The sequence below is a fragment of the Panthera tigris genome, chromosome E2, assembly GCF_018350195.1.
Source record: "Panthera tigris isolate Pti1 chromosome E2, P.tigris_Pti1_mat1.1, whole genome shotgun sequence".
Classification (NCBI taxonomy): Eukaryota; Metazoa; Chordata; class Mammalia; order Carnivora; family Felidae; genus Panthera; species Panthera tigris.
This window is the reverse complement of record NC_056674.1, coordinates 7461303-7529775: the sequence shown is the minus strand read 5'-3', so window position 1 is coordinate 7529775 and position 68473 is coordinate 7461303. Positions and strand designations below refer to the sequence as shown.

The window sequence follows — 68473 nt, the reverse complement described above, 5'->3', positions numbered from 1 at the left end:
ATACTTTTTACAACCTAGTAACATACACTGTCACTTCTGCCACATTCTGTTCATGAGAAGTGAGTCAGTAAGTTCAACCCACGCTCAGAGAGAAGGAAATTCAACTCCAACTGTTGGAGAGAAGAGTGCAGAAAATTTGTGGCTGTAATTTGAACCTCCACGGGTTCCAAATAAATTGGATTCTGGATTCTAAGGAGACACATACAAAGCACTGTTGGTGGAAATGAGGAGCTGGAGGCAAGCTCTGTGTCCACCTCTGGGGTAGTGGATGGTAGGGTGTGGTGAGTGCCCAGTGGCACGGAGTTGTGTGTTGTTAAAAACAACAGATTAGGTGTATATATATCTGCATGGATGGATCTTAGGAGCATAGTTCTGAGTGACAAAAAAAAAAATAAGGTAAAATTTGGGGCATATAACCAATATTATTTACATGCATTAAAAATATATGCACAGAACCAAAAATCCCTGCATATTTTATAAATGTGTAATCAACAGAATTTGGCTGGTCTCTGTCCCCTGTTCTTGGGAAGTAAGCCCTAAACCTTTGGAGTGATAGAAATACCCTTGTTATATATGGTAGGCCCCTAGGGCCACACTCAAAATACTTGAAACACAAACCATGTGATTCAGAAGGTTGGAGCTTTGGGCCACTTGATATCAGCCTATGGAGGAAAGAAGGCTGGACTGAGTTCAATCATATGGCCAGTGATTTGATCAACCATGTGTCTATAATGGAACCCCAATAAAAAGTCTGGACTCTGGAGCTCTGATGAGCTTCCTGTTTGGCAACATACAGGGTGTGACAGCTCCTGAGGACAGAATGCACAGAATATGTTTGGGACCTTCCTGGACCTCATTCTATTCATTTTTTCATCTGGCCTGATTTATACTCTTTATAATAAAACTGTAATCATAAGTATAGCATGTTCCTGAGTTCTGAGAGTTGGTCTAACAAAATATTGAATCTTAAGGGGTAGTGAGAACCCCCAAATCCATAGCCAGCTGACCCATCAATCACACCTACGTAATGTAGCCCATTAAAAACTCTGTGTGTCATAGTTTGAGTGAGCATCCCTGGTTGGCAATACTCTTTGGGAATTGTCACACTTTGATGTGTGACAAATAACACATCCCTGAGGATGATGAAAGCTTCACGTTTGGAACCACCTCCCACTTCACTCTATGCATATCTTTCAGTTTCTTTTTTCTTTTTTAATGTTTATGTATTTTTGAGGGAGAGAGAGACACAGTGTGAGTGGGGGAGAAGCAGAGAGAGAAGGAGACACAGAATCTGAAGCAGGCTGCAGGCTGAGCTGTCAGCACAGAGCCCAATGCGGAGCTTAGACCCACCAACCATGAGATCATGACCTGAGCCAAAGTCGGATGCTTAACCAGCTGAGCCACCCAGGCGCCCCTATGCTTGTCTTCTAATTTCTGTCCTTTTGTTATAATAAAACTGCAGTTGTAAGTTTGGCATTTTCCTGAATCCCATGGTTGTGATTTATTAGGCCTGAGGGAGTCTATGGGGACTCCAGATTTGTAGCTAGCTGGTCTCAAGCGGGGGGAGGCGACCCCGCGGATCCCCAAAATTGCAGCAGGTGTCTGAAACAAGGGCAATCTTGTGAAGAACCGTGTCCTCAGATTTTGTAGTTTGGCACACTTATGGCAATAAAAACACGCAAAAACACAAAGATGTGAATGAGACATGATAGGATGGTTATCTGAGGGCAAAGCTCAGAAGACCAGGAGGAGGGGGAAGAGGGTCTTGGGCACAAGCATAAGCATGACCAAAAACCTCAGTAATCAAGAATAAACACTTTAATGCGATGTTTTAAAAACTCCAAATTAATGCAACAATCTAGGATGAACAAGATACCAAGATTTAAAATAAAGACAGTATGCAGCAGGACTGGGATTAGGTTGAGGCATATGAATCATGCTGTGCAGAGTCAGATCCCTGTGTGGACTTGTCTGCATTCATTTTGACTTTTTAAAATATTGTTTGTCTTGATTTCTGAGGTTTTGCACTACTCCTTAAATTTTGTTCCTGAGGCAAAATACCTCATTTGTCTCTAGTTTTGGCCCAGAGGAGGAAGGGAATAGGAACAGACAATGGGGGAAAAATTGGTTGAATACAATTATATAAAAAAACAAGACAGAAGCCTTGATAATAATGTGCCAGCAAATATGCCATATGATGAACACAGCCTTTTCCACCCTTGGTCTAATTAAAAGCAAAAAATAAATCACGCTTGATAGAGAATACTGAGTTTGCTCAACAGTCTAAGACAATTTGACCCACAGATTGGTGGACCCACTTGATTTACTCACCAATGTGTGTGGCTAGGAAACGTTATTAGGGTTTTTCATCTTGAGTCCCCTTGAGCATTTTGTTCCTTGTAATTGCTGAGGCACAGCCCATTGTTTGAATACGCCACAGTTCATTTATCCCTTCTTCTGTTGATGGACATCTGGGTTGCTTCCAGTTTGGGGCTATTACAAAGAAAGCTGCTGTGAACATTTGTGTAAAAGTCTTTGTGTGGATGTGTGTTTTCACTTCTCATGGAGAAATACCTACCAGTGGGACTGCTAGGCATAGAGTAGATCATGTTCAGTATTGCAAGAAACTGCCCAAACTTTCTCCAAAGTGGTTATGCCATTGTACATCCCCAGCAACAATGTGTGGGAGTTCTGGTCACTGTACATCTCTGCTACATTTATGAGTTTGGGGGATTTAAAAAATTGTTTTAGCCAACCTGATGGGCATGTAGTAGTGATTGATTGCAGTTTTGTATTTCTCTTGTGACTAAAGATGTTGAGCATCTTCTCATGTGCTTGTTGGCCATTCATACATCTTCTGTTGTAAAGTAGACCTGTGTTTGATTTCTTCCTCTCAAGGGAAGGATTCTGGAGATATTCTAATATCTCTATCTGACCTACAGAGACGATCAACCTTCCTATGTGTAGTGGTTCCCTAGGGCTGCTGTAACAGTGTCCATAGCAGGAGGCCAGAACTCCTGGAGGCCAGAAGTTCAAGATCAAGCTATTGACAAGGCTGTGCTCTCTCTGGGACTCTGGGTAGAATCTTTCCTTGCCTCTTCTAGCTTCTGACAATGGCTGTCAATCCTTGGAGTTCCTTGGCTTATAGCTGCATCACCCCAATCCTGCCTCTGTCTTCACATGACCTTCTCCCCTGTGTGTATGTTTTCACGTTGTCTTCCCTCTTTATATAAAAGCACCAGTCATATGGGATTAAAGGTCCACCCTACTCCAGTATGACCTCATGTTAACTAACCTGCAATGACCCAATATCCAAATAAGATTGCACTCTGAGGTCTCCAGGATTAGGACCTTAAAACATATATTTTTGGAGGACACGGTGTAACACATAATACAGTGGATTGAGTAGTCTGCCCTCTAAGTTATATCCAGTCTCCATCTTCGAAACAGTGGCACATTCTGAAAACGGGATAACATTTTTTCAGCACCAACTCTGCAGCAGACATTGTGCATGAGATGCAGTTGTGAGCTTGGTGTTACAGGTAAGAAGTGTGACCTATCCATGGCTCAGAGAGATCAATTAACTTGCCCAAAATTCCAAAGTTAAGAACCCAGGGGAGCTGGGAAACCAGGACCCAGGGTTGTGGGACTTCACACCCATGGCTTTCCAGGGTCAGGTCTTCCACAGACCTCAAGGTGGCGCCCGGGAGCAAGTTGTGGCTTCTCATACCTCGCGTTTAAAATTCCTTCTTCCTGGGTGCTTAGGGGCGCATCTCAAACCCCAAAGTGCACACAAAGCACCAGCGGATCTCGTTGAGATGCAACTCCTGATTCAGTTGGTCTGAGGAAAGGCCAAGATTTTACACTTTCTAACAAGCTCCCTGGAGATGTTGATACAGCACAATGACTCTCTTGGCACCTGTGCTGGCTGGCCAAGGAACTCCAGGACAAGAGTAATAATGGTCATAATAATCACAGAAGCAACTAGTTTCACATGCCTATTCTGCACCAAGCTCTGTACCCTTGCCTTGACGTGCATTCTCTCCCTTAATGCTCAGAATAGGAAATAGACACAGGTTTGAATCCAGCCTGTCCTTTATTTTTTTAAAAATTATTTTCATGTTTATTTACTTATTTTGAGAGAGACAGAGCACGAGTAAAGGAGAGGCAGAGAGAGGAGGAGAGAGAATCCCAAGCAGGTTCCACACTGTTAGCGCAGAGTCCGATGCAGGGCTGGATCCTATGAACCACGATGTCAGAACCTGAACCAAAATCAAGAGCCAGATGCTTACCGGACTGAGGCACCCAGGCATCCCCAGCCTGCCTGCTCTTTAGCGTAAAAGGGATATTTTCCATGGGCGACCCAGGCCAGGATCTGAGAGAACGGAGCCCTGGGTGCTAGGGGTCGAGCTGCAAAGCCAAGGGGTGGGGCGGGGCACTTAGGCATCTGGAAATTGAAGGAGAGTGAGGTTAAGGGTCAGCAAAGGGAATCTGGGATATCCGACTGCCTCTGTAAAACTCTCAAGGCAGGTATCCTTCCTTCCTTTCTCTCTGTCTGTCCCTATCTTCCTAACTATCTTACTGAGTCCCTCTCTCTATCTCCCTAGGTCCTTCTTCAGAACCTTTTTCTATGGTTCTATTTCACTTTCCCTCTTTCTAAATCTCCCCAAAACTCCCTCTCTTTTTGAATCTCTTTACATCTGAATTTGTCTTTAAATCTTCTTTGCTCTGTTTCTGTAAAGCTCAGTGTCTCCGCTTCCTCGCCCCCCTCACCCTTTTTCTTCCTTCTCTCACCCCCTCCCTCTCTCCCTACTGCCTTAGTCGAGACTCCCCAGCTTCGGCTTTGGCAGGGTGCCCCTGCATTTGCTTCTGTTGGCCGGAGCACGGTGTGGTTTTGGGCAAAGGCTCAGGCCTCCCACTCCCTTGATTCATATCCCGGCTCTGCCACGTACCAGCTGCAGAAACGGAGCCAAATTCTCCCAACCTGACTGCCCCTCACTGACTTTTTGAGGGCCTCCGTCCTGAGGCTGCTGTCATAACTGGGAGAGACGAGGCATGCAATGAATGCAGCGAGGTGTCAGGCACTCGATACATGGTTGCTGTTGTCATCATCATCATTATGATTTACTAATAAAAGGTAACCCACAGCCAGCCTCTCTGTAGCTAACAATTAGATGCTTATCTGGTGTGTGGAATGCATGGGGAAGATCCTCCCACCAACAAAATTGGGGCCACTCCCTGACCTCGGTTTTTAGCCAGGGTCAACCATCCCAAGAGCGAGGGCACCGGGTGGAGGACGCACCAACTTTCCTAGCCACACCCGATGACAGTTTGGGGCCTCAGTCACAGCCTCTCCGAGGAGGTCCTGAGCCAAGTCTGTGCATTTCGGGGGAGTGCAGAATCAAGCAAGAATCAGCCACAGTTGGGTTAGCGTCTGATTTAACAATTCAAGGATACCGAATACTATCAAAAGATGGCCACAGTGAATGGGGACACACAAAATGCACACAACTTTCCCAGCCCCACAGAGGGGCTCAGCCTCAGGACACTATCTATGCAAGGTGTGGCTTGACAATTTAACAAGCTAATTTTTTACTCCCTTTAGACCTTAGGGGCAGAGGTTCAATGTCAAATGCATCATTATCATCACTGGTTTGTACAGAATCCTTCTCTTGCCCCCCCCCCCACCTCCCTCCCTCTCTCCTTCCATCCCTCCCTTCTCTTCTCTCTTCCCACCCTCCCTCGGTCTTACAAAATGTGTAGTGTGGTTCTTATGGGCCTGTAATTTTAACTTATGTTATTGGCATTAGATTATATATCTCATTCTATTCTAATTCACTTTTCAAATAGCATTTTTAAAAAAAATTTTAATGTTTATTTATTTTTGAGACAGAGAGAGACAGAGCATGAACAGGGGAGGGGCAGAGAGAGAGGGAGACACAGAATCGGAAGCAGGCTCCAGGCTCTGAGCTGTCAGCACAGAGCCCAACGCCGGGCTCGAATTCATGGACCATGAGATCATGACCTGAGCTGAAGTTGGACGCTTAACCAACTGAACTACCCAGGTGCCCCTCAAACAGCATTTTGTTTTAAAGACCCAACCATGTTGCCGTGTTCACACATCTGCCCCATTGCATCGAACTCCATGATGGGCATCCACACATTTACTCAACAATCCCCCTAGGGATGGACACGCAGTGGCTGCCAACTCCAAGCCACCACAAAGAACACTGCAAGGCACATCCTTGTACGTGACCCCTTGTGGGTGTGGAAGAATTTCTTTGGGATGTATAGCCAGGAGAGAAATTGCTGAGTCATGGGGTATGTATATACTTAATTAAATGAAATAGTGCCGGATCCTTCTTCAGAGCTGAAGGCCCCACACTTACCCTGGTAGCACTTGAACATCCCAGGATGCCTGTATATCCCTGACAACACTGAACACTGCCCATCCTTCTAATTTTCTCTAGCCTAATTGGTATAAAATTGTAGCTCACTGCTGTTGAAATTTACATTTCTCTGATAATAAATGAGTTTGAACATCTCCTCTTATGCATGTCAGCTTTTAGATTCTGCTTCTGCAAATTGCCTGTTCATAAGTTTTACCCATTTTCCCGTAAGGGTGCCCATCCCTTTTCTTAATTCACAGGTGCTTCTTGCATATTATAGGTGTTAGTCCCTTGTACATTATGAATATTGCAAATGACCTCTCCCATTCTTTTATTTTTTAATTTTTAATTTTTTAAAATATTTATTCACTTTTGAGAGACAGAGAAAGACAGAGTGTGAACAGGGGAGGGGCAGAGAGAGAGGGAGACACAGAATCTGAAGCAGGCTCCAGGCTCTGAGCCATCAGCACAGAGCCTGACATGGGGCTCGAACTCACGAACCACAAGATCATGATCTGAGCCGAAGTTGGATGCTTAACCGACTGAGCCACCCAGGCACCCCAACCTCTCCCATTCTGATAAATGTTTTAATGGCCCATTTTAGTCTACTTTTAATTTTGACATAATGAGACTAATCGATGTTCTGTTCTATGATCTGTACTTTCCAAGTCTTAAGAAGTTGTTCTTTGTCACAAAGATTTGAAGATAATCTCCTTGGTTTTCTTCTGTTTACTTTGTAAGTGTATCTTTCACATATTGGCCTTTAATACATCTTGAGTCTACCTTTGTGTGTGGTGTTAGATAGATATCTAAGTATATTTTTCTCCACACATTGAGCCAGTTTTCCTGACACTATTTACTATGCTTACCATCTTCCTCCCATTAATTTGGATTGCTATTTTACCATATTTTATAACTCCCCATATAGTATATAATATATTGAGTCCTGAACTCTCTCTTCTGTCTCACTGAGCCATTTGTCTACTCCTGCACTCACTAACACTACACTTTTTTAATTTAATTATTTTAAACACTACACTTGAAAAACTACATTATTTTATTTTTGCAGCCTGTCTTAATATCTGGTAAGGCAAGAAGCTTATTTCTTGCACCACCACAGCCCTATTCTCCTTACCACTTACATCACCATGCAGGAAATACACTGGTCCTCTCCACCCTTGACAGGAGCCATTTGCAGACATCTGTTCCCTCCTGATTCTGGAGCCAGGCTTCACACTGAAAAAGGCACATCCTCATTCAGGAAGAGAGAGTTGATCCTGCCCAGGAAAATCTGCACAATGTCTTAAGCTCAGGTTTTGTTCCTAGAAACTTCATTTCTCCCATCAACTCCTCTGTATCAGCATACCTAACACCAACTAGAGTAGCACAGCTGCTGGAGGTTCTGTCCTCTCTTGTTTCAAGTTCGGATGTTGGGAGTGTGTGCCTGGAGCAGGGACTTACGCAAGTCACCAAGAGTGCAGGCTTCTTTTTGCTTCTTGCAGTCGTCTTTATCCCGTGGCTTTTATCCTTGTGGTGCCAAGTGGCTGATCCATCTCTGGGCATCCCCATTCTTGGTGGGAAGGGGATAGGTTCCAAACATAACACCCACCCTTTTATCAGCAAAACAAAAACTTCCCAGGGAAATCCACCCACTGGGTTTCAGCTTACATCTTGTGCTTAAAACTGGATCACCTGGCCACCCACATGCAGGGAGAACATCTTTATCCGGATTACGTGCCACCCTGAGTAATAGTTGGGTTTGTGTGGTAATCCAACAACTACATCTCAATTTTGCCCAGGCTGCCCTGTGCTGAGTCAGACAAGATCACAACACATCAGTCTCTGCCTCCGGGCCCACACACCTCCCTTCTGATCTCCTGCTCAACCTTGAGTCTAAACCTGACCCAGAATGCTTCCAGGCTGTGCCATCAGGAGAAAGAAGCATGGGGACAGGGTAGGGGGCGGGGGAGTCAAGCACAGTGCTTCTCCTAAACTTTTCACCATAGCTTTGGCAGGTGTTAGATCAGCGTATTGCCTTTAAAACTGTTGAAGAGAGGTGCCTGGGTGGCTCAGTCGGTTGAGTGTGCGACTTTGGCTCAGGTCATGATTTCACCATTCATGAGTTCGAGCCCCGCATGGGGCTCTATGCTGACAGCTCGGAGCCTGGAGCCTGAAGCCTGCTTCAGATTCTGTGTCTCCCTCTCTCTCTCTGTCCCTCCCCCACTCACACCCTGTCTCTCTTTCTCTTAAAAAAATAAACATTAAAAATTCTGTTAAACCGTTGAAAAAACTAGAAACTACCCGATGTCCATTTATAGTAAAAAGGGTAAATAAATTGGAGTACATTTACACAAAAGTAAACAGTGCCATAATGAAGTGACATCCACAACTATAGACAAAAATCTGGGTGAACCACACACAAATATAAGACTGAGCAAAACAAGCCAAACACAAGATAATGCACTGTGTGATTTTATTTATATGCATTTATTATATTTCCATAAATCTATAAAAATACATTTATATTTATTCATACAAAGTTTATAAGTGGGCAAAACCAATGGATGGTGATAAAAGTCAGGAGGTCACTGCACTTGGCAAAGGGTGATGACTGCAAGGGGGCCCCTAGATCTTCTGGGGGAGCTTGTCATATCCTGCTTCTCCATCTTGGTGCTGGTTACAAGGATGTCTTCTGTTTTGTGAAAATTCATCGAGTTTATAATACTCATGAAAAGGGCACATTTCTGTTTGTACATTATCCTTCAATGAAAAGTTAATTTTAAAATATTGCTAAAAGGACGCCTATAAGAGACACGCTTGGCTGTTTACCTACCATCCATGTTTCTCTTCTTCTTTGATAGGAGAATCTTCATTTTATTCAGGGAGCAGCTCCTTTCCTCAAGCCTCCACTACTCAGGGGACATTCTGGGCTCAGTCTCGGAAAATGAATCCTGATTGGTGCAAATCAACCATGTTAATCCATTTCCTCTAGCCTGCGATTGGTTTAGGAGAGGGCATGTGACCCAATTTTGACCAATAAGAATGAAGGGAATTCTGCTGGGGCAGTTTCTGAAGAAGTGTCACCCTTCTCTGAAAGATACTCTCTGGGGTCCCGTGGTGGCTCATTTGGTTAAGTGCTTGACTTCAGCTCAGGTCATGATCTCACACTCCGTGAGTTCAAGTCCCGTGTCAGGCTCTGTGTTGACAGCTCAGAGCCTGGAGCTTGCTTCAGATTCTGTGTCTCCCTTTCTCTCTTTGCCCCTCCCCTGCTCATGCTCTGTCTCTCTCTCAAAAATAATCATTAAAAAAAATAAAAGACACTCGCTGCTGTCGTTGATCTTGAGGAACCACACACCAAGGAGAACCAAGAGAAGCAGAGAGAAGTGGAACTGGAGCCCTCACAGCCCTTACTTGGATTTCTTGGTACGCAAGGTTAAAACCTAACTATTCAAGGCACTATGAATTTTTTCCTGTTGCCAAGAGCAGATCGACCAACAACATCATTTTGGAAAATATACTCAAGATTGCCCCTCAGCTAGCATTCTGCTCTGTTCTACGTTTTGCCCCCTAACATCCCAACTTTGAGTTATCTCTGTCATCTGCAATTATGTCAGTATTATTTTTCCGTATTTTGCACCATGGCATCCGTCTTGTGCTTGCTTACAGAGAGCGGTTGGACTGCCACCTACATTCTTAGGCTCCTCTCCCTTTCCCTCATCTTCAGAACCATCTTGTAGCATCTTCTAATCTCTCACTCTGACTGCCCCCCCCCCCGACAACTCCTTCTTATAAGGACCCTCCTAACACTCCTCTTTCCCTGTACTCTGTGCTCATTCTATTCATATCACTTACATGCTTATTATAGTACATAATTTATTTGTCTATCTCTTTACTGTCTGTCTTCCCCTGTGAAAATGGGAGCTCCGTGAGGCAGGAAGTTGCTCTCTGTTTTGCCTGTTGTGGAATCTCAGCATCTGGAAGCTTCCTGGCACAAAATACCCACTCAAACAGCATTTGTGAAGAAAACGCAGAGCAGCTTGAGCAGATCTCTGCTTCTTGCAACTGAAATAACCCAATAGAGCAAACACAGTGGTGTGGACAGAAGTGACTTGTTTCTGGCTGCCCGGTCATTCAGTGAGTGCGGGACACCACACAAGAGTCCACTTCTCCTCAGATGCTTTATTTCTGGGACCAGATTTGGGTCACAGCTGCAGAGCAGGGACGGCCTCTGGGTCTGAGGAAGGAAGCACCGGGGAGACTGAGGTGCAGCCCTCACATTGGTCATTCTGGGAACTGTCTCTAGGACCTGAATGGAGAGACAGCATCAGCCCACTGTTGGGGAAGGGGGACCCTGATTCCAGGAGACTTGGAGGGGCTGGAGAGATTGAGATTGCTAATCCCTGTTAGGGAACAGGGGTCTGGAGGGAGTGTCATGGTCCCTGCAAGAGTGAGGACCGCAGAGGATGGGGCACACCAGAATGCCCAGTCCTGGGATGCCTCATGAGTTGGACTGGATGGTGTCCTGGATCCACTTGGTGAATTGGCAGAGGTTGGTGTAGACGCCGGGTCTGTTGGGCTGGGCACAGGGAAAGTCTCCCCAGGACACGAGGCCCTGTAGGGAGCCATTGCAAACCACAGGCCCCCCAGAATCACCCTGTGGAGGAGAAAGGTGCTCACAGACAGAGATGTGGACAGGTGGAGACAGGGAGACACACAGGTGAAGAAAGGCCAGGGTGGCAAGAGATAGAGACACAGAGGCGGAAAAAGTAGAGAGGTGACGGAGACGTAGGTGAGAGAGAGGGAAGGAGAGAGGGGGAGAGAATGTTAACATATCACTGTAAATCCAAACCTTAGAAGTTCTGTTTGCCCCTCTCTACCCAACCCCCACCTGTGTTGCCCTCACTGGGTCTCCCTGTCCCTATTTCTGTTTCTCTTTTCCAGCTTTCGATTATTGTATTTCTCCTACTGGACATGCCTTCCTTTCCCTTCCTCACTCTTCGCCTGCCCTTGCAGCAATCCACCTTGTTCTTACACACCTCACCTTTGCAGAGAGGCAGTTCTCAGCCCTCGGATGAGGCTTTCTCATCCTGGGCACCACTGACGTCGGGGCCAGATTATTCTTTGCTGTGCTGACCGTCCTGGGCATTGTAAGGTGTTCAGCAGCATCCCTGACCTCTATACACTAGATGCCAGTAACCCCTTTCCTCCCCAGGGGACAGCTGTGACAACCAAAAATATGAACAAGCTCTGCCATGTGTCCCCTGGGGTGGGTCTGGGGGTAGGTTGAGAACCACTTCCGTGGGTTGCCTGTGTTTAACTCCCACAGCTCCAGCAATTCCTCTCCTATAATAATACCACTCTCTACTGTCATTTCTTATGAGTGCTTATGCAAGATACTGGTATCCAGTATAAAGAAATCCAGAGCCTGGCTTCTTTCTTTGTTAGCAGACACTGTTTCAAGGCAAAAGAGCCTGGCTGCCTGTGAACCTCTTTCAACTTTCTTGCAGATTAATTGTTTTCATTATATGTTGCTTAACATCCCTGCAGAGTTTCCTTTGAGAGGCAGTTACTTCACTGCTCTGAGCTTGCTTCCTCCTCTGTAAAACAGAGCTATCAATAATGGCTAAGTGAGTTAATGAGCTCATCGATGTACATAAACGACATAAAGCGGGGTCTGAGATTAGCTGCTATTATTATGATAGTATTAGTGTTGTTACTTTTTGCTCCCAGGGGCCACACCCTGACCACACGCTGGTATGAAAAGCTACTTGAGGTCTGCAGAATGAAAAACAAAGTGCTAAACGGGGCTCCAGAAAAGCTACAGTGATTTTAAATGCTGACCTGTGGATTAGATGTGTTTTCTTCTGATAAAAATCCCTCTCTCTCTCCAGATACGTGTTTCCATGTTATGTGGGGACAGAGATGATATTGGGAAGTTGCTGCAATTGTCAGGTTTGTAAAATTCTTTTTGTGAGGGGGGGGGTGGGGGGCGGGGAGGGGGTTGCCCAGCCATCAGAATAGGACGATGTGCTTACTAATTGCCAGTGTTACTGAAGTGTACATCCTGCTGGCAGGGAACACCTGAATTTATATCCCTCTAGAACCGTTGAGGGCCTGAATACAGGGAAGGCTCCTGATCCCTGCAACAGTATAATTTTAATTTCTGTCATCCTCAAAGGATAGAGCTTCCATGAGGACATAAAGAAGTTCTGTATTGGAGATCAAGGAGTATTTGTTGAATATTTGCCCCCACCCATCTCTCCAGGCTCAACTCCTACTGCACCCTCCCTCAGTGTCCCAAACGTTCTGGCTTTTTCTGTCCTTTGAATCAGCCAGACTCTTCCCTGCTGCAGGACCTTTGCACATGCTTTTCTTACCCTTAGCCTTTGCAAGACCGAGTCCTTCGTGTCATTCAGCCTCTACCCAACTCTTCGAGGAGGCCCTCCTAACCATTCTTTTATAAGTAAATAAATATATATGTATATTGGGGCACCTGGGTGGCTCAGCCGACTAAGTGTCCGACTCTTGATTTCTGTTCAGGTCATCATCTCACAGTGGTTTGTGAGATCGAGCCCCCGCACTGGGCTTGGTGCTGACAGTGCAGAGCCTGTTTGGATTCTCTCTCTGCCTCTCTCTCTCTCTCTCCCTCAAAATAAATAAATAATAAATAAACATTAAAAATTTTTAAAAGTATATTTATTTAAGTAATCTCTACACCCAGTGTGGGGCTTGAACTCACAACCCCCAGATCAAGAGTCGCTCTTCCGACTGAGACAGCCAGATGCTCCCCAAACACCCTTTTGAATATTGTCCCTCATCACTTGCTATCATAAAACCATGTTTTATTTCCTACCCAGTTCTTATAATTCTCTGAAATTACCCTAGTTATGCAGTTTCTTGACCGCTGGGGCTTAAAGATAATTTTATTTTTTTATTTTATTTTAAGCAATTTCTATGCCCAATGTGGGGCTTGAACTCACGACCCTGAGATCAAGAGTCATATGCTGTACCAGCTGAGCCAGCCCGGTGCCCAACCATTGGAGGTTTTTTTTTTTCTTTTTAACCTTTTCTGCCCTCCAACAAACTTCCAACAAGTTTGCAATCAAGCCTCTGTATTAAATATTCTCTTTTTTCAAATACCTAGCGAAAGTTTTTGTTTTCCTTCCTCAAGGCAGTTTACTAGCATTTGTCAGGAAACTTTCATACTACAGATTTTCTGGAGACAAGATATGTAACTGCCATCTGCCTGAAATTTGGCAAAACAAATAGACAAAACTGGTATCTATTACATGAAGGGTGCCCCCTTAGATGTGATATCTGCAGTGCACAACCTGCCTAACCATACAAAGCAGACTTGATCTCTCCCTCTAGGCCAGTGAGTGCTGTCTAATATGGTAGCTCTTTCTGTCCCTCCCATGTGCTCTTTTTCTCTCTCTCTCAAAATAAAAATAAACTTTTTAAAAAAGAATGTAAAAAATCTCATTTATAAATGTTTTATATTTTCTACATTTTTAAATCATGGTGCTTGGGATACATGGGGTTAAACAGAATTTATTATTAAAATAGCTAAGTTTACCTGTTTCTTTTTAAAATGTAGCTACTATAGGGGCACCTGGGTGGCTCAGTGGGTTAAGCATCCGACTTCAGCTCAGGTCATGATCTCACGGTTCGTGGGTTCGAGCCCTGTGTCAGCCTCTGACAGCTCAGAGCCTGGAGCCTGCTCTGGATTCTGTGTCTCCCTTTCTCTCTCTCTGTCTCTCTGCCCCCTCCCCTGCTCATTCTCTGTCTCTGCCTCTCAAAAATAAATGTTAAAAAATAATAAATAAAATGCAGCTACTAGAAAATTTAAAGTTACATGTGTGACTCACATATTTCTACTGGACAGGGCTGGGTTCCCAGCACTTAGCAAGGTTTCAGGTTACAGAGTTGGCACTTGCTGTGTATTTGCTGAGCAAATGCAGAAATCTCAAGCCTTACCTGGCAGGAGTCTCTGCCAGCCTTGTCACCAGCACAGAACATTGTGGAATCTATCTGTCTTGGATAGGCCTCCTTGCACCTGTCGATACTTAGCACGGTGATGTTCAAGCACTGGAGGACCTTGGGGAATTTAACTGTCAGAGACACACAGAGTAGGGCCACAGTGAGCAGTGAGAAAGACGGGGAGGGGCAGTGCTCAGAGAGAGAGGGGGAGAAGGCAGGCAGGGGTGGGGTCGAGAGGGGCCTGGACACTCACTGCTGGGGCTGCTGGTTGTTCCCCAACCAGATACCAAGCATCTGGTTCCAGCAGACGGACACCGGGAGGAGATGTTGATGGGCTTAACATACTGAGTTTCACGGATTCTTCTGTTCAGTTTGATGAGCATGAGGTCATTGGAGTGGCTGGGATGGGAGTAGCCAGGATGGGGGATGGATTTGATCCCCTGGAACATCTGCTGCCCAGATTCATAAATGGGTGACAGGGAATGGTGGCCGAGACGGATTCTGAAAAATCTAAGGAAGATGGTGCAGATTACCAACAACCCCGAACCCTATGCTTTTTTTTTTTTTTCAACGTTTTTTATTTATTTTTGGGACAGAGCGAGACAGAGCATGAACGGGGGAGGGGCAGAGAGAGAGGGAGACACAGAATCAGAAACAGGCTCCAGACTCCGAGCCATCAGCCCAGAGCCTGACGCGGGGCTCGAACTCACGGACCGCGAGATCGTGACCTGGCTGAAGTCGGACGCTTAACCGACTGCGCCACCCAGGCGCCCCAACCGAACCCTATGCTTTTATCCAGTTTCAAGCACATCCCAAATCTAGTCCCATCCCCGACTCCACCCATCCCATCCCCAACCTGAATCCTTTCTGTACACAGAAACCACCACATGTGCATCCCCAACACGATCTAACCACCCCAACCTCAAACCCAACCGCCTCCAAAACTCCCCATAACTCTAATCCCAACCCTACCCTCAGCCCCATCCCAACCCCATGTATCTGCGCCCCACCCCCTCCCAAACTCTAAAGCCACTCTGAATCACATCTCCATTCCAAACCACTCAGCATACGCACCCACCCCAAACCCAACGCGCGCCCAACTCCCACCCCCGCCACGTTCCTTTCTCCAGCCTCAGCCCTCTGCACCCCATCTCCATCCTTAGTCCCATCTCAACTGTACCCCTTCGTCATCCCCGCCGGTCCCTCATCTCCATGCCCCCACCCCTGCCCCCTGCCCTGTCCAGTCCTGCTCTTAGAGCCCCACTCACTGCTTCCGGCAGTGGGCGGCTGTGAGCAGCCACTGCGGATGCACCAGCACGGCCCCACAGTACAGCTGGTTGGGATGCATCAACAGTGCACCCTGCCAAGGCTGGCCGAGCTTCTCGCAGTCGGTCCCGTTCACGATGCGGCTGCTGCTGCCTTCGTCTGCCCTGGTGTCCTCCTGGGCCCCAGCTCCAGGGTCCCGCGTGCTCCCAGAGGGCCGCGTGCCGGCGTCAGAGGGGTTGTCGCAAGAGGTAACATCGTTTGCAAGAACAGGCTCTAGGGGCAGAAAATGGGCGGGGTTTGGGGACGGGGCGGGGCTTGGGCGCAGAGGGTGGGCCTTTGAGCCAAGAGGCGGGGCCAGCCAGAGGTCGTCGGACTTCCGAAGGGCCCTTACACTGAGGGGCAGGCCCGGGGCTTTAGGGGCGAAGGCTGGAGTCTAAGGGTGAAATCTCTGATGAGGGGCAAGGCTTAGAACTCAAGGACGGAGTCCAGGATCAGGTAGTTTACTGGACTCTGACTGCACCTCAAGATTCCTGGGAGTGGCTAGAGCTTTGTGGGCGGGGCCAGGGAGGCGACCCCAGAGGCCGAGCCAAGGCTCAGCGGGTGGAACCTGGAGAATGGACCGGTGACCAGGGCTTTAAGGGTAAGACCTGGGCTCAGGAAGTGGGGTCAGGCCTGGAGGGGGCAGCTGGAGAGGCCAGGGTCTCTTAAAGAGCCCTGACTTGGGCGAGGAGGTAGGGGCTGGGCTCTAAGGGCTGCAGACAGGACCGGAAGTGGAACCTGGCCAAAAGGAGGGAGAGCCATCCAGGTGGGGCCTGGCTTGCGCCGCCCAAGGGGACCCTGACTATGGATAAAGCCTGGACTAGCAGCGCGGTTGAGGAAAGGGGGCAGAGTCAGAGCCCCTGGGCGGAGCGAGAGTTGGGGGAGCAGAACCAGGAAAGTGCTCAGCTAGAGGCGCCGGGTGGTGGCAGAGAGTAGGCCTGATTTTTTGCCTTCACGAGCACGAACGTACCTCCTGAATCCTCCTGCCAATACCGTCCCCCCCCCTACAGACACGGATGCCTCACTCCATCGCCAGTCCCCCATAGTCCGTTTAGTTGTTCACATTCTTGCCAATGACCCAGAGATGCCAGGCACTGGTGCCGCCTTCATTTATGCACACACTCCAAGAAACATGCGCACAACGGCTGTCACCAATAGGCGCGCACACACACACACACACACACACGCGCGCGCGTGGTCTCCCCCGGGATGGCTACAGGCACAGCTCCGTCTCATGGTACACACACTTCCCAGGTACGCGCACTCGGTGAACGCCTCACGAGACCTCATGCACCCACCCAGTGTCTCAGTGATACGAATGCACGTATACATCTATGTAGAGACCACCACATGCACTTCTGCCCACAGGCACGTTGGCCTGGTGACAATATCACACTCAGTAAACCCAGCATGGGACAGTGCAAGTGACCTGGCATCAGCCACCCGCACACAGCCACTGCCTCCTAGTGACAGCCACTTCTATTAAGGCAGGAATGGAAACTCCACCCACACAGCTGTGCCGTCACACAGCCCCCTATAAACACACAGTCACAGACACGCACCCATAGAACCCCAAGCGGTCACACAACCCAAATATAGCCACCCGTATTCTTGCACTCAGCCACAATCACACGATCACAAACGGCTATCTGCAAGTACCTGGCCACACATTTCATGGTAACAAGCACGTTTGTTACCTGCAATCTGGTGACACAGGGACAAGAGCCCCAGATCCCTGCAGTCATACACAGTGACACACATAACGTGCATACAAGCACCCGCACAGACACTGAGCCACACATGATCCTATATGCACACACACCCAGTCACACAGTCACACACACACACAGCCTCCATGGTAATGCACCTGTCACAGGCAGTCACTTGATATGGGAAAAGGTCCCCTCCCCACCCCCCCACCCACCCATACACACGGTGACAGGCACACAGCCACACACAATCACTTGATCACAAATACGGACACCGACTCCTAGTCACCCAGTCCTGGAGCCATACCCACAGAGTTTCCCTGGGACAAACACTCCAATGTCACTCAGAGAGTCACCCACAGCCCCACCCACAGTTTGCCAACAGGCACACACAGGGTTCTGGTTACCTCTCACCCCCAGAATCAGAGCCGTGATCAGGGCACCGACCATCCACGTCCTGGGGGGTCCTGCTGTAGCCATGGCCACTTGGACCTGGTGGGAAGGACAGAGGGCAGGGTGGCCCAGGTGATTCTGGGGGCCCTTACCTCACGTCCCTTTCTTCCCTGTCCCATTTCCCAGGGCGGAGAGGAACCACAAGGACATTGCCTTCCAATCCCCCAAGAGCTACAGACTTCAGAGGAGCAGACATCCAGCCCTCTCCAGTTGGGCAAGGAGGGAGGATAGAGAGAGTGGGGGTGCATCCAAGCCCAGAGCCAGAAGCAGACACCTCTCCCTCCCAGTGGTCTTCCCCAGGCCTCACCTGCCAAGCAAGCGTCCCCCCTAGTAGGGGGTGGGGAACCGGCTCCCAGCTCAGCCACAGACTTCTCAGGCCTGCGCCGTCCTTCCGCGCCTCCTCCTGGGCTCCGGGCACCCGGCCTGGGTTATAACCACCCACTGATCCCCGGGGCGCATTCCCAGGTAGTGAGGCGCCCCGTCAGGCCTCAGCAATCACTCCTCCTGCCTGCCCCCCACCTCCACCTCCAGAGCACCCCCCCCCCCCCACCCAGTCCCAAAGGCCACTCCCTAATTCCCTGGCCCGGGGGATGGGGAGGGGTCTCCGCGGGGCTGGGCCACCTCGACCTGCAGCCCCTGCCCCCCAGCCTTGCATTCGTGCTTCTGACCTGCTCTGGGCGCTCTTCTTGGCGCCAGGATTTTTCTTTATTTTCCATGCCTTATACTCCTTCCGCTTCTCTCTGTCCCCGCCTTATAGCTTTCCCACCCGTGTCTCTGTTTTTTTGTTTTTGTTTTTTTTCCAAACTCTTACAGCCTTCTTTCTCTGTTTTTGCGTCCCTCTAAATCTTTCTGAGAAATCTCTCAATATAAAGCGCCCACCAAGTATCTGTTTTTGGGTGTCTCCCCCCATCACACATCCCGCCCCCCGCGGCCACCTCACATCCTCCCCCACCTTAGGATTCCCGTCTCTCTGTGTGCCTCCGCGTCTGTCTCTCAGTCCCCCCCCCCGCCTTTTTCTGTGTCTCTAACCCTTGCACTTTATCTGCCTCTGAGGTTCTCTCTCTTTTTAATGGTTCTGATATTTATTTATTTTGAGGGGGGGTGGGCGGAGAGAGAGAGAGCAAGAGGGGGAGGGACAGAGAGAGAGAAAATCCCAAACAGGCTCCACACTCAGCTTGGAGCCAGACTCAGGGGTCAGTCTCAGGACTGTGAGATGGTGACCTGAGCCGAAATCAAGAGTCAGATGCTTCACGGACTGAGCCGTCTGGGCGCCCCTAGACTTCTCATCTTATTTTCCTTTACTTCTCTTTTTCTTTTTCTCTTCCTTTTTTTACAGCTTTTAGGTATAATCGGAGTACAATAAACTGCGTATGTTTAATGTGTACGATTAGATGAGTTTTGACATACATACACCCAACCATCACCCCAGACAGTGAGCAAATCCATCACCCCCCCTAAGTTTCCTCCTATCCCTTTACATGCCTGTGATTCTCAGTCTCTGTCTCTCTATACCTCAGGGTCTCTCTTTGCATCCTTCCTTCTCTAATACCTCTCTTTCCTCTGTGATTCTGTCCTTCTTGATCTCCCTGTTTCTGTCTCTGCGTCTACATCATTCTGTCCCTCTGTCTCTGTCTGTCTCTCACTGACTCTGAGTATCTGTATCTCTGTGTCTTTCTGTCCCTCAGCCTCCCTCGCCTTGTATTTTGGAAGCCACTTTGCAAAGGGATCCCTCACCCCTCCTCCTGTCCCTCACCCTGAGGTGGGAGCCACAGGGCAGAAAGGGGCAGGGATCCAGTCCAGTAGGGGGGGAGGGCGCCCCCCCCCGCCCCCCGCCCCTCGCCCCCCGCCCCCCGCAGAGGCTTTGACTGGGCTGGCACAGCCAGGCGTGGGTGAGAGGGTTGGGCAGGGCCACCTGTTGATGGGGAAAGAGGCCAGAATAAGGGGTGGGTGGCTCCTGGCCCTGTAGGAAATGGGGCACTGGGTGGGGAGCCCAAAAAGTGGCTTCTCTATCACCAGTCCTGGGTCATCTGGGCTTGCCTTTCCTGATCTTTTCTCCATTTGGTCTCTTCTTTTTGTCTGGCCCCAGCTCTCTGCATCTGTCTCTAACAGTGTCTCCAAGTCTGAAGCACTGGGATGTAAGAGCCCCTTACTCACTCAACAGCTCCTTACGGGGTACCAGACTGAGGTGAAAAAAACCAGACAAGGACCCCTGGAGATGATTCCTTTGGAACTCAGATTCCTTGAGGGTAAAACCGAACTGCACTGCTCACGTCTGTAAGCCTGCACCTGTTGAACCAGAGGTTTTAGAGACCTTGAGGTTGCTTTCCGTGTGTAGGGGGAAAAGAAACTATTCTGAGGTTTATCTTGATTATAATTTATATTGCATATATTAAAGTGACAATTCCAGCGACCCAGTCACTTCTTTTCTTAATCTTTCAATGCTGGCTTACAGCCCTTTCAATTCTAGATCTGTCCTTTTTTTATTCTAGGTGGTTCTTTACAATAATGTTTGGTCTCATTTACAAACTAAGCCAATCAAGTCTTTTCAAACATTTTATTTATTTTTTTTTTTTTAAACGTTTTTTATTTATTTTTGGGACAGAGAGAGACAGAGCATGAACGGGGGAGGGGCAGAGAGAGAGGGAGACACAGAATCGGAAACAGGCTCCAGGCTCCGAGCCATCAGCCCAGAGCCTGACGCGGGGCTCGAACTCACGGACCGCGAGATCGTGACCTGGCTGAAGTCGGACGCTTAACCGACTGCGCCACCCAGGCGCCCCTCAAACATTTTAAACTACATTTCTAAAACCAACACATTCAATCTCTTCCGGAAGCCCTTCAAATTTTATAAATGCATTTAAGTAAATTTACACACCTGTGTACATCACACTTGTGCATAGGATCAACGTTATAGTCTTTCCAGTCTCCCAACACTGGACGTAAATTTGGTATGACTCCAACTTAGCACACAGGCTTGCTGTGGAGATTAAGTGAGTTAATATATAAAGTCCGTAGACCAGTGCCTGGCATGTGCTAAGTAAGTGTTTATTATTAGTCATATCCATTAAAGAAGATAATTCTTGGGATGCCTGGGTGGCTCAGTCAGTTAAGTGTCCAGCTCTTGATTTCAGCGGATTTCTCACGGTTTGCGAGATCGACCCCGCGTCAGGCTTTGCACTGAGTGTGGAGCCTGCTTGACATTGTCTTCCTCCCTCTCTGCCCCTCCCCTGCTTGCGCTCTCTGTCTCAAAATAAATAAATATCTTTGAAAAAGAAAGACAATTCTCTCTCAATTAACTGAAGTTGATTTGGTTCTTCTGGACATCCACTGACTGGCTCCTCCTGGTGACTCTGGCACATTTCATGGCCCTATTTGTCATTCATAACCTTCAGAAGGGATTGGTCAAGGCGGGCCCAGGCCATTCACATGACAATATTTCCGTGTACACATAAAAATCAGCCACTCCCTGCCATCATGTGGCTTGATCAACTTTCACCTTGCTTAGATTTTTAAGACATGCATGTATGCTTTTTCTCTAAATCTGAAGACCATTGCAACTGAGGGTCTCTGTTCTTTTAAGACTTCCTCTGTCTTTGGACCACATAACTCTCCCATTGTAGAATAACACACGACTGACTTTGAACATTTCCTATGATGCGATTGCTCTGTTTAACAACTTCCAATTTTGTTCTATGCTGTGCTGGGTAAAAATAAAGTTGCAGTAAATATTGAAACAGATGAATTGCTGTCTCTGATTCTCCCTCTGTTCCTAAATATTTCTCTGCTCTTAAATCCAGCCCCATGTAGAGCCCTCTTTTCCCTCTCTCTCTGGAAGCCCCTACCCATCCCACTCACCTCCCTGGAAGGACAACTGGCTTAAAGGCTGTTTTGCCTTCTTCAGAGATGATGCATAGGGGTTGTAAGAAAAGAAGGCTTCTCTGAGGACAGGGACAGGCCTGGGACTTGGGGGTAGAAGTGTTTACATTGGTTAGGGATCACGTATGGTGCATGTTGGTGGGAGAAGCCCAGAAAGCATGAAGAAGCCTGGTGTCTGCTCCCTTCATTTCTTAGGGGGACCTACAGTCTCTCCTCCCCTCTGCCCATTGCTGTCCCTTCAAATGGACCACAGCAAGATCTTTCTGGTGCACAGATCTGACCCTGTCCTTTTCTCAAGGCCCTCGGGATCAAGGCCAAGTGCTTCTTCCTGGCATTCAAGGCCAACACTGCCTTCTACTGACCCACACTTTCAGCCACACCACCCACTCCTCCTTCCTCAAACCCTGGCTCCCTCATCCTGAGTGATTTGCCATCACCTGAGTGTTGTGCCATCTGGGGCACACCTGATGTTCTCACACCCTCAGGACTTTCTACAGGTTCTCTCCTCTATGAGAATGTCATCCACCCAACCCTTTCCATACAGTGACCCCATATTCAGCCTCCTTCCCCAGACGACCCAGGCGCCACTCAGCCCTCCTCTCTCTGCACTGTCATTTCAATCTCCTCCCTGGCCTCCAGTCTCCCCTCTCTGGTCCATCCTGTACAAAGCCACAGTGCTGTTCCTGCTCACAAGCCTCCCATGGCTCCCCACTGCCCTCAGGAGAAAGTCCTATCCTCTCAACCTAGAGTCTGCGGTCTTTTGGGATCTGGCTCCTGCTCTGCTCTCCCATCTACACACAGTGACCTCCCAGCCTTCTCTCCTCCCTGCTTTCACTGCTACAAAAGGAGTGGAGGGGAGAGAGCCACCATGAAGGCTAGAACCAGGTGGAGTACTCACAGATGTCTTCTTAGAGGGGAGGAAAAACCAGACTGGGCTGTAAAAGGTAACTAAGAATATTCGGGTTTCAGAGAGGCAGACATGGAATAAAAGCAAAAAAAAAAAAATCACAATAATAATAAAATCCACTCTTTATTGTTCAAGCAGGTGTGTTAGGGTGTCAGGCCCTCTTGTCTGTGTTCCACACGTTTGGAATCTTGAATCTTCCCAATGACAGCTGCCACCTAATAAGGAATGTCCTGTCATTATCCTTACGTTACAGATGAGAAAATCTACACAGTGAAGGAAGTCATTCCTAAGGGCAGACGACTAGCAAGGAGCAGAAATTTGCCAGACTTGTGACCACCCTTCTGCAGGAAGGAGTAGAGCCCATGAGACAACCAGGAAAGAAGAGATGCTTGGAAGGAGTTTTCCTGTATTCTCTTAGTGGTGGGGGTAAGACCTTAGCTCATATTCCCACTTGCCCCCAGTGATGCGAGGATGGGGCTGGGGTAAAATCAGGGTGAATTTGTGCTGTCACGTCGCTGCTTTTATTAAGCATTAAGGGTTGGATCTAGGCAGGTGGGGGGAAGGTAAAGTCTTGGTCAGAGATATTCTGGAGCCAGCAGGTGGGGGTCACAGGTCAAGAGTTGGATGTCACATGTCAGGGTTAGTTGGCCTGAATGGTTTTTCGGATCCAGTGGCCATATCTGCAGACATCAGTGTAGACTCCTGGCTTCTCCTTGGATCCACAGGGGACATTTCCCCATGACACAAGACCTCGGAGACGGTCTCCACACACCAGCGGGCCCCCAGAATCGCCCTGTGGAAAAGAGGGAGAGAGTCAGATACAGAAACACACACAGAGAAAAGAAAGAGACACTGACTCATGGCTGGTTCAGTCAGGAGAATGCAACTCCTGATCTCAGGGTTGTGAGTTTGAGCCTCATGTTGGGTGTAGAGATTACTTAAAAATAAAATCTCTTGGGGGGGAGGGTGGGGACGCCTAGGTGGCTCAGTTGGATAAGCGTCCGACTTTGGCTCAAGTCATTATCTCATAGTTCGTGAGTTTGAGCCCCGTGTCAGGCTCTGTGGTGATGGCTCAGAGCCTGGAGCCCGCTTCAGATTCTGTGTCTCCTTCTCTCTCTGCTCCTCCCCACTCATGCTCTGTCTCACTGTCTCTCTGTCTCAAAAATAAACAAAACATTAAAAAAAAGAGAAACTATTAGTTGTAATCAGAACCCTCTTTACAAAAGCCAGATCTGAACAAATTCACACTATTTCTAATCTGGGGAGTGGGGATTGGGTTCCCATCTTTTTTGCTTCTCTTTTTATTGAATCCACAGGGGATAATGGGTACTAAGTTAACTGACTGCAACAATCATTCCACAATATATGGAAGCCAAACACTATGCTATACACCTGAAACTTCTACCATGATGTATGCATGCATGTCAGCAAAACTGGAGCGAGAAAAGACAGTTTTGGAAATGAGGTCTGTCTGATTGCCCTTTCTTTGCGTCCAACTTGCTGTGTATCACTTTCTCTGTCTCTGTCTCTTTCTCCCTCTTGACTGGTCTATTCACGTCCCTCAATGCACTGGGGTAAATTTTGCCATAAATAGGAGAGATCTGATGGATGATGGGGAAAACAAAACCCCCAAGTTAAAGGAGGTATTTGGGAGTGGGGATGAGCTCTGTCTCTCTGCAGCTGTGGTCTGCCCACCTCCAGAGCTCGGCCATGTCCAAACAGGACTTTCAGGGGTTCTGTCTGAGGAAGGATGGTCCCCTCACACCATCTGCCTCCTTATTGTGTCTCTCTGGTTCTTGACCTCTCCATCTCCATCCTTGTCTCTACTGGCTGTCTTTATATCTCTGCCTGTTCCTGGCTGTGTCTCTGAGTATCAAATTAAGACTCTCTCCCTGGGATTGTCCCCCAGCATGGAAAGCTCTATTTGGGTCTGTGTATCTCTCTCTTCCTGTCTCTGCTCTTGGCTATGTCACTGGCAGGTCCTGGTGGCCTCACCTGGCAGGAATCCTTCCCGTACTTTTCATCCCCAGCACACACCATGTTCCGGGTGATCTGGCTGGGGTAGGCACGCTCACACTCCTCATGGGACACCAGATGGATGTATGCACACTGGATGGTGTTAGGGAATCCACCTGCAGAGAAAGATGGGCCAGGCTCATCTCACAACCTGTCCTTCTCACGTCCTCACCAGCGATCTTCCAACCCCTACGAGTCACCTCTCCCCTATTGGTCCTTACTTCCCACTGGTTTCCTTCTTCCTATTTGTCTTTCTTTCATAAAAACCCATTGGCTCTGACTCTTGATTGGTCCCTCTTTACATCATTCTTTCCTCTCATTGGCCCTTCTTCCTTATTAATCACCTTTTCTCCGGGAATCCTCATTTCTTATTGGTTTTCCCTTTCTCTAAGGTTCTGCCTCTACTCTTCTCTTTCATTGATCCCACCTTCTTCAGTTGTTCCAGGGGACCTCTAGACTCTATTCTGTTAGTCCCTCCTCTACCCTTTCATCATTCACTGGACCCTTCTTTCCATTGGTTCATCTTGACTGGCCAACACTTGACCATTGGTGCTTTCCTAACTGGTTTCATTCCCTGCCCCTGCTCCCATTGGCTCTCCCTTCCTATTGGCCCTTCATCCAGTGGTCCACCTCCCTCATTGGCTCTTTCTAAACGAACCCACCTCCTTCATTGGCTCTCCCTTCCTATTGGTCCTTCACCCAATGGTCCACCTTCCCTTTTTGGCCCTTCACTTAACGGCCCACCCACCTTCAGTGGTTCCTGCTGACCCATTAGACTTGTTCCTCCCCCAGTCCTCCGTCTAGTGATTCCTCTTGACCATTGACTCTTCCTCATTGGTTCCTCTCTATTATCACTCTCTACCCCATTTGCACTCTCAATTAACATCTTTCAGCTGGCTGCCATGCTTTATTGATACCTCTTCTTCCATTTGTCCATCCTCCATTTATCTCTTCTTGATCATCTGTGCGTCCTGATTGGTTTCTTTTGATCATTGGCCTCCTTCTTGATTAGAATCTTCCCACTGACCCTCCTTTTTCATTGATCCTTCATCTTATGGCCCATCTCTCCATACCATTCACTCATGGGTCTACTTTCTCCACTGACTGTTCACTCATTCGCCCTACGCCCATATTTGCCTCCCCTCCACACTGACCTTTCACACATTGACACACTGCCCCATTGGTCTTCACTATGAGCCCACCTCCTCCATAGCTTGTCACCCATTGGCGCTTCTCCATCACCCTCCTCCTACTGACCATCGGCTGTCTTGCCCCAGCCTAGGATGTGGCAGCTGGTGTGGTTCGCCAAGCAGTCTTGCTCCAGGGGGAGTGGTTGAATGCGTTCAGAGAATTTGGCTGGGTGAGACAGGCGTAACAGCATGATGTCCTGGTCATGAGTGGCAGCATTATAGCCAGGGTGGGCCACAGCCCGGACAACAGAGCTCTGCTCCTGGAAACTCTCCCTTTGCTGAAGGTTGTGTTTCCCCAAGTAGACCTGAAGATTCCTGGGAAAGAGGAGGGCTGGGTCTTACCTGGAGCCCTTGGACTGCAGCTGAGACTTCAGAGAGGGCTGTGATGGCAAGAAAGGGTGGCCTGGTGCACCATGAACCATCTGCCCTGTTCTCCTCCCAGCTCAGAAAATGACAATTTCATCCTTCCAGAATAACCTTGGAGACTATTCTTGACTCTCTTTATTTCATGCCTCACATAAAAGCTGTTCAGAAATCCTTTTGGCTCTCCAAAGTATATCCAGGACGTGATCACATCTCGCCCCCACTGCTGCCATCTTGGTCTGGAGCCATCACCTCTTACTAGAATGTTGGCAGAAGCCACCTCACTGGACTCCTCGTTTCTGCCTTTGCCCTTCCACAGTCTATCTTCCACAAAACAACCGGAGAAATTTTAATGACATAAAATATCCTGCCTACTCCTGTCCCTCCTCTGCTCAGGCCCCTCCCGTGACTCCCATCTCACTCAGAGTAAAGGCTAAAGTTTTCACCCTAACCCACAGGGTTCTGCACATCCTATCTTCATCACCTCTCAGATATCACCTCAACCCACTCTCTCCCTCTCTCCTTCTGCTCTAGCCACACTTGCTTCCCTGACTTTCCTTGAACACAGCAGTCATCCTATCACCCCAGGGTCTTTGCACCGGCTGCTCCTTCTGCCAGCGACTCTTTTCCCCTCATAGCTGCGTGGCTCCCTCCCACACTTCCTTCAAATGCCACCTTCTCAGTGAGGCTTTTGACCCAATTTAAGTGCAAATATCCATCCTAGTATGCAAGTCCTATTTCCCCTTCCTGCTTTCTTTGTCACCAGAGAACCTACCATTACCATCTGATATACTATACCTTTATTGTTAAATATTTCCTTGTTTTATTTTCTTTCTTCCTACCATAGCAGCACTGTTCAATAGAACTTTCTCAGGCATGCAGCTGTTTGATATGGTGGCCACTAGACACAAGTGGCTACTGAGCACTTGACGTGTGGCCCCTGGATTTGTCATCCCATTGCATTTTTCTTAATGTAAATGTAATTGGCCATTTGTGGCTACCACATTAGGTGGCACAGCTCTAGAATATCAAATGGGATTTTTGTTTTGTTCAGAGGTAGTGTCCTCAGTGCCTAGACCTGTGTCTGTCATATTTATGATAGATAACCAATGAACATTTGTGAAATGGATCAAAGAGTCACTCCTTTGCTCAAAGTTTTCTCATGGCTCCCATTGCCCTTGGAATAAAATTCCTTCCACCATCCTCTACCCTGCTGTGAACCGGTAAATTTCTTAGTGCACTCCAGACTGTTTCCACCTCAGGGCCTTTGTCTTTGCACTTCTGCTGCTCTAAATGCTCTTCCTCCCTCTTCATTTGTCTACCCTTGTTCATTTTCCATGCCTCAGCTTGAACTTCATCTCATTAGAAGGTCCTTCCTGACACCCTCCTCTATCTAAAGTGGGTACCTCTGTTTTTTTTTTTTCTCTTAGGGAACATCCCTGTTCTTTTCCTCCACTAGACTTAGGGTAATTTGTAATTCTATGATTTTCCATGGGCTTGTTCGTTAAAAAACATTCTGTGCCTTTCTGCTCCTGTGTTCCCAAGAATAGAGGCTCTGTATTTCTCTCATCCACTGCTAAGTCCCCACTGCTCAGCTCAAATCTGGCTCTTAGCAGATGCTTTGATCAATGTGTACCAAATGGATGAACGAGAATGGTGAGCGCAATGCCTGAGCATGGGGGGGAAACCGTGCAGGGGACCCTTAAGTCCATAACCTTGCATGATTAAACCCCTCCCCCCACAGTGGGGAGTGGCACCTATAGGTTTACAAACACTTGAATTGCCACTTACTACATCTCTGAGTCTCAGTGTCCTCATCTGCAAAATGGGGCCAAGAGTCCCTTACTGTGGAGATTCCAGGAAATATATATATAAACCACTTAACTCAGCACCCGGTCTGTAGTTAGCGTTGAACAAAATGGCAACTGTTAATCTAACTAGTGGTCATTAGTGCCCTGAGGATTAGTCCTGGGCCTTCTTTGCTTTTCTACCTATGTCCACTTTTTGGATGATCTCATCCCACCCTGTGTTTAAATACTACTTATCTGTGGTGACACCTTCATGTTTACTTCCAGCTCTGACCTCTCACCGGAGCACCAGTGGCTTACCTTCATGCTTCTTGGACATCTCCCTGGTATCCCAGAATCACCATGGCTAAAGCAAAATGTCTGACATTCCTCTGCCCATATCCAACCTGGCTCTCTTTCCCTCTCCCCTGACTCAGAGAGACACCACAAAACACCCACTTGTTTGAGTCAAATACCTGGAGGTCAGCCCTGCTTCTTCCATTCTACATCACCAAGTCCTGCTGGCTGAGTCTCAAAATACCTCCCAAACTTTCCACCTATCCTCCATCCCCACTGCCACCACGCTGGTCCAAGCCATCATCCTTAGGTTAATCTACATGCATCCCTTCATTTCTCCTTGCCCAGCCCACTTTCAATATGGTAGCCAGGGTGCTCTAAAGAAATGTGAATCAGGGGCACCTGGATGGCTCAGTCGGTTGAACATCCGACTTCAGCTCAGGTCATGATCTCATGGCTCATGAGTTTGAGCCCCACATCGAGCTCACTGTGGTCAGCCTGTCAGCAGGGAGCCTGCTTTGGATCCTCTGCCCCCCTCTCTGCCCCTCCCTTGCTTGCACTCTCCCAAAAATAAATACATTTTTTTGAAAATGTGAATCAGATCGTGCTGCTTCCCTGAATGAAACTCTCCAGTGGCTTCTCACTGCACTAAGAATGAAATCCAATGAGCCATTGCTGCCTACAGGACCCCACACGATCTGATTCCCCAATTAGAAAGTCTGTTGTTCATAAAGGCAGCAATTTTGCTTGTCTTTTTCACTGCTGTATCCCCAGGGCCCCAGACAGTGCCTGACAGATAGTTATTGCTCAGTTAAATACTGGCCAGATGAACCTGGTTACCTGGTGGTCTTGTGCTGGGGCAGGGGGATGTGTGTATTACTTTGTGCCTGAAATCTGCAAGACCCCTCCCCCCACACACACACCCATCCAGGCCTCACTACAACTACTCCTCACTCCCAGTGGGGAGACTCACGGCTTTTTGCAGTGGGCAGCGGTGAGGACCCACAGCGGGTGAATGAGAACCCCTCCGCAGAGCAAGTGGTCTGATGTGTAGAGGGCAGCTTGGTAGGGGTGAGACGTCTGCTCACACGGTCCGCCATGCAGCACCTTATTCTGCTCCTCTGCCCAGGCTGAGAGAGGAAGGGTCTGAGTCAGGGAGGAGGCCTGGAGACACCGGGTGAATCCCCCAGGGTGAACCCCAGGTCATCTCCTTCCCACCCCCACCCTCAAACTCTTCCCCATCTTTCAGACCACCTCCCACTCCCCTTCCTGTCTGTGCCCCCCCAACCTTAACCTAGCTCCCGACTTCCTCCTCACTCCAAGCCCACCCCACCTCCATATCTGTGCGAAGCCCATCCCCATCCTCAAACTCCTTCCCATCAGCAGCCCCCACTGCACCCCAAACTGCCCCATCCTGTCCCCTTTCTTCCCACCTGCGGCCATCAAGATCAATACCACCAGCGTCTTCATGCCCATTCCTGAGAAAGGAAGCCAAATGCTCCTCAGTCTCTGCCTCAGACCAACCCCCGCCCCAGGCCCTTCCTCCCATCCTCTGCCAGACCCCTCCACTCCAGCCTGCATGTTCTTCTGACCCTTGACATCTGTCCTTCACCTAGCCTCCTGATTTCTTGTCACTCTAACCATGACTTCCATCCTGGGGTCCCACGAGGGCGGGCTGAGCGAGAAGCCGGAACCTTTGGGGCAGTCAGCGGCTCACAGTGTGATTCTCGTTTAGTCTCTTACTCCTCTGGGCTCCAGTGTGGCTGCCTGCCCACAGAAGGGCATGGCCCAGGAGGGGCTCTGAAGTTCTTCCCTCCCCATGGGGTTTTTCTTCTGCACCTTGGCTCTGTGCTTACCCTGTCACTCACCCCACACCTGGAGGTTCTGGGGTGCAGTGTGATCTTACCTGCTGGGGGCCGGCTACCTGGGGGTCCAGAGGACTCCTGGCCGAGGGGTTCTTGGGTTGGGGCAGGGACAGCACGTGCGCAGGCAGATAGACAAAGAGGCAGAGAGAGTCAGAAATGCAGGGTGTTATGGGGAGAGATGGGACACTGAAAGCAGAGAGGGTGCCTAGGAGCCAGAGCCAGTGAGACAGACAGCAGAGGATGCATGGGCTGTGGGGCCCAGGCCAGACAGACACCCGGGCTTCCTGGCCTCCCTGGAAGAGGCTGTTCCTGTCCCCAGACACTCCTGGTGCTTCCTTTTAACCCCTGTCTCCCCAGGTCCCTGAGGCAGGAGGCCGCCCCACCCTTTCCTCCTCACCCAGACCTCCCACACACATTCCTTCCATCCCCACGGCCCCATGGCTCTGCTCCTGATGACCCCTGACTGGGCTTCCTTGGAAGGGAACACCAGCCTCTGAGTGCACTGGTGGCCTGGACTTCTGGGTCTGAGGGAGGAGGGGCTGGGGATCTGGACTCCTGGGTCTGAAGGAGGAGAGGCTGGGGGTCAGACTGTAGGTTCTGAGGGAGGAGGGGAGGGGGGCCCTAGAATTCTAGACCTTCAGGAGAAGGGCCTAGGCATGCACACTCTTGAGCCTAAAGGAGAAAAGATGGAAACTTGTCCTCCTCAGTCCCTAGACTTCTAGGTCCTTAAGCAAGAAGATGTCTGAGGACCCAAATACCAATGCCCAGGGGAGCAAACAGTGCCCCCCAGCCTGCAGGGATCCCACCACCTCTGGGCCTGCTGCCCTCAGGTGCTGAAAACCAGCCGTGTGGGTCAGTGGGGTTGGGGTGATTCACGCACCTGCCTGTAAGTCCCTCTGTGGGTGCTGACGACCTCCGTGTCCCCACCGTAATCAGCAAGCCAGTGAGAAAGCATGTGTCACCAAGCTGGCATCCGCCTCTGCCCTGGGCTGGGGCGCAGGCCCTGGCGCTGTGGGGAAAGGGGCCTCGAACAATCGGGCTTTGTCCGCCCCCAACACCCAGTGCCATGCTCCCAGAAGCTCCGTTTCTCAACCTCTCTTCCGGGCAGGCGGGCGGCTGTGTCAATAGCTTCCCTTTGTCCCTGTCTGACAGTCCTGTTGCTGTCCTTTGATTGTCCACCCACCTCTGCCCGGATATGAGGACCTCTGACCCTCCTGGTCCCCCTGCTTTAAGTCTGCCCACCTCTGAGGTCTCACTGTCCACCTCTGTCCCCTCTGGCCACGGTGAGGGTGTCTCCACATCCGTCTCTCTCTTTCTCTTTCTGTTTCTCTCTTTCTGTTTTCCTGTGTTTCTTCCGCCTCTTTCCCCATCTTTTTCTCTGGATCTCTGTCTGTCTCTCTCCCTGTTCTCTGAGTCTCTGTTGACACTCTCCACATCTCTGTCTGCTTATCCTCCCCTGGCTTCCCCTGCATTTCCATGAGAAGCCTGTGCCCTTGCCCAGATGTGGGTTAGTTTAGGGAGACGGGAGGGTTTATGATGAGATTCAACATGTAGGGAGAGGCTGGGAAATAAGCAGGGATGCAAGAAAATGCGAGAGGGATGTGGGAGTGCAAAATGGGGGCTTTGGGTGTTATGGAGGGATCCAGGGGGATTTGAGGAGGTGCCTTTGAAGCTGGACCTTGAAAGTCGGGCCTGGGGTCAGGAGAAGCAGGGCAAGGAGGCCTGGCTTGTGGAGGATGTGGGCTGATGAGCAGGAGTGTGGCTTCGGGGAGGGAAATAAAAATGGATGTGATGAGCACAGAGCATGAGAAGGAAAATAGGGACTTGTGGGCCGATCACTGGACATGAGGACAACTGGTATCAGTAATGTCCACCTCGGCACCAGCTTGGGCCTGGCACTGGGGGATGAAAGTCAACATTTGGCATTCAAAGTGCTCTCAGACTGCTCCCATGCTCCCAACCTCCTCCAGGCCCCTCACACCCACGTTCCCACTGAACTCAGCATCTTCTCAGAACCCGCCATCTTCCCTGACAGCTGGCTGGATCTCTCACAGCCCGGCCCAGCACCTTCTCTCTCTGTTGGCCCCCTCCTCTCTATCCCCATGTCCCTGATCCCAGCTCAGACCTACTTCTCGCCCACCTTGAGCACCACCCTGGGCTCTTCCCCCTTCTCTGTATCCTTCCCTTGACCCCAGAGGGGTCTTCCTGCGCCCAGAGCTGACCCTGCCCCTCTCCTGCTCATAGCCCTACTCTGGCTACCCCATCATCCCTGGGACAAAGTCCCAGCCCCTCAGCCAGGTGTTGGGAGACCCTTCAGCATCCAGGGCAGCACTGGTCAATAGAAATATAATGCCAAGTATACGTGCACTTTTAAATTTTCTAATAACACACTTCTTTTTTTTAAAATAGTAAAAAGAGGGACATCTAGGTGTGGCTCAGCCGGTTGAGCATCCAACTCTTGATTTTGGCTCAGGTCATGATCCCAGAGTCGTGGGATCGAGCCCTGCATTGGGTTCCGTGATGAACATAGAGTCTGCCTAAGGTTCTCTCTCTCTCTCTTTCCCTCTTCTTCTGTCCCTCTCTCCTGCTTGCTTTCTCTCTCTAAAATAAAAAAAAATTAATTACGGGCACCTGGGTGGCTCAATGAAGCGTCCGGCTTCGGCTCAGGTCATGATCATGTGATTCGTAATTTCAAGCCCCACGTCAAGCTCTGTGCTGACAGCTTGGAGCCTGGAGCCTGCTTCAGATTCTGTGTCTCCTTTCACTCTGCTCCTCTCCTGTTTGGGCTCTGTCTCTCTCTCTCTCTCTCTCTCAAAAATAAATAAATATTTAAAATTTTTAGAAAATTAAAAATTAAAAAAATTTTAAAATAAATAGTAAAAAGAAACAAGTTCATTTTAATATTTCATTTAACCCAATACATCCAATATTGCCATGTGAAATCAAAATAAGAACATGTTTAAAGATAGTTTGCCTTCTTATTTTTTGCGCGGTGTTTGGAATCTGATGTGTTTTTGCACGGTGTTTGGAATCTGATGTGTCTTTCCCTTACAGCACATCTCATTTAGAACTTGCCACATTTCACAAGTCAGGAGCCACCGTGGTGAGAAACCACCACATTACACAGCCCAGCTCTGCCCATGGGTCTCGTGCTCCAGCCATGAAGATTGCTCTCTCACCTCTGGGCCCTCACCCATGCTATTCTCCCTCTCCAAATGCTCTTCTCACCTTCCCCTGGCCACAACTTGTCTTTCAAGTCTTTGCTTAGATATCACCTCCTTCAGGAAGCCTTCCCTGAACACCTTCCAACTTCCACTCCCTGCACTTGGGTTAGTCACTCTCTCACCTAGGTTCCCACAGCAGGTGCCTCCCCCAGGTCACCTTGGACCGTAAGCATCTGGATCCACATCACCCCCCTCCCCTACTGGATCATGAGCTCCTTGAGGGCAGGCACTAAGGCTAAGTCACCCCTGTGACTTCAAGTCAACAAGTGCCCTCACAGGACCTGGCCCAGAGGAAGCCTTAGAAAATGTTGATCAAATGATTAAATGACTTCATTACACCCACTCCCATTTGACAAAGAAGAAACTGAGGCTCAGAGAAGGAAGTTAATTACTCAACATCCAACACCCAGGAAATGGTGGGGCCTTTTGGATTGGAACTCAATTTCCAACATGGCGGTAGACATGATCCACCTTTTGGCGCTCCCACTGGGTGTACCTTACCGGAATAAGGGATGGGAAGGCTAGGGGGAGTTGTTGAGAGAGCCTCGTGGGAAAGGAGGGAGGTGATAGGCGGTGTGGAGCTCCACCTCTAAGAGCCTCTAGAAGAGAGATAATGAAGTCCCCAACTGCAGGCATCTGCCAGTGACCTTTAGGATTCTGCCCTCTCTGTGTGCCACGCATGCTTATGTACAGGATGTTTTTCTCCAAATTGACGTGCTCTGCAAAAGTCTTCAATAAAGAAAACGTGTTACAAGAAAACTTTGAGAATGTAAGCAAGGAAAAAAGTGCCAGAAATTACAGACAATAAGACCCAATGAGGCTTCAACTGATGGCTTATTCCGTGTTAGGCACTGTTCTAGCACTTTCTGAATATTAAGTTTATTTAATCTTCACAACAGACCTGGGAAATAGGTGTTATTTCTCTCACTTCAAGGATGAAGGAAGAGGAATGGGGAAGTCATGTGCAAATAGCTTGTAGGGGCTGGAATCCAAGAAGCCTGGTTCTGGAGTCAGTGCCTTTGTCTACTATGCTGAGCTGTCTGTCCAAAAAGAAAGGAAGTAATTTTTTAAACAATCCAACAAGAGCACTATCTCAAGTCATTGCAAACGAACCCACCCCCACACTTGTATATGGGAGCTGCCAAAAGGGAGGGCCAGGTGTCTCCAGGCTGATTTAGTGCAACTTCGAGGTTTCATTACTTTTTAAACTTTAGATCGAATATTGATTTGGGGCGACTTGCCTGGGAGAGGAGAAGTTGATGGATCTTCATGGAGGATGGTGGCTGGAAACCCTTGACATTCCTTACTTAAACTTGACACTGATACAGAGGCAGGAGGAGCCAGGGGACACCTGGGTCTGAGGGGAGAGGTGCTGGAGGCAGGGATGCTTAGGTCTGAGGCGGGGTCTGGACTCCTGTGATTTCTGCAATATGGGGAGGAGTAGAGGAGTTGGAGGCTAGGAGAGACTTGCCAAGGAGATGAGATGGGGAAAGGAAGGATCTGGAGGACAGTGGCTCAGAATTCTGGGGGAGAAACTGGCAAGGAGGCAGGAGGGTGAGCCTTGGGCTGGAGAGGATCCCTCTGTCAGCAGCGTCTGAGGTGTGATTGCCCAGAGAGCCTTGGATGGCATGAAGCCAGGGGCATGGCCAGTCTCTGAGTCACAGGGGACTCCTCCCTCCTCTCTTCCAGAGGTCCCTCCCCTGCCTTCTTTGAGAATAGGACCTCACCAACCCAAATTCCCTCCCCCATCTTCCTCTGGCACCTGGGATGCTGGCTGCTCACTTTGGGTGGGCTCTTGGGGGACTCAGGTGTCCCATCCCCCCGCCAGCCCTATCCTTCCCGAAAACTTCCTTCTTTCCTGGTTTGCCACCTGTGAAATACTCAGGAACACTTTCACGTCCTTTCCACCCCAATGAGGTAGGCTTATTCTCTTTTTCCTCTGCCCTTCCTTCTTCCCTCTTGACCTTTTCTTGCTCTCTATCTCTCTGTCTCCCCCATTTTACAGATGAGGAAAAGTAAAATCTGGGAAATGGACAGAAACAGGTCACTAGGCAGGGAGCAGGGCGAGGGCTCAAAATCAGATGTGTCTCCCTCTCTTAAGGGTCCCTCTTCCCCAGCCTTAGATCTTCAGAGCTTTTCCACCTTTGTTTGCATGTTGCAAAAGTGCACACCCACAGAAAATAAATGGAAGGAAGGAGGCACCCTGTAACTACCACTGAATGCAGGTTAGTACATGTCTTTTCAGATTTTATTCTGTGACTATTTCATTTCACATGGCTAGAGTCACATACACATATTTGTATCTCTTTTTTCATGTTCCATCATACAACACAAACATTCTTGAATAACACTAGCAATGTTGCAAAGTTATTATCCTTAACAGCTTCCTAACATCCTTGTCCCAAACGGGCCTATTATTGATCTAAACAATCCACTGATTTGGGACATGTTCAGTGTTTCCACTGTTTTGCCAGGATACTGGTGTGATGAATTCAAACCTTGCTCCGCAGTTGGATTTTTCGTTTATTTTTTCAGTAATATCTTTCTAAACCAGAATCACAGGGTCAACGGTGGTAACTAAGGGTCTCAATTCACCTTGCCAAACTGCCTTCCATAAAAATTGCATGATTTACAGTTCCGCTGGTTAAGAGTGCTGGTCTTTACCAATACTGAGGTTTTTGTGTGTTAGGCCTTTGTTAATTTGATTAGTTTACAGACATGGCATATTGTTGAGGTTGTAATATGTCTTTGAGGAAAGGTAAGGTCAAATAATGACCACAGTTCATCACGTCCTTATTTCTGTAAATTTCTTGTTCCAGGAGTATAGATGAAGAGATGGGAGGTATGCAGAGATTAGCCATGCCTTCTCATGGTCTCATTTATCCACTTGAAGTACTTGCAGACTTGGGTATAGACACCTGGGTCATTGGGTTGGCCACAAGGGAAAGTTCCCCAGGACACCAGGCCTTGCAGGGTACCTTTGCACATCAGTGGTCCCCCTGAGTCACCCTGGAGAAGAAAGAGCAGATTAGCTTTGGTTTCAGAGCAACCACCACAGACATGTCCACAGTGTGTAGTTATCACGTCTCTGTCCTGCCAGACCATGAACTTCCACTCTGGCCAATGGGAAAAGACTCATGGTCTCCGGGGACCAGTGGGAGAGCACAAATTAGTGCTGCCCTGGAGAGAACCAAACGGCTATCTGAAGACATCGACTTGTGCCCCAGCCAAAGGGAACAATCACTGGGAGGTGAGGGAGCTTCCAGAGGTTAGAGTCCCACTTACTTTCCCCTCGTTAAGGACTCTTCGCCAAGCCAGAGGGAGAAGGAGCATCGTCTCCAGAGAATGGATACATGCCCCTTGAGCATGAAAGGGGAACAGGGGCAGGGCCAATGACATAATTCACAGACCGCAGTGCAATATGAATATGCAGCCCCCTTGTTCAAAAATTATTAAAAGATTCAAGACAACAACAGAAGTGCGTTAAACCATGTGCGGGACTCTCCCGAGTGTGGAGTGAAGCCCTGTGCCACTGCACAACTTGCATATTCATGAAGCCGGCCCTCACTAGGGAAAAAGCCCCACCCCCTGCCACTCTCTAGGACATACATCCTTTTCTCATCACCGCCCCCCCATCTCTAACACTCACCACCCCACTTCCCCTGAAAACCGACTGTACCGACGTGGGCAAAGAGAGTGGGGGTACAGAAAGAAGGGTGGAAAGAAGGCAGAAGGAAGAGGGGGACAGAGAGGAAGAAACGTAGGGGGTGGAGCAGAGATGAACACAGGTAAAGACAGGTAAATAAAAAGAGTGACAGCGGCAGACAAAAGAGAGAGAGAGAGAGAGAAGCAGAGAGAGAGAGAGAGGAAGATGGAAGGCGATGACATTTAGAGACAGAGAGGAGGTTATAAAGATGATGAACAGGGTTCCTGGGTGGCTCAGTCAGTTAAGCATCCAACTCTTGATTTCGACGCAGGTTATGATCTCATGGTTCCTGAGATCAGGCCCCATGTCCTGTGCCTGTCGGCACAGGCTCAAAGCCTGCTTGGGATTCTCTCCCTCTCTCTCTCCCCCTTCCCTGCTTTCTCTCTCTCTCTCCCTCAAAATAAATAAAATAAATATTAAAAATAAAAAGATGAAGAAGGGGGAACAAAGAGGAAGGGGAGATAGTTCCTTTCCTAAAAAGTAGGACCGGGATAAGGTGGACAAGACATTAGCACTGGGCACAAAATCTCAATAATTGCACTAAATAGTATTGTAATGCAATACTTAAAAAAAAATCAAATTTGGTATGAAAAAGTCCATGCTGAGCACAGTATCCCAACTTTAGATAAAGACAAGGTCAGTACAGTGCTATGCTGCATCATTACTGGAGACCGAGGCAAATGAATGATTCAGTAAGACTGATTGCTCTTTACTGAAAATTCTGATATTTTGCTCATCATGGACTTTTTGTATGGATTTTATTTATTTTTTAATTTTTTTAATGTTTATTTATTTTTGAGACAGAGAGAGAGAGAGAGAGAGAGCGAGCGCATGAGTGGAGGAGGGGCAGAGAGAGGGAGACACAGAATCCGAAGCAGACTCCAGGCTCTGAGCTGTCAGCACAGAGCCTGACGTGGGGCTCGAACTCACGAACTGCAAGATCATGACTTGAGCCGAAGTTGGACGCTCAATCGACTGAGCCACCCAGGTGCCCCTGCATGGATTCTCATTTTGTAGAATATTGCATTAGTAGAATATGATTTCTTTTGGCATCCACTTGAAGTTTGGGCTTGAAGCCAGTGCCTCACTTGCCTGTCTCAACATCATCTTTCCCACTGCCATTCTGCCCCATCCCCAGGGTCATGCCAGCCTCCTGGGCTCCCACTACTGCCCCAGCAGAGAACAGGATAGAGAGAGCTAGGAAAACTGGCCCTCGGGTGGGATGGGGTACAAGGGAAGGTTCGGCACCAGGGTCAGGTGCACAGATTCTGTATTGTGGGGACGACACGGGAGTCTCACATTGCAGGCATTGGTCTTGGAGTTGGGGATGCCAGCACACAGCATGGACTTTCCCAGCAGGTCCTTGTAAACCTTCTTGCAGTCCTGGGAGGAGATGAGTCTGACATCTGTGCACATTAGCGTCGATGGAAAGGTCACTGGTGGAGAGAGGGGGTGGTCAGTCAGAGGCCTGGACCTGGGGCCCCCAGAGTGCTTGGACCCTGAAGGAAGATGGGGCTAGAGGCTCAACCCTCAAGTCATGAAATGGGCCTGACTCCTTGTCTCTGGGGTCCGAGTGAGGAGGAGTCAGGAGCCAGGGCTCTTGGGTCCCTGAGACAGCCTTACCATCCGGGCTGGTGGTGGTGCCCCAGCCAGAAACGGTGCATGTGGTCCCAGGGGGTTCACAGTGGGAGGACAGCTTGACTTTCCTCACACTCGACGACAGCCTGGCTTGGTGATCCAGCTTCACAAGCATGAGGTCATTAACATGGGTCTGAGTGGAGTAGCCAGGGTGGCGGAATGACTGTGTGGCCCGGATCTTCTGGGCTCTCTTATCACCCAGCTGATCACTGCCCATGTGCACCTGGTACTCACTGGGACGAGGCATTCAGAGAGAAACTCTGTCATTGGGAGAAGGGACAGGGACCTCAAGGGAAGCAGACAGAGACCCCAAGAGAGGAGGAGAGAGACCCAGAAGGAGGGGGACCGAGACCCTGAGAAAGGGGGACCGAGACCCAGAGAGTGGGTTCCACAGTCCTTGCCACATACCTCATCTTGCAGTGGGCAGCGGTGAGCACCCACTGCTCATTGAGCAACACACCTCCACAGTGAAGCTGATTGCCCCGGAGCAGGGCCACCTGCCAGGGTTGGGAGCCTCTTGTACATGGGACTCCATCAATAATCTTCTCCCCACTCTTGTCACCCTGGGCTGGATAGAGACATGGAGGGAAATGTGGGTAGCGAGCATCAAGGGGGCTGAAGAGGCAGCTGATGGTTTTGGAGAGAAAGATGGAAAGAGACAGAGAGACAGGAGAATGCAGAGGTGGAAATGGAGAACAGTGCAGAGAACACAGGACATGGCGGTGGAGAGAGACAGAGGGAGTCTGCTCAGAAACCCAGGAGAAGCATCTTGTCTGGAGGCAACCACTGAAGCTTATGGGAGCAACACTGAGTGCAGGAGATGGCCTGGAGGGCACAGAGACCCCAGGAGTCAGAAGGAAGCAGGAAAAAAGAGGGCAGGAGGCAGAAGAGTCTTGTTTTCCTTGGGCAGAAGCCGCTGCAGGGGGAGGGTCCTGACTCAAGGAGTCCTTGGAGAGAGAGGGCCCTGGGAAGGGTCAGTGGGCATGGAGGGAGACTCCAGGGGTGAAGCCAGGCCTCCCAGTTCAGCACTCACCTTCTTGTGCAGCAGATCTCAGGGCTAGAGACCACAGTAGGATCTGCAGGGGCAAGAGAAGGGATCCTGCCATGGTGGCCTCTCTGAGCCTCGCCGGGGGCTGCCAGGCAGAGGAAGGGCCTCTTCTGCTGGGACTGGGGAGGACAAAGAGTTCAAGAAGCAGTAGTCCAAGCCCCCAACTCTCCCCCAGCAGACCCAGGGGTCTCGGCCCCAGCCCTTCCTCCCTCAGACCCAGGAGGCCAGGCCTCCAGACCTCCCTTCTCCTTGGGACCCAGGAATCTGGGTTCCCATCCCTCCCCATCTACAAGTCTAGGTCCTCAGTTCCTTTTTCCCTGACAGACGCCAAATGGCAGACTTCCAGCCCGTCATCCCTCAGAACCGGGACTCCAGGCTCCTCCTTCCCTTAGGAGCAGGAGCCAGCTGTCCAGCCAGCCTCATCCCGCACCCCAAACGAGGCCCCTTCTCACCTCTGGAGGGTCTGATGTGATCTCGGCTCCAGACTCAGTCGGGAGCCAAGCGTGTCCAGCCCTGTGCAGGGCGGCCCTCTTATACCACCTCCACCCCCACGCCCGCCCCCAGCGCCCTGGGGTGCAGGTGGAGCCGGCTCTGAGACACCCCCCTTCCTGTGTTCGCAGTTATCTCGAAGCCCTGAGGCGGCTAAAGCAATTGGCCGCACTCAATTCTTTCTCCACCCTCCCTCTGGAGGCCTGGGTCGGGCGGTACCCAGCCAGTTCGCCCCCGCCCCTTCTGGTCCGACGTCTCTCGTGGCCTGGCCTGCCGCTGGAGAGACCAGGTGCTAGCTCTGAGGGGGGCCACGGGAGCTGGAGTCAAAGGAGGGCTGAGCTCTGGGATTGGCCTCCTCTGGGGCCATTTTCTTGTCCTTGTTCCCCCTCAGGGGCGACCTACCCCCAGTGCCCTAATTCTGACCAGCTTGTGGGAACCTGTCCAGTCTGGATCCTAGTGGCGCCTTTGAGCCTGAACCCACTCCCAGCCCTGATATAGGGATATGAATTAAAAAGAGAGTGTTTTCCCTAATCCCACCCTACTAAATGCTCACTGTTATCATCGTATACATAGATTTCTATCATACTATGTATTTATAACAAAACAAAACAAAAAAAACCCTGTACTAGGCATTCCATAATATAACTTTTTTTTCCTCTGTAAAATGCCTTGAACAATTTTTCCTGGTAGTTTATTTAGATAATTTCCTCTTCCTTCCTTCCACAGATAGTATTCCATTCTATGATTGTACCATGATTTATGTAATGTGTTTCAAACTGGAGTATATTTGGATAGTTTTAGTTATAATAATCCTGGGATGAACTAACTTCTTTGTACATTCATCTTTGTTCCTTGTGTTTATTCAAGTATCCTTTGGACATCTACTCTGCCAGACACTGTTTTGCTCCTGGGGACACAGCAGTCAACAAAGCAGACAAAAATTCCTTCACAGAGGCTCTCTTAGCAGGTGGAGACCATGAATACAAAAATAAGTACATAAAATATATTGTTTGTTAGGTGGTGGTAAGTGCTATGGAGAAAAATAAAAACAGGAAGAGGGATAGGGAGTTCTTGGTTCTCTCCACTCTCGAAATCCCTAAGGTTATATAGTTGGGAACAATGATTAGAAAGACTCCCATGTGAAGGTGACATCTTAGCAAAATCCTGAAGATGATGAATGGATCCATGTAGCGACTTCTGGGTAGTGAGTTCCAGGCAGAGCAAACATGCAGGTGTGAGACTAGAATATTCTAACGGGGAAGACATTTTGACTGGAACTGAATGACCAAGGGAGACAAGGTCAGACCATGAGATCAGAGACATAACAGGACTCAAAGGACATAGAGTCTTGAAGACCAATGTAGAACTTAGGCTTTTACTTTAAATGAAATGGGAACCATTATTTGATTATTACTTGAAGGCAAATTCCTAAAAGTGGAATTGCCCCAACTTCCAAAGCAGACCTCCAAAATGTAACTGGTTCCTCAGCTATCAGCCCAAATCTTATCTGAATGCCAACCCCAACTCTATTCTACCTTTGTCCCATAATAGGCATTATTGTTGCCTACCCAAGCATTCACTCCTTCTGCCTTTCTATGAGCACCCCAATTTTGATTGGATAATCTTTCATCCTTACACTTTAGTGCAGTAAAGCACCAAACATGAAACCCATACTCTGCTTGCCAGTGACTGGTTTAGACACGGACATGAAAGGCCATCCTGGCCAATAATGAGAAGATCATTGGGGCACTTCTAGGAAAGACTGTCTTATTTTCAAAAGTGACACCTGAAGAGTTCTCTTTTCTTCTGCCAGATGATGTCCCTTTTGGATGTAAGTTATGGAACTGTGGCAGTTCTGCTGGAACCACGGAGAGAAACATCTGGCAGACCAAGCCAAAACAGTGAAGATGGCCAAAGAGAGAGATGGGGATAAATGGGGTCTTTAATGAGGTCTCTAAGCTAGTGAATTAACCAACTATGGTGCTTCTTCATCTTGTGACTTCTTCAGGTTTCCTATCTGATTTGGAGTTTTTGGTTCCTACAGCCAAAATCTTCCTTAATAAAACCTCAATGTTAAATTCAAATCTGATCCCAAACCATGAATCCAAACCCAATTGTAACTTGAATCTGTATCTTGAAGCCACAGTAATCAACAAACCCAGTCCTGCCTCCAATCCTAGTTCTCTTTCCAGCCCTCCTCCCACATTGCCTTTCAGATCCAATCCTTCATACGTATTGAGCACCATCTATATACACAGGCTGGGCTAGATGCTGAGGATACTATGGTGCACAAACCTGGACAGAGTTCCTTCTCTCAAGGAGCTAGAAGTCTAGTGTAAAATAAAGATGCATAATTCATAAACAAATGTAAAATTACAAGTCCAATGTGTGCTCTGAAGGAAAGCACTTCCTGGAGACCTTGACCCAGGAAGTGGCAATGAGCTAAGAGTTGAAAGAATAGTAAATTTTAACTAGAATAAAATGGGAAGGGATTGGAGAGTATATCATTTAGATGAAACTGTATGTGCAAAGGCTCTGAGATGGAAAGGAGTCATGGATGGAACTCAGAGACAGGGAGTTGGCTGGAACCAGATGGTAAAGAACATTGTATGTCATGGTGAGTTTGACTTTATTCTGTAGACAATGGTGAACCACTTGGACTTCAGTCACAGAGTGACATAACAAGATTTGTGTTTGCAAAATGTCACTCTACCTGCTATATGGAGGATGGATTTTAAGGGGATGTAGACACATAAGGAGACTATTGCTATAATCCAGATGAGAGATGATGGTGACTTGGATAAGGCCATTTAGGAGGTGAAGATGGAAATAAGAGAATAGATTCAATATGTGCTCAGAGAAGAAAATCAATAGGCGTTAGGCATGGATTAAATGGATGTTGTGGTGTGAGAGACAGTTGTTAAGACTTCAAGTCTCCTGCTCGATGGATGATGGTGCCATTGAGAAGGCCTGATCAGATATGATCAAGTGCTCATGAGAAGGTGAGAAAGACCTCAGTCACTGGCTTCAAGCACAATTCTTACTGACACAGTTCACAACACCAATTTTTTTTTAATTTTTTTTTTAATGTTTATTTATTTTTGAGAGAGACAGAGACAGAATGTGAGTGGGTTAGGGGCAGAGAGAGAAGGAGACACAGAATTCAAAGCAGGCTCCAGGCTCTGAGCTGCCAGCACAGGCCTGATGCGGGGCTTGAACCCACGAACCGAGATCATGACCTGAGCCGAAGTCAGACACTCAACCGACTGAGCCACCCAGGCACCCCTTGCAACACCAATCTTGACACAAACCCGAGTCTTAACCTGAAACCTCAGTTCATACCCAAACCTAACCCTCAATTCTGCTTTATCCTTGTCCAATTCTAACTTACTTGACCAAGTCCCTGACTCCAAATGTTAGCTTGAGCTATGGCTTACACCTCAATCAACCATAAACCTTGACCCAAACCCTGAATCCCTAACCATAAACCAAACTCAACCTTGACCAAAACTGAATGTCACCATAGCCTCAGTCCCAAGCCTGACCCATGCACAACTATAGTGCCCATCCCTGTAATATTCCAGAAGGCCCACACTGACATATTCTCCGTGAACTCACCCCCAAATCACACTAATCTTAACACTCTGGCTCCACTTCCAGCCCTATTCTCCTCTTCAACCCAATTTCTACCTGAAATTCCATATTAATTTCCATGCCCAACTCCTTTCCCCACCCCCGCCTTCATTTTCCCAATCCCACACACCACCTTGACTCTTTGTTTCATACAAGTTCTAAAATAAGGTCTACCAACTAACACCATACTAATATTGATCCTATACTGACTAAATTCAAGCTAAGTCCCCAAACTTTCTACGACACTTACTCTCATCAAATCCAAAATGAGACCCCAGAACTCAGACTCCTGATGTCACCAATTCCACAGGAGGACCCTGGCCTTGAGGGATGTCAGCCTTCCTGACTTGGGCTCCCAAATCAAGAAGGAGTAGACCCCAGGCCACTTAACCTCATAGCCCTGTGAGTCAGTAATCTATCTTTCTCTCTGGCTTCTTAAGGAGGGAAATTTTAGTAAGACTTCCAATTTGTCATCTAGTGCCTAAATATTTATCCCTGGATTCTCTCTTCAGCTCCCTGCCTCATCAGCATTCTGTCAGAAAGAAGAAAGCAGCCCCATTCCTCTGGAGCCCTGTTATTCATTCATACATCCCCTGAACTTCTCGTCTGTTGTGCTCTGAATGTCTGTCTTTCTGTGTTTATTTAATCTGATGTTGTTGCTAAACACCTAACATGAGCAGAAGGAACAAACCTGATGTTCATACCCAGCCCACACCAGGGAACATAGGAGGTACTTAAATAAATACTAGTATACTAGTTTGCAAACCACTGTCATCCACAGATTTGCCAACTGTAGACTGTCTTTCCTTAACCCCTGAGCCATTCAGCCATGTGGTGTGAGAGAAAGAACTTGGCCTCACAAGTCAGACCAACCCAGGTGTGAATCCTAATTGCCAGTCCTGTGATTTCAGGTAAGTGACTTCATTTTTTCTGAGCCTCACTTTGCCTTTCTTTAAAGCGGGGAAGAGGGCGCCTGGGTGGCTCAGTCGGTTAAGCGTCCGACTTCGGCTCAGGTCATGATCTCGAGCCCCGCGTTGGGCTCTGTGCTGACAGCTCAGAGCCTGGAGCCTGCTTCGGATTCTGTGTCTTCCTCTCTCTCTGACCCTCCCCCGTTCATGCTCTATCTCTCTCTGTCTCAAAAATAAATAAACGTTTAAAAAAATAAAATAAATAAAGTGGGGGAGAGAAAAATTTACTTCTCAAGGCAAACGGGAAGATTAAGTGAAATTATTAAAAGAAAATGGACATACACACAGCATATGCTGAGTTAATATTAGCTTCCTTACCCCATCAATCCAGAATGAAGCAGCTTTCATTTCTTGTGTACCTGCAGTGTGACGTGCCTGGCACTTCTCAGAACTCATTTTTATTTCTCACATGGGTCCAAGTTAGGACTGTCTTCCCCATATTATAGATGATAAAATGGAGGTTTAAAAGAGGTTCGACCACTTGAGCAAAGTCATATAGCTAAGGAGTCAGAAGAAGCAGAATTCAAATGCTGAGGATTGCCCATAGCATTATGATTGTACAAACCCACACTCTGAGAAGAAAATTTTCCTGGGATACTGTCACACACCCTGGAAGTTTTATTTGGCTCCAAATGGACTCAGGACCCGATGAGCCTATTAAGGATGCATAACCCCACGCTGGTGAGACCTCCAAGTCCCAGCCCTCCTGTGCCCTGTGGGTTTAGCACCAACACCTGCTCTCAAGTCCCACAAAGATACCCAGCCTCATATCTCCCTTGCCCTCAAACCTGTGTCCTGAACCTTTGCCTGATGACTCATCCTCCAGCTCATGATCATGCCTGAGAACAGGCATCTGGTTATCCTGCCAGCTGTGCCTTGCCCTGAGGGATCCTGGACACTGTGACCCTGGAACCTCCTGACTCAGCCTCTTGGGTTCCGAAGGCCTATTGTTTCTGACTTCCTGGATTCTCTTCCCTCTTCTTTCAAGAACAGCTCCCCACTTCTTTTGGGAAGCTGCTCTTTTATTTCAGATAGTTCTGGTGAAAGTTTCAATCATAGTTCTCCAAACCTTACCATCTGCCCACCCAACCACTGTGATTGATACATGACCCAGGCCAAGCCAAGAAAAGCATTGTTTCCTCCCTGGCAACAATGATTGATCCAAAGGGGTGGGCTCAGTTCAAGCTGAGTTCTTCAGTCAATCAGAGTTCTTCCCTGGGAGTAATATCAAGATGCCAGGAGAATGGAGATCTTTGTTTCTACTGTGTTTGCTTAATTGGGTGTGTCAGTAGCTGCTAGGTTCCCTTCCTCTGAAAAAGTCTGTCTACAGGGGCTAGAATGAGACCCAAAGGAGAAGGAAAGAGACAAGCAGAGTTGAAAAACAGCTTACACATTAAAAAAAACCAAACCAAACCAAACCAAACCAAAAACAGAAGCAGAGAGAAGTAGGCAGAGTGTCAGAGAGAAAGTGTCAAAGAGAGAGAGTGTGTGAGTGTGTGAGAGAGCTAATTGGCTTAAGTCACTATTTCAAGTACTTGAGACTCTGGTACCCATGTCACATCCTCTGACATCATGAAACATCCGCACAGCCTTCTTAGCCACCTAAATCAATCAATCTCTTCTTGTACATAAGCCATTTTGAACTCATTTTGGACTCTGACGTTGCTATCCAAAAGCTCCCAGACTAAGTGGCTCCTTCCAGCTTTTGTCCATGCCTAGTGCTCTGATTTCCTCCCAGACCCCTGAATTTTGGTTGACCCCTCCCAGATTCCTGAATTTTGGTTGACCTTGGACAAGTCTCTTCCCCTCACTGACCTCAGTCATGCCCCTACTTAATACTATAAATCAATCTTCAAGTATTCTCTGGTTTATATTCCATTGGGGACATTTAAGTATCACCTGGGTATTGGATGATATTAAGGAATTATTACTAACTCTGTAAGTGGTGATAACATAAGGTTTTTATGTTTTAAAAGAGTCTATATTTTAGAGCTGGAGTTGGCAAACTTTTCCAATAAAGGACCAAATAGTGTATATTTTAGGCTTTCTAGACCATGAGGCAAAATTGAGGATATTATGTAGGTATCCACATAACAAGAAAGAAAATAAATTTCCATGCATTTTTAAATTTTTAACTAGGCTGCACGGTGGAACCCAATGAGGGACTTGAACTCATGACCCTGAGATTAAGACCTGAGCTGAGATTAAGAGTCAGACGCTTAACCAATTGAGCCACCCAGGCCCCCCTGCCAACATTTTTAACTGATGAAATTCAAAATAATCATTTGTTACCAATTTTTGTCATACAGGTCTATTAATCAGCAAAATGGCATTCTTTTGGAGGGATAACATCTTGCCTAATTAGGGTTCAAAATTAATGCTCCCTGGCATCAAATCAAGTAGTAAAAGCTATTTATACCTCTTGAGATTCGGCCCATGAACTGTAGCTTGCCATACTGTTTTAAAAATACAAATGAACATATTTGAGAACAAAATGATAGCCAATGTTTGTTTCAAAATATTCTCACATTAGAGAAGTGTGTAGTAGAGGTGAAAGAACTGGTTTTGATTCAGTTGGTGTACAAGGATTTCTACACCATTTTATATATGCTTGAAATTATTCATAATAAAAATTCTAAAATAATTCTTTAGGCCGAGATGACCCTTGAGTCTCACCTCCAGAAATGCATCCCCAGCTCCAGGAGTTTACTATCAGGCATGAAAGACTTCCTCAGGATTTCTGGTATTCGGGGACTTTCACGGAGGACAGGGGTTGATGTGTGTCATGCAAGACATCCAGCACATCCACACCCCTTGCGGAGAATTGCTCCACCCACAGCCCACGTCCCAGACTACTAGTAGCCCCTGATTCCACATAGCCACTGATTGGATGGGACTGGTCACCTGACCAGAATGCAGTCAAACCATTGGCCATTCAATAACGTATCATGTGGCTGAAGGAGAAAAATTGACCTGGACCAATGGGATTCTCTCGATTGGTATACCATGTGGGAAATCCCCGGGAAACAAAGCAGTTGGTGGCAGGTATAGGTGAAGTTCAGCGGTTATGAAGTAAGGAGAGAGACTGGATAAGCGCACCAGGGAGCCAGCACCATGAAAATGCAGAAGCATGTAGAGAAAGGCGTCAGAGAGTCAAATAAATGAGTTAGAGGTTGGTAGCAAGAAAGGAATGAAACATACATGGAGATGAGATAGAGTGGAGCTAGTCCCCCCCCCCGCCCCCCCCGTTGCAATTTATTTATATCCTTACAATAACTACCCACTCCACACACATCTTTCTCAAGACGACTTACATTTAGCCTCTGCTTTAATGAAAACTCCCTCCAAATCTCTTTTCCTCCATACTTCAGTTTGGGCACCTTCAATGAAGTGACTCATTTCCTCATACCACAGCAGAAAAGCTCTAAGCTGTGAGAAAGATTTCTGTTTCTCCTAAGGGGGAAAAATAATCTGTCTCCCAGACTTCTGGGGGCTGTCCGTGTTCTATTTCTTCACCTGGGTGGTAGTTCCATAGGTGCATATTCGTGTATTTCCTGCACTTTACATATCTTATAATTTTTTTTTTAATTTTTTAAATGTTTGTTTTTGAGAGAGGGAGAAAGTGCGAGCAGGGGACCGGCAGAGAGAGAGAGACACAGAATCTCAAGCAGGCTCCAGGCTTGAGCTGTCAGCACAGAGCCCGCTGTGGACCTTGAATTCAACAAACCGTGAGATCATGACCTGAGTGAAAGCTGGAAACTTAACTGACTGAGCCACCCAGGCACCCCTCTTATAATTTTTAAAATGGGGAAGGGGAACTCTCCCTGCAAAACTTAGAAACACTTTAGCTGCTTGCAACAACTAAACAGAAATTCTTCTAGGGATGCTCAGTCAGTTAAGCATCCAATTCTTGATTTCGGTTCATGCCACGATCTCATGGTTTGTGAGTTCGAGCCCCACGTCACTGACAAGGTGGAGCCTGCTTGGGATTCTGTCTCTCTCTCTGCCCCTCCTCCACTTTTACAAGCTCTCTCTCTCAAAATAAATTAATTAATTTAAAAAAAGAAATTCTTTCAAATCTGTCTTTTGCAGGCCAACCCATCGGATATTTGGAAATCCTTGTGTGTCATCTCCCCTGAATTTAACCTCCCATTCCTCCAAGCCCTTCCAGAAATAAAGGGGGTCACTCCAGGCAATGGTGGTAGCCAGAGTGGCCATGGGGTGGGGGTGGTCCTGATCTCTGTAGACCACCCATCAAGTGTCCCAGCAAGGCGCAGACCCCCGTCTTTCCATCCCTCCCAGCAAGGAGGAAGCACAGACAGGCAAGGAGCAAGGCTGAGTTGTGAGTTTATTGAAGTGGGTCCAGAGCTTGTCCTAGCATCAACCCCTGCTGCCTATGGTCTTCTTGATCCAGTCCAAGTAGCGGCAAATGTTGGTGTAGATACCAGGTCTCTCGGGCCGCCCACAGGGGTCTGATCCCCAGGATGTGATGCCTTGGAGAACACCATCACACACCAGCGGGCCCCCGGAATCTCCCTGGAAGGGGAGAGTAAGAGAATACTTTCACCTAAGATCCCCTGCTGCATCCCACATTTAGTACTAGTTCTGTAGCTGATTGGTTCCTCTAACCAATAGGGATAAGAGCATTGTATCCTGGGACCAATGGTGACAGAGAAAGGTGGGGCTTCATGTACTGGGACACACACTGGGTGTGCAAGGGCAACGGGGGACATCCTGACCAAAGAGGGAAGAGAATGATGTCTCAAACGTCCAAGTCAGAAAGAAAACAGTGAGGATTACATGGAGGGGACTGAGCTGATGTCTTGGTTCCTGCCAGTGGCGAACAGATCTTTGAATCCGGTTACCAAAGAGAGGGAAGGAGCAGAGTTCTTGTGGTCACACACACACACACACACACGCACACGTGCAAGGGGCAATGGTGGGGTCTTTTGGGAAGAGATCTTTGTCTCTATGGAACTGGAACCATCCTGAGAGATTAGATTTCCTGGGAGGACACTGATGGAAATGATTTCATTCCTGGCCAATGGGAAAGAAAGCATGGAAGCATTGTCTTCAGGGACCAATCATTAGCAAAGGGGGTGGGACTTCCATGAGGGAGACAAAGCTGGGGGAGCCCTGAAGACTGAAACTGCAGCCAAATAAGAACGACTGTTACATCTATGGCAAATCCCAAGATTTGTTATCTTGGGGATGGGGAGCTCATTGAGGGAGGATTAAAGTCAGTGGCACCATTCTCTGGCCAGTTGGCAAGAGAGTATTGCTTCCCAAGGAACAAATCATAGGAGAAGGCCACCGTGCTAGGAAACCCAATCAAGTCCCAAAGAAAGGTGGCTAGCTAGCTGGTCAGTGATAGAGTCCTCACAAATTCCTGCGGAAGGGAGCAGGGAGCTTGCTCACCCTCTAGCTTCAGACTCTTTCCCTCATGGACATCTCCTCTTGCTCCCTTTATCCCTTCCTCTGTCTGCACCCTATCCTGAAGACAAGAGTTCCCAAGAAAATGATAGCAACAATTTAGCGTTCCTGATCCCTGTGCAGTGTGACCTGCAGGGAGAGTGTGGCCTTCTCTGAACCTGCTTCCCACTCTAGAGATGGAGTATAACCTCTCTGGGTGCTAACTCTTTGAGTTTCCCCTGATGCCAAGCCCCAAGCCTCCATGGGCATTGAAGGCCAAGGGAAGAAGGGGGTTTCAGAAGTCACTCACCTGGCATGAGTCGGCCCCATTGCTGTCTCCTGCACAAATCATACCATCTGTGACTTCCCCAGGGTAGACATCTTTACACTTCTTCAGGGGAAAGATTTCTACTTCTGCGCAGTTGAGGGTGTCAGGAAAATTCTCTGAGGGGGCAGAGGTTGTAAGTTCCCAGAGAGAGAGTAACCATTTCCCTCAGTCCCTAGGTGAATCTAACCTCCCTTCTGTACATGCATGGCTGCACAGGAGGGTTTTCTGACACCTTTTGCAGGGCACATCACGTCTCGCCACATTAAACAAAGCTATGGCCCCTGCAGTTTCCTTTCCAACATCTAGAGAAAGGCTGTTGGAACTTACCTTCTGTTTCTTGCCCAGAGTCCTGTCATTTTCTTTCTTCCTTCCCTCCCTCCCTTTCTTCCTCTTCCTTCCCTCCCTCCCTCTCTCCCTCCCTCCCTTCCTCCCTCCCTCCCTTCTTCCTTCCTTCCTTCCTTCCTTCCTTCCTTCCTTCCTTCCCTCTTGCTTTTTTGCTTTCTTTCGTACTTTCTAGGCTTCACCACCCAGTGTGGAGCCCAATGTGGGGCTTGAACTCACAACCCTGAGATCAAGACCTGAGCTGAGACTCAGACTTGGATGCTTATAACCAACTGAGTCACCCAGGTGCCCCATCCCAAAGTCATTCGCAAATTAAGGATCAAGTGACTGAAAGGCATGGAGGTGCCCCCTTGTGACACCTATGACCCTGTCTCTCCAATCTTCCCATCCCCAGACCACCCCAATTCAGCTAAATCCTACTTCTCCCAAAAGTCACTTCATTTTAGAAGGCTTCCCTGACCATTCTAATGAAGACACCACCCCTCTATCTCTCCCTATCCTCTTAACTCTCCATGATACTTCATTATATCACTTAACTCTACCTAATAATTCATTTTATATGTATTTTTGTTTATTGTCTATTTTCCCCACCTAGCATGCAAATCCATAGGATAGGGACTTCACACAATACAGCAGCTGGGACTACCAGATGCTTACAAACAAATTGAATTAATGACTAAAAGTGGAATTAACCATGTAATGTACACCACGGGGAATATGGTCAATAATATTGTTACAACTTTGTATGGTGACAGACGGTACCTAGACTTATTATGGTGATCAGTTTTCAGTGTATACAAATGTCCAGTCATTATATTTACACACAAAACTAATAGAATATTGCAGGGCACCTGGGTGGCTCAGTCAGTTGAGTGTCCAACTCTTGATTTCAGCTCAGGTCATGATCCCAGGGTCGTGGGATTGAGCCCTGAACGAGGCTCCTCACTGAGCATGGAGCCTGCTTGAGACTCTCTCTCTCTCCCCACCCCCACCCCTCTTCCTAGCTTGCACTCTCTCTTTCTAAAATAAAATTTAAAAAAATTAAAAATAAATAATAGAATATTGTGTGCCAATTATACTTCAATTTAAAAAAGAAAGAAAATGGAATTAATCTTTCTTATTAACCTTTGAGCAATAAACTTGAAGGGAAAAAACTTCTATCTGGCACCTCCATTCTCCAGAAGCTGTATACTCACAATCTCATTGATTGTAAGACATCTGAACTCACAATCGCTTTTTAAAAGAGGGATACATTCATTCATCCATAATTGAGCCATCCATGCATTCATTCAACAAATATTTATTGAGTACCTACTGTATACCAAGAACCATCCTGAGCACTAGGAATGCACCATGAAGAAAAGAGCTTTAACCTGAACCCTTATGGAGCTTAAAAATCTATTGGTCAGGGGCACCTGGGTGCATCAGTCAGTTAAGTGTCCAACTCCTGGTTTCTGCTCAGGTTATGATCTAATGTTTCATGGGTTTGAGCCCCGCATCAGGCTCTGCTGACAGTACTGAGTGTGCTTGGGATATTTTCTCTGTCTGCCCCTCCCCTACTCATTCTCTCTCCCTCTCCCTCCCTCTCCCTCCCTCTCTCTCTCTCTCTCTCTCTCTCTCTCTCAAAAATAAAATAAATAAACTTCAAAAAAATCTATTGGTCAATTATCCCTATTTTGCAGATGAGGAAAGTGAGGCCGAGAGATGGAAAGGGACTTGCCCAGAAAAAAGGGCAGAGCATGGTGTGAACTGACCTGACTGATTCATGAGCCAGTGGGTTTCCAGTGTCCCTTGTCTCCTTAGAAGTAAGAGCCAGACAGGCAGGGACCTGAGTCCTGGCTTTGCTGCTTCTTGGTGAATCACACGCCTCTCTGAGCTGAGCCTCAATTCTTTCACTGTGACGTAGGGTGAGGAGCTGTCTGGACTCTGAAGTCCCAAAGGGAGGGCTTCAATGGAGGTCCAGACTTTTTGGGTCCAGAGTGAGGAATGAGCTGGAAACTAGACTATGCGTCTTGGGGGAGGAAGGGCCTGGACTCCTGGGTGTAAAGAAAAAGAGTTGCTGGTGCCAGGAGTCGTGGGTTCAGGAGGGAGAAGATCGTAGGAGCCTGTTTTCTTGGGCCACTGAGGAGCCCATCTACCCCAAGCCTGTTAAGAAGATTATATAAGACGCTGTGCTATGAAAGTTCTCATAACATGGCACTCTCTACCATAAAAGAGGCATACATTCTTTCATCCACTCATGCATCCATTCATTTTTTGGGAACCTGCTCTAACAGTCTGCTATTTTGCTTTCTTTCTCCCACCACTCCTGTTAATATTCTGATCTTTGGGGTTTCCAACATGGGCCACCTGTGAGTCTCAAACTCACAATCACTGTCCCTTCTCTATCTCCTTCTGAAGCCAGAGCTTTGCCAATGGCTTGGGGTCCAGTGGGCCAGCCAGCTTCTCCTCTGCCTCCTACTACCTCGGGGGCTGGTGACGGTGCCCCAGCCCGAGATGGTGCACTTCTGGCCAACTTGAGGGCAGTGATCCGCCAGGTTGATGGGCTTCACTTGGGGCCCCAGGGATGCCTGACCACGTAGTCGGATGAGCATGAGATCATGGCTGTGGTCCTCGCTGCTGCTGTTGTAGCAGGGGTGTGGGATGGACTGAGCCACAGCCATTTCTTGCTCTGAACTGTCCTTTTTCTTCAGGCTGTGTTCCCCCAGGCGTACCGTGTACTTCCTGTAATGGTGGAGAGTAGTTTGGGACCCAGGCAGGAGTATGAACCCCTGGCCCCCTGCTCCCTCAACCCTCCTCTTTCAGAAGCTCAATCTCCAGCTCTCTTCTTTGCCCCTCCCCTCAGGCCCCAGCCCACCTCTGCCCCAGGCAAAAACTCACTGTTTTTTACAGTGGGCTGCTGTGAGGACCCAGTTGTCATCGATGAGGACGCCCCCGCATAGCAGCCGGACACCCTGGAACAAGGCTGTCTGCCAAGGCTGTGAATGGGCCTCACACTCCTGGCCACCCAGCACCTTGGGCTCCTGTGCCCTCAAGTGTCCTGCAGCAGGAGGGAGAAGGTTGGATCACCACCCCCTGCGGCAGTGGAGGGGCCAGGAAAGCCACTATGGGTTCAAACAGACACACAGCAAGTCTTCTGCCTGCCACCTCACATGTCCACACACCCTCACACGCGAGGTCCCTGGCTTGCCACACAGATGCACCCGTACACTCATTGAAGCCCATGAGTCACACGAAGTCACACACCCAAGCATGCTTCCACATGCATTCACACGCCCGTATACTCCCGTGCGTATCTGCGCCCCTCAGCAGGCAGCCCTGCAGGCTTGGTGTGCTCATGCAATAGGCAGCAAGACCTGACGCACTCCTGCCTGCTGCCATGTGTGTGTGCCCCCATCCGCCCTCGGGAAAGCCTGAAGAAGCTCCCACACGTGATCGTGTGTTTCACACCCCCCGCCCCCATGCCATCACAAGCACCCACCGTGGCATTCCCGAGGTTCCCGCCAGGCCCCCCTCACCTGTCCAGGCTTCCAACACCAATAGCAAAAACGTCCAGATCCAGACTGCAGCGGCTGGGGGATGTCCCATGGTGGGGTCTGGGAGAGCGAGAAGGCAGGGCTGAGACCTGAGGAGGGGGGAGAGCTAAATCCTAGGAGGATCTTGAAATAAGGGAGCGGCGCATCCGAAGCCATTTTTGTGGGTCCTGCAGGAGGAAAGGGCTGGGGATCCAGATTTCTTAGGTTGAGGAAGAAGGGGGCAGACCCCAGATTTCTGAATCTGAGGAGGGGAGGTGGGGGCTGGATTCCTACATTCCAAGGAATGGAAGAATTAGGGTCCTGGACTCCAGGATCTGAAGGAAGAGGAAACTGGGAGTTGAGATTCCTAAGTCTTGGGGGGGGGGGTGGAGAAGGGGGCCAGGGGCCAGATTCCTAACTCTTGAAGGAGGAAGGGGTAGTCCTGGGGGAGGAGGGGCTCCGGCCTGATGCCTGTGTCTGAGTACTTTGGCCTCTCACCTTACAGAATCCAAGGGGCGGGGTCACCGACTGATTCAGACCCAGAGGAAGAGGCCCTGGTACTTCAGCTCCGTCTGCCTGGTACTAGATTCTGGAGGCTTTTAACTGGGAATCCCCGCCTCCTGCTCCGCCTCCTCCCCCTCTGGAGCCTGCAGAGCGCCAGGGAACTGGAACTCTGTGTTTGAGTGAGAAGGAACTGAGGGGCTGAAAGAGAAATCTTGAAGGAGGAGGAGCTGGGATCTGGAACTCCTCGGGCTTGGAAAAGAAGGACCTCAGTGCTGTGACTCCTGGGTCTGAATCAGAAAGGGCTGGGGACGCGGACTACTGCCTCCGAGGGGGGAGGGGGGGGGCGGGGACCTGGACTCTGGGTTCAGGGGAGGTAGGGGCTGGGCGTCTGAACTCCTGGGTCTGAGGAAGGAGGGGTCTTGAGGCCCGGACTCTGGGTCTGGAAGTGGGGGCTGGGATTCTGGACTCTGGGTCTGAGGGAGAAGGGACTGGCGTTCTGGACTCCTGGGTCTGACGGTTGGGGGGAGCTGGGGACCCAAACTTTTGGGTCTGAGAGGGGAGGGGAATAATATAGGCGTGAATTTTTGGTCTGAGGGAGCAGGGGGTTGGGGGCTGAATTCTTCAGTCTTTTTAGAAGGAGTGACTTGGAGCCTGGGTTCTTGTGGGAGCAGGGGGCTGCTGTCACTACCTCGGAATGGAAGGAAGGTGAGTCCTCTTGGTCTCGATTTCTGAGGGCGGATCGGGCCCCGCCCCCTGCCCCCTGAGAGATCCGGGATGTGGGAAGGCAGGTTTGGGAGGCACCGTGACCTGGTTTCCCCTTCCCCTGGGGGAGACGGGACCAGCCCAAGCAGAACCCAGCGGCCTTGCTGCAATAGGGCTGATGGAGACAGACTTTAGGCAGGACCTGCTAGGGGCTTAGGGGGAATTACTGTACGGTGGCCGTTCCCTGTCTGCCCACCGCCGCCCACCCGTTGCCCTTCCTTCATCCCACGGAGCAGGCAGACGGAAGGCGCGGCTACGCGCGTTTATTGTAAAATCTTCCACTGGTTCTCAGGCTGGGACCCCGCCAGGATTCAAACGCCCAGGGGCGGGGCCATGAGGGGCGGAGCCCGACAGCGCCTCAGTCCCTAGTGGGGGAAGCTGCCGCGCCCCTGACGTCACGGGGGTGGAATCTCTCACGGAGGAGGCGGGGTTACAAGGGGTGGGGTCCAGAGGGGGAAGTCTCATTGGGCAAAGCTCCGAGGGGAGGAGCTATCTGGTGGAGGAGCTCCCCGAGCGGAGCCCTAGGCGAAGCTGTTCCATGGGGGCGGTGCCAGCTCTCGGTGACATCATAGAAGGCGGGGCTACAGGGCGGAGGTGTCTCCCTGTCCTTTTCGACGCTGTCGGCCAACAGGGGGCGGAGCCTGAATATGCAAAGTGCGTCTCCGCGCTGCCGAGGCCAGAGTCCGGCAATTCCCGGCTCCCCTGCGCCCACCCTTCTCTCTTGGTCCTGAGGCGCGAGAGCTCAGTTGTCCTCCATGGTCTTTCGGATCCAGTCCACGTAGTGGCATACGCTGGTGTACACGGCGGGGCGACGGGGTCTGGAGCAGGGCTCGGCACCCCCAGACACCACACCTGCCAGGGTCCCTTCGCAAACCAAAGGGCCTCCAGAGTCACCCTGTGCGCGGCAGAAGAGCAATGAAACTGTTAAGCGGGTGTATTCATGATATTACCTTTCTCCCAGGAAGCCCTCCTCTCCTGACACCTTGGCGTCCAGGCGGCCAGTCCCTCCTCCCTCAGACCCAGGAGTAAAAGCTCATACCCCTCACCTCAACCCTGCACCCAGCCTTCTGGGATCCTAGTCCCCTCTTCCCTCAGGACTTAAAGTCTGTTCTTTAAGACTAGTCTCCTCTTTCTTTAGATCCTGGAGTCTGGGCCCACAGTCCCCTTTAAATCCAGGAATCTTGGTCTTGGCCCCATCTTCTCTCAAGACCCAAGTGTCCCAGATCCCCACTTGCTTTCACCCAGGAAGTCTGGGGCCCAACTGCCTAATTCCCTAGGGCCCAGGAATCTGGCAAGATACCCATTCCCCGCCTCCCCAGAGTGGGACTCACCTGGCAGGAACCCCGGCCCCCTTCCCAAAGGCCAGCACAGAGCATACTGTCAGAGATGTGGCCCGGATATGCCCGATGGCAGAGTTTGTGCTCCAGGATGCTGATGTTAGCACACTGTAGCGTGAGTGGGTACTGCACTGTTGGCAAAAGAGGTCAACCCATAGAGGATCAGCAGTTGTGCCCATCACACTCAGAAGCCCCTCCATCCAGACCCTTCCCTAAGGAAGACCCATAGAACCACAGCATAAGACTCTCAAAGATAGAAACAAGACACAGTGACAAAAAGAAATCATAGCGTGAAAGAGAAACAGATATTTGAGGAGAGGGAGAGAGCCAGAGAAACAGAGTCAGAGAGTCAAGAACCAAGAAGAGATACATGATACACAGAGAAAAACAGAGACCATACCAGGAGATAGACCTCTTAAGGGGAAAGAGATTCTCAGGAAGCAATGAAGAAAGAGAGGGAAAGAGGCCCAGAAATGCCAAGGACAGTGAGATAAAGGGAGGAGATATTTATGGTCATTGGCAGAGACAGAGATAAAGACTTAAAAGATATTAGATACAGACAGGGAGACACAGCATGTATAATATAAATACACATATAGATACACATATACCCATGTATATGGATATTGACAGGCAAATAGAAGTGGGTGGAGGGGTATTGATGGCATTGTTGGGCTTGACAAGCAAATAGAAGTAGGTGGAGGGGACTGTGCAGCCACAGCAGCCACTGGGGGGCACTATAGTGAACCAGAGAACCCAAAGCAGGCAGCCTCCACTGATTCTGCCCAATGGCCGCTATTTGGGGAATGTGGCTCCAACGTTGCCAGTTCTTTGAATTTTTCCAGCAAACGCAGAAATTTGGCTTTTGTGTAAAATCTCCCAGGCTTTAGTTGTTGGCAGTAACAAATTCAGACTGTTTTTTCAAGGCAATCTGAAAACTGATGTGAGGAAGCTAAATATGGCTAATGGGTTGTTGATCGGTGACTCTGAGAGAGTCACTCTGTACACCTCATTTCCATTCCAAGATGCATGTATTTTCACATTTAAACATCTCCAACATCCAGGAAGGGTCTTCCAGCAAATGGTGTCATACAAGGATTAATGGGACCTTTTTTCCCCCCTGTTCTTAGTGGTTGTAAAGTAATGATGCACCTTCAATTTATAGCGTCTTAAAATTTTTCCCTATCTATCAGATGAAAAGGCAGAGACAGAGAAACAGAGGGGATTCAGACCGTCAGCATGAGACACAAGGGATTGAGTTGTGAGCAACACTGTACCCTTAGGACTGGACACGGCTCCCCAGCCTGAGATGAGGCACTGGGTGCCTGGGGAGACGCAGGTCTGGCTGAGGTTGAGGGGCTGCACAGCAGGGCCCAGATGTGCCTTCCTGGGCAGACGGATCAGCATGATGTCATCATTATGGTCATGGGCTCTGAGGTCCTTGTTGAACCCAGGGTGGGGGAAGAAGTCCGTGACCCGGAACAGTTGCTCTGGACCCTCCCATCTCCAGAGGTGGTGCTCCCCAAGGCGGACCCACAGATACCTGTTGGGACAGGCCTCAGAGGTCAAGCTGGGTGTCCAGCAAGCTTGGATGCTCCACAAGCCACACACTGTCCCTGGGCCCCCATCATCTCTGTACGACCCAGAGTGCTGTGTGATTTTAAGCAAGGTATACACCCTCTCTGGGCCCCAGCTCCTCACTCCATCCTTTCATCTGCCTCTACCTTTGTAGCTCTCCCCCCAAAACTCACACCCCTCCCAAGTCCCGTACCAAGTGAGTCGTCTTCCTTCCTGCCCCACCTGGAGCCTTAAAGGTGACCTGGGTCCCCTGGAAGTGTGTAGGCACATGGAGGCTCCACCTACCATACAACAACAGCCCCACCTCCTGCCCCCACAGGTCTGGTGGCTTTTGCGGGGAGTGGCTCTGTGTGTGTGTTGGTGTGTGTGTGTGTGTACTCATGGAGGGGGATGGGAAATGGAAAATCCCCAAGTTAGGGGTCATCTGTGAACTCAGGGTTTTCCTGTAGCCGTATCCCTTACCCTCAATGTGTGTCTTCTTGAGGCCTACCTTCAAGCTCTCTCACTGCAAGCCCAGTCCACGTCCCAGGACAGCTGGGGACTATCTGGGAGTATATGTGTCCATTCCTCAGCCTCTGACCTCTGACCTTAGGGACCAGGCTTCTGATTGAGAATTCAGGATTTAAGGAGTATGAGGTGTTATTTCTATCTTTGACTCTCTGTCACCTCATTGCCTTGGTTCCATATCTGGGAAATCAATCCCCCCCAACTCGTCCCGATGCCTAAATCTTTTCTACCTCCATATCTCTGCTTCTCTCCTTGGTCTTTGGGGCTGAAATCTGAGCATTGTTCTCCTAGCCTGAAGCACAGACCTGAGCTGAAAGAGACCCTATCGTGGAGCAATGAGTGATGGGAAATTCCCACACAACATTCTATACCAACCCCATGTGCTTCATTCCTGGAGGGAAGAATATTGGAACAAGGTGAATGACTCCTTTCCAGAGATAATATAGAAAAGATTACTGCATCATTTAGATTCTCATACTCTGGGCATTAGAATGCCCAGAATCTAAATTCTAGAATTCTAAGATTCTAACATGTTAGGAATTCACAACTCTAGAATTCTATGTTCTAGAATGTTATGAATTCAATGTTCTAACATTCTAGATTTCTCTGGATCAAAAAGTCTGGGGGGGGGTGTGTGTGTTAAATTACCTGAGTGAAATCAGGAACTGAAAGAGCCTAGAATTCTAGTATCCTGGGACCATAAGATGAATTTCATCGCTCTAGAATTCTATAAATCAATGGTTTTCGAAATTCGGGAAGCTAGGGTTCAAATAGTTTGAGACTCTAGAATTCTGTTAATTAAAACCTGGGGGATTTTAAGAATCTGGAATGATAGCATTCTGGGATGTTTAATTCACCAGATTCTAGACATTCATGAATAGAAGCTTCTAGAATTCTCTTGATGCAAGATTCTAGGATTCTGCAAGTCTTAGTATTCTAGTATACTCTGAATACAATATTCTAGGACCATGAGCTTCTATATTCAATGAACCTACCTAGAAACTGAATCTAAGGTTCTAGAGTTGTGCTATCCTATACAACTATTGAGCACTTGAAATGTGGCTCATCTGAACTGAGAGGTGCTGTATGTGTAAAACGTACATCTGACTTCAAAGGTGTAGTATTAAAAAAAAAAGACTAAACAGTCATTCATAAACATTTAAAAGTGGATTGCAAATTGAAATAATATTTTGAGTGTGTCAAAGCAAATCTATTATTAACATTAATGTTAATCATTTCTTTTTCACTCTTGTAATACATGTACTAGAAAATGTAAACTTACCAGTGTGGCTGGAGTGATTATATCCTCTGGGGGTAGAGCCGGACTCCTAAGTTTCTACCACTCTCTGAATCTCTGATTCTACAATTCACTGAATTTCATGGATCTGAGATTTCAGGAGCTCAAGACTCTGGATTTTTCTGGGTCAGAGTCTAGGCTTCTAAGAGTTTCAAATTTTAGACTCCAATAATTAGATTACTTGGGACTCTAGAATTTGGAGAGTCAATTCTAACAGTTGAGCTTTTGGGAAAAGAAATGAAGGCGAAATCCTTCCTGCCCACAGCTCCCTCCCTCCCTCCGAAGGCCCCTTGACCCCACCCCCACCCCCACCCTCTCCTTATCCTCTCCCCCCTTCCCCTCCCCCCCCCCTCTCCCCGTCGACACATAGTGGTGCCCTGGTCACTCACCGCTTGCGGCAGTGGGCAGCTGTGAGCAGCCAGCGGTCACTGATGAGGGAAGCCCCACAGAAGAGGCGGGTGAGGAAGAAGAGCCCGGCCTGCCAGGGCTGCGAGTTGGGGCGGCATTCCTCAGCCCCGATTGCTCGGGTATCTGCCCCGCCGTGCCCTGGGGTGGGGTGGAGGCAGAGGGGTAAATGACAATCACGGTGGGAGGGCTGGGGGAGACCTGGGAGATACCTAGCAGGAAGGAGAAGAGCAAGCATGGGGGGGGGGGGTGTGGAGAGCGGGGGAGGGGTTGAGGGGTCTCTCAGGGGGCCGTGGGCACAGGCAGCAGGATGGACAGCAGGAGCCTCACCTGTCAGGAGAGAAAGCAGAGCACAGACGAGTCCCAGCCTCATGACCTCGGGGTGCCTGGGTCTTGAGCATGCGTTGGGGCGCTGGGTGCTTCTTTAAGGTAAGCCATGCCATCTCCTTCCTCCTCTCTGGGGCCGCCCCTGTGATTAATCTGGGTTGAGAAATGTCCCAGGAGGAGGGGGAAGCCCTGGAGCCTTGACTGGGGGCCTTGGGAATGGAGGTGATGCAGGAGACCCCCCCCCACCCCCCCCCCCCCGCAGGGCTTGGTGGAATGAGGGAGGGGCCCTGGGATCTCCAGAGAGGGGAGCCCTCATTCCCATGATCTGGGGATGTGGGACCTGGATACAGGATATCCTGTGATCTGGAGGAGGAAGAGGGATAGGAAGATGATTCCTAAGGCTGGGTCCTGAGGTGGAAGCAAATTTATCTTGAATGAAGCTTGTGGTGAGCTGTGACCAGTGTCCTGGGCAGGAGGATGCCCTTCCGGAAAGCAGGCTGAGGCTGGGAGAAAGAACAGAGACTTGGTAGGAAGGAGGCAGGCAGGATGGGGGGCAAGGCAGGGAAAGGGAGAGAAAGAATTAGAGAGAAGGACAGAGATAGAAGGATCAGGGGTGAGAGAAGGAGAGAAAGGAAGATACACACAGACTGAGCAAAGCAGAGACCACAAGGAGCCACACACATGTGTATGCCCTACCCTGAGCATCCAGGCCCCTTCCCGCAAGAACAAAGCTCTCTCCTAGAAGGTTGAGGAAATATGGTCCCAACTGGATTCACCCACTCTTGTCATAAACTACCCCATCCCCTTCATATCGCTACCCACCCAAGGACCCACATGCCCAACATACCTGGAACTTAAGTGCTTTCCTTTTCTCTTAATACCACCAGATCTTGGCCAAGTCCTGAGAACATTGCCCGTTTTTTTTTTTTTTTTTTTTATCTCTTCTCCTCCATTGCCCTTCCCATCCGCCCATCCTACCTGCCTCGATCCCCATCCCTCCTCCTCATCAGGTGGACAGCCCCTGCAGGGCCAAGCCCAGATGTGACTCATCTGTGTGTCCCCAGCATCACCCTTCCAGGGCTGCGCTCTTCTTGGGAGGCCTCAGGAGATGTTAATTAAATGAGTGAATGTCTTTCTCTATATTCTTTTCCTGGTAAACTCCTACTCATCCTTCAAGACTCAGCCTAAATGCCCCCTCCTCCAGGAAGTCTTCTGTGATTTCTCAAGGAAGAGTACATCTTTTCCTCCCCTGGGCACTCACAGACTCCTCTACTTTCTGTTGCTGTAAGCCTGATTATCACTCTGGGGCTGGGCTCCTGTTGAATGTGTACTTGATACAATGCTTTAAAGCATGGACTCAGGGGTGCCTGGGTGGCTCAGTTGGTTAAACATCTGACTTGAGCTCAGGTCATGATCTCTTGGTTCAAGGGTTCGAGCCCCACATCGGGCTTTGTGCTGACAGCTCAGAGCCTGGAGCCTGCTTCGGATTCTGTCTCCCTCTCTCTGCCCCTCCCCCACTCACACTATATATGTCTCTCTCTCTCTCTCAAAAATAAGTAAACATTAAAAAAAATTTTTTTTAGAGCATGGACTCTGGAAGTGGACCACCAGGGTCCAAATCTCAATGCTGGCCATTATTAGGTATGTGACCTTGGGCAAGTCACTGGACCTCTTTCAGCTGGCCCATCTATTAAGAAGTAATAACAATTCGGGTGGCGGGGTGACTGAGCAAATTAACCCATCTGAAGTCTTACAACAGTGCTGGGCACACGGTAAGCATTCAACAAATATAACATGTTTATCCATCTCCTGCCATGCATGCTGCCCCCATTACAATACATGTCACTCGTGGTTGTTGGGTGTCTTACTCTGTCTCCAGAAAGGGAGGTCCATCTTTGAGACCAGAGACTGAATAGCCACTCTGTGCTAGGTGCCATTCTAACTGCTATTGATAACATCTTGACAGCTCCCTTCATTGACTGTCCTGGCAGGTAAGCATTTCGTGTATATTATCTCATTTAACTCTCATAGGAGTCTATCCTATCTCTATTCCACAGTGGGGAAAATTGAAGTAGAGAGAGCATTCAAGCAATTTTCTCAAGGTCACAAAGTGACAGAAATGCATTTCCTTCTCTACCTGGTACATTCCTACTTATCCTTTTAAACCCCATGCAAATGTCCCCTGATCTGAGAAGACCTCCCTGTCTCCTCGGAAAGAGTCCTTGGCCCCTCCTTAGGGCACCCTGTGCCTCCTTCTGTTGCAGCGCTGGTCAGTTTTTGTCATTCATTCAACAATGTATGGAGCGGTTTTTGTGTGCCAGGCACTGTGCTGGGTGCTTAAGAAAATCACAGCGAATAAATCCGAGTCCCTGCTTTCAAGGACTGAGTTGAGGGAGACAGGGGACAGACAGATCATTAAGCAATAAACAAATAAATGAGGTCGTTTCAGCTCTAACAAGTGTTGCAAAAATAAATAAATAAATAAATAAACCGAGCAATGGATTGTTGTCCCGGTAAAGGCAAGAGACCCCTACAGCCAGGGCAATCCTGGAAGTCTTCTTTGAAGAGGTGACCTTTGAGTAGAAACCTGAGTAAGCAGAAACCTGAATGACAAGAATGGAAGTCTTGCCTGTCTCCCTGACCTGACTAGCAGCTCCTTGAGAGAGAGCTCAGGCTGATTCATCTCCAGGACCTGGAGTAGGACACAGCTCAATAAACACTTGTACTGTGATGATTACAGGAATGGGTGATTTGCCTTTAAAAATGAATCGAGGAGCCCCTGGGAGGCTCAGTCGGTTGGGTGTCCGACTTCAGCTCAGGTCATGATCTCACAGATCTTGAGTTCAGGCCCCCCCGTCGGGCTCTGTGCTGACAGCTCGGAGCCCGGAGCCTGCTTCGGATTCTGTGTCTCCCCCTCTCGCTGCCCCTCCCCCGCTCACACTCTGTCTCTCCGTCTCTCAAAAATAAATAGACATTAAGAAAATTTTTTTCAGTGAATCAAGTTTTCAAGTTCCCACCTACTTTGCTTCTGATTCCTGCATGACAAACTCCGCTGATATGCCTGATTGGCGTTTCCTGGGTGTGCTAATGGGGGTGGAGGAAGGAAGCTGGAGAGACTCAGGGCTGGAAACTGTGGGCCAGGCTTCTGTGGGCTCTGTGAGCGCAAGGACTGTGTGGTTGGCGTCGCCACTATGTTCCCAGTGCCCAGCATCAGGCCTGCCATATAATAGGTGCTCAATAAATTGGTGTTTGAAAGGGCAAACAAGAACAACCTGGCTGGGAAAGTTCTGCTGTGCAGATGTTCAGCTGATGTAATTAATATCTCCAGAGTCCAGGCTAAGTGGAGACACCTCTGCCTGGATTCTGTGTGTAATACCCTCCAGCAGAGAAATATTTACATGGAGATACTTTCAGGGAGAGGAAAAGAACTCTTCTCCTTCCAAAGTTTCAGGGTGAAATTTCAAAGCCCATTTGGAGTGGTTTGGGCACGGAGGCGGACTGGGGGCTGTGGGTGTTGGATCGGAGGGTGAGAACGGAGATACAGAGTGGAGCTGGGACTGGAGCTTGTGGTTGGTGAGGGAATGGAGACGGATCTAACCAAGAACTTTCCCCTAAATCTCAGAGGGCTTCTTTATGTCAACTTAGCAACTGAGGTGGGGAGAGTTCCTCTGGTCTTAGAGGCTGAGATGGGTCCAGGGTAAGGTCCCTTGGGTTCCCGTGGCCCCAGGAAGGCAGAGAAGGTACCAGATGACTCAGAGGTGGCCCAGCTCCTGCTGGCACAGGAGGGACTGGTGTCAGGCGGACCCAGATGTGGCAAACAGTGGGAGGGAGGGAGGAAGTGGTTAAGGGGTGCTTCGTGGAACTTGAGAGGAGGGTGGGGAATGTGATTCTCACATCAACCCTGAGGGCTGGGGATGGTGAGGGGGAGCTTTGGATTGGGGGCTACTCCTGTGCTCTTCTCCCCAGGACACAGACCGACATATGTTCTCACCAGGACCTGTTGGCAGGTCATGACAACAGGTAACATTTAGTCAGGGCTCACCACCCACTGTGTTAATGCTTTACTGATAATTACCATAGCAACCTACACACTCATGTTATATCATAGTCTCCTCACAGTGGGAATATGAGGTAGGCACTTCATTGTCCTCATTTTCCAGGTGAGGAAATAGAGGCCCAGAGAGGGTGCTTAGCTTGCCTGAGGTCACACAGCAGGGAGTGGTAGAGGAAGCCTGGTTTGGTGAGTGACAACCCCTCTCAGAGATGGGGTGACCACCAGCTTCCTTGTTTCTCTTAAATTAAAAAAAAAAAACAAAAAACTTTGCCATCGCTTTTGGCAGTTTGGCTCCAAAGCGGGCAGAGAGCAGCAGTGGGCGGGGGGTGGGGTGGGGTGGTTAAGGGAGGAGGAGAGACATCAGCAGGTGTGGATGGGCAGCGGAGGTTCGGAGGTTCGAGCGGAGCAGGGGAGGAGCCCAGCCCCCGCAACTGCCCAGGAAGGGAGAAGAGGCAGCTGGTAGAGGCTCCCGGCCTGGGGGTCAGTTGGAGCGTAGGGTTTTCTCTATCCAGGAGGTGTACTTGCAGATTTGAGTGTAGACAGCTGGATGCTGAGCAGAGCCGCAGGGGTAAATGCCCCATGAAAGGATGCCCTGCAGGGTCTCGTCACAGACCAGAGGGCCACCAGAGTCACTCTGGGGGTGGGGGAAGGAGAGATCAAATAAATGCACCAATTCAAAGGCTGCCACTTGGGGATCTGGGGGTTGGGTAGGGTCGGAGTTGTGTTTGGATAAAGACAGGTTGGTGGGGTGCCTGGGTGGCTCAGTTGGTTGACTGCCTGACTTTGGCTCAGGTCGCGATCTCACGGTTCATGAGTTCGAGCCCTGCATCGGGGTCCGCACTGTCAGTGCAGAGCCCACTTTGGAACCTCTGTCCCGCCCCCCCCGCCCCTCCCCCATGCTCTCTCTCAAAAATAAATAAAACATTTTTTAAAAAAAAGATGAGGTGGGTTAAGTATGAGCTGGGGTTGGGATGGGGCCAGACTAGGGGTTGTGGACATTGGATGGGGGTGGGGGGTGGGGAACGAGAGTGGAGATGGGGTAGAGCTGGGGCTGTAGCTTGTGATGAGGTGGGGGGAGGTAGACATGGGCCGACAGAGAGGGATGGGGTGGGGGTCTAGGCTTGTGGATGGCAATGCTGTTGAGGACGGGGTCAGAAGTCAGTAGGGCCGGGCGCCAGCAGATGGACCCAAGGAGGTAGAGTCCAACGTGGGGTGGGGATGGAGGCTGGGGTAGGGATGGGCTCATGCTGGACACAGGGATGACACTGGGGTAGGGATGGGATCATGTTGGACACTGGGTGTAGGGTTGGGGACAAGGATGGGGCGTTCCAATTTCCCTTAACCCTATCCTAGCTCCCATGAGTGAGACCCTCCTTGGCCAGTTCCTACCTGGCAGGGGTCCTGACCCTGGTCCAGTCCTGCACACATCATGTTGTTGGTGACCACACCAGGGTAGAAGACCTCGCATTCTTTAGCGCTCAGGACAGTGACCCTGGAGCAACTCAGGCCCTTGTTGTACTTCACTGACAGGAGAAAATAGGAGGTGATACTGTGGCCAGACGTCCAGTCCTCCAGGACTCAGGAGTCCAGATACCCACACGGTTCCCATCCCAGACCCCAGGCCTCCAGCCCCTCCTTCCCCAGACCCAGGGTCCCACCCCTCCCCACCCCCTCCCCCCTCAGACCCAGGAGTCCTGGCCCTCAGTTCCTCTTCCCCAAGATACAGGCTTCAGGGTGCCCAGCTCTTGCCTCTTCGGGTGGCCGTCGTGCCCCAGCCAGCCACCTGGCACTGGTCTCCCGGCTGGGCACAGCGGTAGGGCAGGCGCAGGGTCTGGACGCGAGGCCCCAGCACAGCCGGCCTGACCAGCTTCAGCAGCATGAGGTCATGTTCGTCTGTCCGCCGCGGCAGAATGGGGCCCAAGCCATGCTGGTACTTGGGGTGGACGATGGGGCGGGTGGTCCTGCGGAGCTGCTCGCCCTGGATAAGCAGCAGGTGGTCGTCCCCCACGCGAGCCCACAGAGGCCTGGGGAGGGAAAAGCCATGTGAAGCTAAAGCCTTTGTAGGGACAGGGACAAGACTCTGAGTCGGTGGGAAGGAGGGGACTGGCCCCATGGTGGGAGCCCAGACTCCTGGGTCTGAGGGAGAGAAACTGGGGGCTGGGACTCCTGGGTCTGAGGGAGAGAAACTGGGGGCTGGGACTCCTGGGTCTGAGGGAGGAGGAGGTGGGGGAGAAGGGAGCTGGGGATCTGAGTTCTGCAGGAATTGAGGACTGGGGGTCTACCTGGGTAAGCCTACCACTCCTGTCCTTCCTCAATGGGGACTCGTGAGGTGAACAATGTCTTTAGTTCTAAAGTCCTAACCACACCGGACCCTGACTTGGGTCTGTTGCATGCAACTATCCACCCTTCAGGGGAGCCCAAGGAGTATCTACTAGACAAAGGGCAGCGGACGAGCCCGAAAGCCCTGAGAAGGATCTACAGCGCCCCCTAGAGGCCACAGCCCAACCCTGCCTCACCTCCTGCAGGAAGCCCTCCAGAACTGACTCCCGCAAGGAGCTGGGAGAGGTCCATACCCTCAAGTGCCCCAGCTCTTCCCGCCGCCTCCCCGGGGCCTGCCTCCACCGCCCCTCCGTGGCTGCCCTGAGGAGCTCCCCCTACTTGTTCCCGCAGTGCGCGGCTGTGAGCACCCAACTCTTGTCCACCAGGACGCCCGCGCAGTGGAACTTGAGGCCATCGAAGAGGGAGACCTGCCAGGGCTGCGAACCGCGTGCGCACGGGGCGCCGGAGGCCACAAGGTCTAAGTCGGTGTCGTTTCTGGGGAGCAGCACCGCCTCCGCGGCTGGAGAAAGAAAAGGGGTGGAGACAGGGCAGGAGCTGGGCTTGGGGCCACAGCTGGGCCTGTGGGGCCCGCAGCCAGAACCAGGGAAGCTGGGGGAGAGGATTGGAAATTGGGGGTCTTGCAGGAACCGAATGGAAGTGGCGGAGAAGGACCGCAGGAAAGGAGAAGGAGGCGGAGACAGAGCGGAGCGGAGTTGGGGAGAGCGAACAGGGAGGGTCTGGAGGGACGGGGACAGAATGCAGCCCTCGAAGCAGAGGAGGAACAGAACCCGACCCGGCCACCAGGGGGCGGGGATAGAGGAGGGCGGGCCGGAATAGCGCCGCAGAACGGTGAGAGGGCCGAGGGCCAAAAGCTGTGAGGCAAGACTTGGGAGATAATTGGGCGGAGTTAGAAGGAGCGGGGACCAAGAGGGACTGAGAGAGG

The 68473-nt window shown here is 49.5% G+C and overlaps 6 protein-coding genes across 10 annotated transcripts in view; all 6 read right to left on the bottom strand.

Moving 5' to 3' along the window:
- Nucleotides 1-10647: 10647 nt before the first annotated feature.
- KLK5 (kallikrein related peptidase 5) lies at nt 10648-17863 on the bottom strand. Its single transcript, XM_007074196.2, has 5 exons — nt 17791-17863; nt 15638-15908; nt 14623-14879; nt 14367-14500; nt 10648-11043 (listed from the first exon to the last, which is right to left on the bottom strand). The coding sequence occupies exons 1-5, from the start codon at nt 17861-17863 to the stop codon at nt 10888-10890; spliced, it is 891 nt and encodes a 296-aa protein (XP_007074258.2). The 3' UTR covers nt 10648-10887.
- A 5250-nt stretch (nt 17864-23113) lies between these two features.
- Nucleotides 23114-29799, bottom strand: KLK6 (kallikrein related peptidase 6). Its single transcript, XM_015539431.2, has 5 exons — nt 29706-29799; nt 29246-29402; nt 25893-26140; nt 24615-24751; nt 23114-23412 (listed from the first exon to the last, which is right to left on the bottom strand). Exons 1-5 carry the CDS (start codon nt 29746-29748, stop codon nt 23260-23262), a joined length of 738 nt encoding a protein of 245 aa, XP_015394917.2. The 5' UTR covers nt 29749-29799; the 3' UTR covers nt 23114-23259.
- Nucleotides 29800-35581: 5782 nt separating this feature from the next.
- Nucleotides 35582-47559, bottom strand: KLK7 (kallikrein related peptidase 7). Of its 5 annotated transcripts, none has more exons than XM_042970392.1 (7): nt 45632-45794; nt 45162-45342; nt 39739-39781; nt 39114-39273; nt 38691-38938; nt 38367-38503; nt 35582-36370 (listed from the first exon to the last, which is right to left on the bottom strand). In XM_042970392.1, the coding sequence occupies exons 2-7, from the start codon at nt 45237-45239 to the stop codon at nt 36215-36217; spliced, it is 822 nt and encodes a 273-aa protein (XP_042826326.1). In that variant the 5' UTR covers nt 45240-45342; nt 45632-45794; the 3' UTR covers nt 35582-36214. The 5 variants fall into 5 exon arrangements, with proteins under 5 accessions (XP_042826326.1, XP_042826324.1, XP_042826325.1 ...); XM_042970390.1 differs by having other exon boundaries at nt 39739-39872; nt 45632-45793; XM_042970391.1 differs by having other exon boundaries at nt 39739-39872; nt 45645-45793.
- Nucleotides 47560-49182: 1623 nt separating this feature from the next.
- Nucleotides 49183-55065, bottom strand: KLK8 (kallikrein related peptidase 8). Its single transcript, XM_042970464.1, has 6 exons — nt 54939-55065; nt 54444-54521; nt 53806-53965; nt 53390-53649; nt 50566-50699; nt 49183-49379 (listed from the first exon to the last, which is right to left on the bottom strand). Exons 2-6 carry the CDS (start codon nt 54511-54513, stop codon nt 49224-49226), a joined length of 780 nt encoding a protein of 259 aa, XP_042826398.1. The 5' UTR covers nt 54514-54521; nt 54939-55065; the 3' UTR covers nt 49183-49223.
- Nucleotides 55066-56446: 1381 nt separating this feature from the next.
- KLK9 (kallikrein related peptidase 9) lies at nt 56447-61328 on the bottom strand. Its single transcript, XM_042970429.1, has 5 exons — nt 61161-61328; nt 60815-60971; nt 58316-58586; nt 57038-57169; nt 56447-56601 (listed from the first exon to the last, which is right to left on the bottom strand). The coding sequence occupies exons 1-5, from the start codon at nt 61201-61203 to the stop codon at nt 56449-56451; spliced, it is 756 nt and encodes a 251-aa protein (XP_042826363.1). The 5' UTR covers nt 61204-61328; the 3' UTR covers nt 56447-56448.
- Nucleotides 61329-65337: 4009 nt separating this feature from the next.
- Nucleotides 65338-68473, bottom strand: part of KLK10 (kallikrein related peptidase 10) — a 4052-nt gene continuing 916 nt past the window's right edge. The window contains exons 3-6 of the mRNA XM_007074201.3: nt 67870-68050; nt 66961-67235; nt 66601-66734; nt 65338-65845 (exon numbers count right to left, since the gene is read on the bottom strand). Of these exons, the coding sequence (XP_007074263.1) occupies nt 65693-65845; nt 66601-66734; nt 66961-67235; nt 67870-68050 (743 nt within the window). The 3' untranslated portion in view covers nt 65338-65692. The remainder of the gene's footprint in view (nt 65846-66600; nt 66735-66960; nt 67236-67869; nt 68051-68473) is intronic.

Excerpts from the sequence above, each read along its gene's own strand:
- KLK6 (XM_015539431.2), bottom strand. The coding sequence starts at position 29,748 with ATGGGCATGAAGACGCTGGTGGTATTGATCTTGATGGCCGCAG. Across the intron at positions 29,403-29,705 it reads ATTGATCTTGATGGCCGCAG|CCTGGGCAGAGGAGCAGAAT; the intron begins GTGGGAAGAAAG and ends TTCCTCTCTCAG. Across the intron at positions 24,752-25,892 it reads CTGGGGCAAGACAGCCGATG|GTGGATTCCCTAACACCATC; the intron begins GTCAGTAGGAGG and ends CTTTCTCTGCAG.
- KLK5 (XM_007074196.2), bottom strand. The coding sequence starts at position 17,863 with ATGGCTACAGCAGGACCCCCCAGGACGTGGATGGTCGGTGCCCTGATC. Across the intron at positions 15,909-17,790 it reads TCTGATTCTGGGGGTGAGAG|AGCCTGTTCTTGCAAACGAT; the intron begins GTAACCAGAACC and ends TTCTGCCCCTAG. Across the intron at positions 14,501-14,622 it reads AACAACCAGCAGCCCCAGCA|TTAAATTCCCCAAGGTCCTC; the intron begins GTGAGTGTCCAG and ends TGTCTCTGACAG.
- KLK9 (XM_042970429.1), bottom strand. The coding sequence starts at position 61,203 with ATGAGGCTGGGACTCGTCTGTGCTCTGCTTTCTCTCCTGACAG. Across the intron at positions 60,972-61,160 it reads TCTGCTTTCTCTCCTGACAG|GGCACGGCGGGGCAGATACC; the intron begins GTGAGGCTCCTG and ends ACCCCACCCCAG. Across the intron at positions 56,602-57,037 it reads GGGGCCGGGGTTCCTGCCAG|GGTGACTCTGGAGGCCCTTT; the intron begins GTGAGTCCCACT and ends TGCCGCGCACAG.
- KLK7 (XM_042970388.1), bottom strand. The coding sequence starts at position 45,696 with ATGCCTGTTCTCAGGCATGATCATGAGCTGGAGGATGAGTCATCAGGC. Across the intron at positions 38,504-38,690 it reads CACCACCACCAGCCCGGATG|TGACCTTTCCATCGACGCTA; the intron begins GTAAGGCTGTCT and ends TCTCTCCACCAG. Across the intron at positions 36,371-38,366 it reads CCAAGACCAATGCCTGCAAT|GGTGACTCAGGGGGACCACT; the intron begins GTGAGACTCCCG and ends TTTCTTCTCCAG.
- KLK8 (XM_042970464.1), bottom strand. The coding sequence starts at position 54,513 with ATGGGACATCCCCCAGCCGCTGCAGTCTGGATCTGGACGTTTTTGCTA. Across the intron at positions 50,700-53,389 it reads CACCGTCACCAGCCCCCGAG|AGAATTTTCCTGACACCCTC; the intron begins GTAGTAGGAGGC and ends CTGCCCCCTCAG. Across the intron at positions 49,380-50,565 it reads ATGGGGCCGACTCATGCCAG|GGAGATTCCGGGGGCCCGCT; the intron begins GTGAGTGACTTC and ends CTCCCCTTCCAG.